Below are 72,089 nucleotides of genomic sequence, written 5' to 3' on the forward strand. Positions count from 1 at the left end.
AGCTATCAAACACAAACATAAGAAGAAAAAAAATTTCTTAATCACTGGCTTTTATGATTTCATCCACAAATGCATGCATAACACAACACAAAACAAAAGATAGTGACAAAATGCAAACAAACAAAAAATTAAAGACAAGATGCATGAAAACATAAAAGACACCCTCCCCAAACTAAAATCTAGCATTGTCCCCAATGCTAGACAAATGAAACAAAACAACAAAAAGAAAACATGCAAAGCACACAAAAAAATAAAAAACGAAAACAAAAACTCCCCTGATTATTGGTCCTCATCGTCGCCGTCGGCTTCATCATCTGAATCATCAGGATAATTTTCTCGGAAAGCAGTGTATTGGAAATGGAATGGAGGGGGATATGGTGGCGGAGTGGGGTAGGCAGCAGGATCCAATCCGGCATTAAAGATTAATGATCGGAGCATAGCAGTCTGTGATTCCAAGTGGGCACTATCAACTTTTTGGTAATGTAGTGACCCAACACGGATCCACTACCTAATCAGATTTAGGAGCATAATTGTCCATGCATTAAAGAAATTACTGCGGAAGACTTAAATAAAAGCAGATCGGCAGAATATAACCGGTTAAATAAATTTGATTATACAATCCAATCGAATAACTAAGCCTAAAGGGCAAAAACCTACAGCTAATCCTGTTGTCTTCACTGGTCACTGGCTACTCCAAGCTCCTGGTGCACAATCCTGCACCTACACCTGCCCCGTCGAATGGGGTGTCCAGATACACTGAAAAGACTGGACGTGAGCTCTAAGCTCAATACATAAGCAATGATATATATAATATATGCAGCACATAAGTGTATTTAAAAAAAGGGTTTAAACAATAACTCAGGGCGCCAAGAATATGCAGGGCTGTGCCAGATAGCTAGTCTGCGGTGCCGCTCCCATATTCTCCTATCAACTATAGCGTCTGCTCAACCGTCGTGGTCGCTCCTAGTGATAGTGAAAGAGTGGGTGCCCGGTGAGCCAACTTGTGGCTAAGGGCTTTGATGACTCTTTGTATAAACAATCTTTTGTTTAATATTATTTACACTTTTATTAATGGCAATGACTTTGTCTTTCTTCATATTGTGATATTGTGATATACTATTGTTGTTTTGATAAAGACCTTGAATATACTATAGTGTATGTAAGATGTGGTAGAACATGGAGATGTCTATCATGAAACACATCTTATAGTCACTGTATATTCTAAACTGTTCCTAGTCGATTGAGCCGTCCGATAATAAGGATAAGGATCGCTCGAGTTTGAGACTAGCATTTGCGATGCAGAGTACCACGTTTCATTGGTAAGGAACATAGAGATGTTCGAAGCATGCAAATGGATATTCATATGATGAATGATCGAACTACCCTATCCGGACTTTCCAAGTGGTTATCACTTATCGAGTGGATAAAGTCCGCGGTTTTGGTTGTACACCATTAGTCCTTACTACTTGAGACATCATTGAGACTCTATATGCTAGTACTGTGCTTTGACTCGTTTACCGACTCTATTTGGGTCATCAGGTGTCGGGATTGGGTACAGTTACAACACATATAGGAGTCGATGCTTTGTTGTCAAGGATTCACCACATACTTGCGAGTGTGGATATCCTATGCGATCTGAGGAGATATTAGTGTGACGAATCTCTGGCCAGAGTACATGATGTGATTTAAGAAATGGTTTCTTAGTAGCACATGCGATGTCACTATTTGATCTTCAAGATGTATTGCATAGTTATCGAATCTCGAGCGACTCTCGATATACCAATGGTTGTTGATTCGATCGGGATATTTGGATGAAGGAACCGTACTGTACGCTAACCAAAATCTACTGGTTCTTGTAGGCACTATCAGTGATACCTAGGGAATCATGGGGCGATGTTGCTAGGCGCTCATACCATGATTCGATGGGCAAGTCGGAAATTGTTGTTCCGAGTCACAAGGAGTTGTGAGCCCACGGCTAGCTGTATCCCTGAACCATTGAGGGTCACACAGTGTAATGGATTTTTAATCCCCGTTGAGATAGTTAAATTTAAAGAGTTAAATTTAATGAACGAAGAAGTTGGACTTCTTATTTAAGAGTAGAGGAGTAAGATTTCCTAAAATGACATAGGGATGGCCATTTTTTGGAAATCACTGAATTCGGATTCAGAAAAATTTATCTTGACTTTAAAAGGTGTAAAAATGGTTTCTGTGCACATTGGTAAAATCGGTTTATCAATCGGAGTCACGATGAATTTTATATTAATTTCTGAACATGCGGGCTTTGCTTGTCGTCCTTGAACTTATGACTAATGGGCCCTAAGCTGTTAGTGGCCTACATTATAAATAAGTTATTGCAGTACAGAAATTACACACAACAAGGTCACAATTTTCGAAAACCTAAGTATTTTTCTAACAAGTGTGGCCGCCCCCCTCCCTGTCTACTCGAGAAAAATCCAGCCTGTGATTTTGAATTACAGTCTGGTTTAACGGATCAAATTCGTTAATCTCTTCGTAGAAACTTCTGATAGATTTTCTAGTGCAATCTATCAGAGGGATTAAATATCTATTCGTGGACCTGATTGAAGAACAGTTCGTCCATCAGTTCCAGGGATATACAACAAGAGCAGAGAAATCTGTTGGTGTCCAAAATCTCGATTCGAGATTAAAGGTAAAAATTTTATAATTGTTATTTAATTTTTACACACATAATTTAATCGTAAGGTTGATACCCATTATGGAATCATTCCATACAAAAAATTTTAAACTTCCGCTGCACCGGGTATCAATCATAATTGATCTGAACGCCGCGTTCTCCAACAGTGGTATCAAAGCCAGGTTGCTCAGATCAATCGATTAAATTAATCGATTGTACAAAAAAATTTTTTAGGCCTCGGTTTTTGAAACAAAATAAATATTTTAAAAATAAAAATATTTTTTTCGGGCAAAAACCCGGGCAGCGATTGGATCGCTGCCCGGGGCAGGGGCAGCGATCGTCGCTGCCCCGGGCAGCGCACGGCGCTGCCCTGCGCAGCGCTGGGCACTGCACAGGGCGGCGCACGGCGCTGCCCAGGGCAGCGCTCGGTGCTGCCCTAGGGGCAGCCGGGCTGCCCGGCCCGAGCCCTACGGGGCGCGGGCAGCCCGGGAATGTCCCGGGCGGCCCGCGAGAAAAATTATTTTTTAATTTTTTAAATTAAATTTTAATATGTTAAAATTCTATTTTTGGTCCGATCGAAAAAATTTTTGATTGGTCCACGAGGCGTCGGATCGAATTGTTCGAGTCCGAAAATTTTAAAATTGATTTTTGGATAAATTTGAATTTTTGGAAAATTTTAATATTTTATCCTTTAATTGAATTTTGAAATTAATTATTTTTGGTACAATTGATGATAAGATATGATCTTATGGATATATTGAGTAAAATATGATTTTATGTATAAAATTGGATTTTATAGATAAAATATGATTTTATTTGATAAAAAGATAAAATATGATTTTGTATGTAAAATAAGATTTTATGTATGAAATATGATTTTATCCTTTTAAATTTAAATTTCCATTGCATGTTATCCAATAAATTAATTTTGAATTAAATGTTATTGGATAAGGATGATCGATTGCCATGACCAATTTTGTAGGTGTATGTTAGGAATTTACATTTGTTTTTATTGTTGTTGGTTTTATTAATGGGCCTGGTTTATGGCCCAATATGAATGTCATATGTAATAAAAGTGGGCTTGGTTTATGGCCCGTTCCCACCCCTTAAAAATGTATCCCCTACTTGTCATTGTTATTTATTGTAAATACATTAGATTTAGTGGGAGATCAAGATTTGAAGATGGAGGTGGGCCCAGCAGACAATAAAGAAAGAAGAAATGTAAATTGGAAGCAAATGTAATAGGATTGCATTGCATACTGCATATTACCTAGGATTGGACTAAGACTCGTGATTGGCAACCACGGGTCGATTAGAAATGGAATCGATCATCCTATATAATATGTGATATTATAGTTGTATGCATGTTTTAGACATAATTGTATGAATCCGACAAGCATACAAAATTTAAAAAATGATGAGACAAATTTTTATAATTAAAAATCCCTCATTTTAAATATGATTTAAAATTGATATCAAGATAAATAAAGGAAATTTAAATTTGTTTAAATGTTCCTACCTTCCATCAACGATCAATGTATGAGATGCTACCCGCGGATACGGTCCGGCTCATATTATTGGGGGGGCCCGTTCGTCGGAAAGCTGTACATTTGATCGACACATGTTGTAAGTTGGGTGGAACTCCCATGGGATCGGCTCATATTATTGGGGGATCCACATGGCGACCGTCCATCACAACTTAATATTGATGGGTCATCTTGACATGTCACAATAATCGGCGTCATATTATTGGGCCCTTATTGGACATGAGGTAAAAACGTGGAGGTTGCTTTGGAAGCAATTGGGCTCTACCTTTTGAAAATTATGGTTGGCTGATATTATTCGGGACTATAAGTTTGTCAATTGGACTTCATGTTCTCACTAAGGAAAAAAGTTTCCCGTTTTCACTAGAGGGTAGTGAAATCGTTAAAATAGTGGGAGTGAGATTCATAAAATAAATTTCGCCTATTTTATGTCTTAGTAAATTGCTTAAACAATCACTGATATTTGTCTGTTTCTTTTCAGTATTTCATACGATGAATTCGCGTAATCCACTTTTCTCGATCCTCGAACAAAATAAGTTGACTGGCGCAAACTATACGGAATGGTTCCGTAAGTTGAAGATTGTCTTGACTTCGGAGAAGATGCTCTACGTGTTAGAAAAATCTCCTCCGAAGGAAGCACCAGCTGACGTAAGTCCGGAGGAGTTAGCCAAGCTTGATACATGGTGGGACCATGATATCAAGACCAAATGCTATATGCAAGCCTCGATGTCTGATGAACTCCAGAGGCGATTTGAGGACACCGTGAATGCTGCTGACATTCACGTTCAACTCAAGGAACTTTTTTGGGCTCAATCGAGGGCTGAAAGGTTCGCTACTGTAAAGGAGCTAATGACGTGTCGCATGCGTGAAGGGACTTCGGTCCGTGATCATGCGGTACGAGTGATTTGGCTCATACAGAAGTTGGTAACCCTTGATTTGGTGTTGGAGCATGAACTCAACGTGGACTTACTACTTCTGTCTCTTCCTTCTTCGTTTGACGGATTTGTGGTAAATTTCAATATGAACAAGATAGAGGCCTCCCTTGAAGAGATGGTCAATATGCTTGTGACATATGAATCCACATTAAAGAAGGATAAACCGGCTTTCTTGGTGGGCTCCTCTTCTTCTGCTAAGAAGGGGCCAAGTACAAAGGGTAAGAAACGTTCTGCCCCACCCAAGAAAATCGAACCCGAGAAGAAGTACAAGACAAAGGCTTCAAACATGGAAAAATCCAAGGATGTTTGCCATTACTGCAAGAAGCCCGGTCATTGGAAGCGTAACTGCAAGGAATATTTAGAGCAGTTGCGAACTACGAAGGGTATGTTCTATATTGAAATAAATGTTTCACTTAATACTACTTCTTGGGTATTGGATACCGGATGTGGATCTCACAATTGCAATGATTTGCAGGTGATGACAAGAAGTCGCAGGCTTAGGATGGGTGAGACCCAGCTGAGGCTCGGAAATGGTTCCAGAGTTGAAGCAAAAGCCGTGGGAGATGTTTATTTAATTTTGCAGAATGGTTTTAAGTTACTTTTAAGAGATGTTTTATTTGTTCCGGATTTGATTAAAAACATTATTTCTGTTTCTATGCTTGATAGAGATGGTTATTCTTGCAATTTTGTGAATGGGATTTGCAATATTTACAAGAATGAATGTTTAATTGGAAATGGACAACTTGAAAACGATCTATACAACTTAAAACTAAAAGACGTTCCAATAAATTATGTTGATAAACCGGCAACAACAAACAAAAGGAAAATCGATAGCCAAAACCCGGCAAACGTTTGGCACGCTAGGCTAGGTCATATTTCCTCAAGGAGGATGAACAAGCTAGTGGGAGAGGGCATGTTTGATATGTCTGATATTAACTCTCTACCTACTTGTGAATCCTGCCTAAAAGGAAAAATGACTAAATCTCCTTTTAAGGGGAAACCTGAACGTAGTCAAAATCTGTTGGATTTGATCCATACAGATGTTTGTGGTCCATTTAGAGTTGGGACTCAATATGGCCACACCCACTTCATTACCTTTACTGATAATTATTCAAGGTATGAGTATTTATATTTAATGAAATATAAGTCTGAAGCATTTGAAAAGTTCAAAGAATTCAAGGCTGAAGTAGAAAACAAGCTAGGTAAAAGTATTAAAGCACTTCGATCGGATCAAGGTGGAGAATACTTGAGTACCGAGTTTTTGGACTATCTAAAAGAGAATGGGATTCTCTCTCAGTGGACTCCTTCTATGACACCACAGCTTAATGGTGTATCGGAGCGTCGTAATCGAACTTTGTTGGACATGGTTCGGTCCATGATGAGCTTCACTGAGCTTCCACCTTCGTTTTGGGGCTATGCGCTTGAAACGGCGGTATTGTTGTTGCACAACGTCCACACTAAAGCAGTGGACAAAATACCATACGAGTTATGGAATGGCAAAGCTCCTAAGTATTCGTACTTGAGGATTTGGGGATGTCCTGCTTACGTGAAGCGGACAGTGGGAGATAAGTTGGATAGTCGATCCAGCTTATGTTATTTTGTAAGGTATCCGAAGAATTCAATCGGATATTATTTCTATTATCCTGCTGAAACAAAAGTGTTTGTTTCAAGGAATGCCACCTTCTTGGAGAAGGAGTTCTTATTGGATAAGAAAGGCGAGATGATGGAACTCGAAGAAATTCGAGAAGAACCCGAAATACAAAATAACGATCCTACACCTCAGGAACCATTGCTGGACACGCCTATACCTAGAAGATCCGAGAGGACTTCTAGACCTCCTATTCGATATGGTCTTCTTCTTGAAGGGGATCAAGATGAACCCGATGTTGGATGTGATCCAAAAAACTTCAAGGAAGCAATTTCTGATGCGGATTCAAATTTATGGCTTGAAGCTAAGCAGTCGGAAATAGATTCGATGCATACAAACCAAGTTTGGTCTCTAGTAGATCCTCCCGATGGAATTGTTCCAATAGGGTGTAAATGGATCTACAAGAGAAAGCTTGGGCCTAATGGTAAGGTATTGACCTACAAGGCGCGATTGGTGGCAAAAGGTTATACTCAAAGACAAGGAGTTGACTAGGATGAAACCTTTTCGCCAGTTGCAATGTTCAAGTCCATAAGAATCCTTATTGCCATAGCTGCATGGTATGACTATGAGATATGGCAAATGGATGTGAAGACTGCTTTTCTTAATGGAAACATTAAAGAAGAGATCTATATGAAGCAGCCTGAGGGGTACACATCCATGGGAAGCGAGCATAAGGTATGCAAGCTTCAGAGATCAATTTATGGTCTAAAACAAGCATCAAGAAGTTGGAACCAGAAATTTGATGAAACAATAAAAGATTTTGGTTTCATCAAGAACCCGGAGGAACCATGCGTGTACAAGAAAGTAGTTAAGGATGCTGTGACATTCTTAGTACTTTATGTTGATGACATCTTACTCATTGGGAATGATGTAGGGATGTTGCAGTCAACAAAGATATGGTTATCAGGTAGATTCTCGATGAAGGATTTGGGTGAGGCATCCTATATTCTTGGGATACAGATCTATAGAGATATATCTAAGAGAATGATAGGACTCACTCAATCAACCTACATCGACACCATATTGAAACGGTTTTCAATGGATGGGTCCAAGAGAGGACATCTACCCATGTGTCATGGAGTTTCTCTATCCAAGTCTATGTGTCCCAAGACTGATGAAGAGATAGAGAAAATGACACATGTACCATATGCGTCAGCCATAGGTAGTATCATGTATGGGATGATATCTACCAGACCGGATGTAGCATTTGCTCTGAGTGTCACGAGCAGATATCAAGCTAATCCCGGTCAAATGCATTGGAAAGCCGTGAAGGACATTCTTAAGTACTTACGAAGGACTAAGAATATGTTCATGGTATATGGAGGAAGAGAACTAAAATTGGAAGGCTATACCGACTCTAGCTTCCAAAGTGACGTGGATGACTCAAAGTCAACCTCTGGATTTGTGTTCATGCTCAATGGCGGTGCTGTCTCTTGGAAGAGTTCCAAGCAAGACACCACAGCGGATTCCACCACTGAAGCAGAATACATTGCAGCATCAGCTGCTGCTAAAGAGGCTGTTTGGATGAGGAATTTCGTCCAAGAGTTGGGCGTCATTCCTGAAGTTGTTGGTCCAGTCCCGGTGTACTGTGACAACACGGGTGCCGTTGCTCAGGCAAAGGAACCAAGGTCTCATCAAAGATCCAAACACGTACTGAGGAAATACCACATCATCCGGGAGATCGTGGAAAGAGGAGACATCACTGTCGAAAGAGTGGCCTCTGCAGACAATATCGTTGATCCACTTACTAAACCTTTGCCAGGACCATTATTTGACAAACATCGCGAAGCAATGGGTCTACGTAGTATGACTAGTTGGCTATAGGGCAAGTGGGAGATTGAAAGAGTGGGTGCCCGGTGAGCCAACTTGTGGCTAAGGGCTTTGATGACTCTTTGTATAAACAATCTTTTGTTTAATATTATTTACACTTTTATTAATGGCAATGACTTTGTCTTTCTTCATATTGTTATATTGTGATATACTATTGTTGTTTTGGTAAAGACCTTGAATATACTATAGTGTATGTAAGATGTGGTAGAACATGGAGATGTCTATCATGAAACACATCTTATAGTCACTGTATATTCTAAACTGTTCCTAGTCGATTGAGCCGTCCGATAATAAGGATAAGGATCGCTCGAGTTTGAGACTAGCATTTGCGATGCAGAGTACCACGTTTCATTGGTAAGGAACATAGAGTTGTTTGAAGCATGCAAATGGATATTCATATGATGAATGATCGAACTACCCTATCCGGACTTTCCAAGTGGTTATCACTTATCGAGTGGATAAAGTCCGCGGTTTTGGTTGTACACCATTAGTCCTTACTACTTGAGACATCATTGAGACTCTATATGCTAGTACTGTGCTTTGACTCGTTTACCGACTCTATTGGGGTCATCAGGTGTCGGGATTGGGTACAGTTACAACACATATAGGAGTCGATGCTTTGTTGTCAAGGATTCACCACATACTTGCGAGTGTGGATATCCTATGCGATCTGAGGAGATATTAGTGTGATGAATCTATGGCCAGAGTACATGATGTGATTTAAGAAATGGTTTCTTAGTAGCACATGCGATGTCACTATTTGATCTTCAAGATGTATTGCATAGTTATCGAATCTCGAGCGACTCTCGATATACCAATGGTTGTTGATTCGATCGGGATATTTGGATGAAGGAACCGTACTGTACGCTAACCAAAATCTACTAGTTCTTGTAGGCACTATCAGTGATACCTAGGGAATCATGGGGCGATGTTGCTAGGCGCTCATACCATGATTCGATGGGCAAGTCGGAAATTGTTTGTTCCGAGTCACAAGGAGTTGTGAGCCCACGGCTAGCTGTATCCCTGAACCATTGAGGGTCACACAGTGTAATGGATTTTTAATCCCCGTTGAGATAGTTAAATTTAAAGAGTTAAATTTAATGAACGAAGAAGTTGGACTTCTTATTTAAGAGTAGAGGAGTAAGATTTCCTAAAATGACATAGGGATGGCCATTTTTTGGAAATCACTGAATTCGGATTCAGAAAAATTTATCTTGACTTTAAAAAGTGCAGAAATGGTTTCTGTGCACATTGGTGAAATCGGTTTATCAATCGGAGTCACGATGAATTTTATATTAATTTTTGAACATGCGGGCTTTGCTTGTCGGGCTTGAACTTATGACTAATGGGCCCTAAGCTGTTAGTGGCCTACATTATAAATAAGTTATTGCAGTACAGAAATTACACACAACAAGGTCACAATTTTCGAAAACCTAAGTATTTTTCTAACAAGTGTGGCCGCCCCCCTCCCTGTCTACTCGAGAAAAATCCAGCCTGTGATTTTGAATTACAGTCTGGTTTAACGGATCAAATTCGTTAATCTCTTCGTAGAAACTTCTGATAGATTTTCTAGTGCAATCTATCAGAGGGATTAAATATCTATTCGTGGACCTGATTGAAGAACAGTTCGTCCATCAGTTCCAGGGATATACAACAAGAGCAGAAAAATCTGTTGGTGTCCAAAATCTCGATTCGAGATTAAAGGTAAAAATTTTATAATTGTTATTTAATTTTTACACACACAATTTAATCGTAAGGTTGATACCCATTATGGAATCGTTCCATACAAAAAATTTTAAACTTCCGCTGCACCGGGTATCAATCATAATTGATCTGAACGCCGCGTTCTCCAACAGATAGCAAAACCAGGGGCTGAGTGTCCCCAGACACGAATCCTCAGGAAGAAACGCCTCAACTGATGGAAACTGTCTAGACTCACATCGTACTGGATGCAGTCTCCGTAAAAACATGCATGTGCTAAAGCCGTAAAAACATGGTAAAGACAAGTAGCACATACTCATGCAACACATACAATATATATCATGTTGGCCATCTCAGTCAGTACTTACGTACCTCACTACAGGCAGTTCCTAGCAGTCCCACCCTAGGTTTCAAGCCTATCATCAATGCTACAATGCAAAATACCCATGCATCATTCAATAAGATCTAAAAGCCTTAACTAAGCTATTTCGTACTCCTAAATAATTTAAGTAGACCATAGCTATACCTGCGTCCGTCGTCAGCCCACAGATGGCAACTATCCCGCAACTAGGGGCACACCCCTGCTGCAGCTCCACAATCTTGAGCACTGCTCCGCTACACGAGCACTACTCTACTACTATGTCAGACACTGTCTGAATATACTAAAATATGTTTCCTACTCCAACTCTAAAATAAGAGTACTCAAAGCCCTAAATAGAGCCACGTGGGCGAAGGAGAGGAACTCGGTGCGCTTTGAAATGAAGCCCTCGCACCTATATTTATAGACATCGATCGGAAGCTCCGTTCCTGATCGGAAGCTCCGAACGTGCAGATCGGAAGCTCCGTTCTCCCGATCGGAAGCTCCGTTTGATACGTGTCAATTCGGTCCACATGCAACCACACACCTGTCACCGACAACCATCGGAAGCTCCGATTGCTGATCGGACGTTCCAATCTCCCTGCTTCCGATGTGGTTCCGATTTGGTTCCGATGTCACCAAGATCGGAAGCTCCGATCCTGGATCGGTGGTTCCGATCCCACTCGAGTCTTGGAACCCTCTAAGCCATTTTCGATTGTCCTGGATCCATTTCTGGAGTCCGTTAATCCTTTTGTAGTTTCCTTAATCACGTTTTACTTAATCCAAACATGATTACTTGATTAATTACTCATTAATCGTTAATTACGGATACGGGTCACTACATTCTCCCCCCCTTAAAAGATTTCGTCCTCGAAATCTAGGGTAGACCCTCGAGAACATATTATAGACACTTGCCGAGTGTCTGGTCGAAATAGCTTCCGACACACTCAGACTCTTGTCGAATTCCCTATAATCTCCATTAATGCTTAACCGCATTAATATTCTTCCACTGAAGATTACTGCGCTACTGGTCGACAGTCGAACTCCTCTGGTACTAGTGTATCACAACACTTCCAGTCAGGAAACAATAATCCCAGCACTGTGCTGACACTACAAAACCCTAATTCCTATTCAAGAGAATCTAGTTGACACAAAGTTACAATCCAACATAACTGCCTAACATGATTCTATAGACTGATTATCTTTCCCATGCCATTCCAAAGCAAAACAAGCTTCCCAAGGCAATACCGGGAACTCAGACCATCCAGTCTAATATAAATCACAGTTCATGTTTCTTAGTAAAACATATCAATATTTCCTGATGAAAACTATCATCACTTGCCCATAATGATGTTAAGTCATCTCCTAGCCATAGGCTAATCACCCCATGAATTTCTAATCGATGTAAATCCTCCTGATAGTTATACATACTCGCAATCACTGCACGCTCATCAAGACTAAGGCAAGCTCCCACCAATATGCTCGACTGGGACATTCCACAGTGCACAGACATATGAAAACGCTTCCTGTTCCGTCGCGAAACTCGGCAGTTACATGCGCCTGGTATAACTTACTCGGAGTTCCTGATGATATCGTCATCTCATACCAACCTCCCGAGGTTGAACACACTAATCCTGGGACTAAATCCCAACGGATCTCGATAGTCAAATCGCTCTCTTGCTGAATGCATCAGTCTCAGCACTGAACGAACTAATTTGTCGATTCCCTAGTCGATCCTAGGAAACACTTACGCTTGAAGTAACTCGCCACACAAAATGCTTATGTTCGTCGTTCATTGCTAAAACTCAATATTTTTGACAAACAGTCTGCATAGATGTGACTTACTGTCTTGAAAGAACAAATTCGATCCGTCAAGATCTTGCGAAATCTTCGATCCCAAAAGCAAACCTCGTTGGTTACTAGTCGAAATTCTACTATCTCTGTCATTTTAGAGACACCGTTCATCACACGCTAGAAGACTAATGACATATCCTGCTAGATCTCGATAATAAAATCCTAGCTAATGTCACAAAGATCAGACGACTAATGTCTCCTTGCTAATATTCATTAGCATTTCCAACTACTCGTCGGATCCAACATAACGGTACACATACAGATGTCCTCGCAGGAACACTTAACCGAAATGTCCGATAAACAATCTTCATTATTGTTGTTCAATGGACAACTCCCACATGCAACAACAACATGATTCTTTCCTGACCTATTGCTATCACCAAGAAATTGACTGGATCAATATCAGTTTCCTTCTTAACAAGAAAGCACTACACTAGAAACTACAAATTTCCTGCTTGTTTCCACTGTCAAGTTATCACCTAACTTGATCATACAAGTCTACTTGCAATCGTTCCCGATTACAGCAATCCCAGAAGATTCATTTCTGGAGACCATTGAGACTAAATAACTCAAATTTCCGATTTCTCTGAGATGATATTCAGTACTCATCCTATAAGCATTATTCGACAAAATACTATCCCAAGTATTTCTTAATTGCTACATCCTGATCAACCCTGATTGGCTCAACCAATCGAATTCGTCGATCTACTCAAGCTCGCACTTATCAGATCAGACCACCACTAATCATCCAACCTATATGGCCCGGTCAATAATCATGACTTAGCTGCCACAAGGAATCATTTCCAAATGGTGTTAGATCACAGTACATAATTAGTTTACTTGGCACAAGTCCTGCGCCTTTTCAGCACTACTAACTGCTGTTTAGTATTTTGAACTTAATCATCCTAACTCTGACAGAGTTAGCCAATAACCACTAGTAGTCACTAGCACAGATCATGTGCCACCTTAGCACTACTAATCGTTGTCTTGTTCACCCAAGGCAAACATCAAGATAGACTAAGCCCATTTCCATCCCATGGAAAATCCTACGCTCAATCTCTGAAAATATCAGACAGTACTTAGCGCAACCACTGGACTCACTATCCTTACCTCGTTCATTCAGAATGAACACCACGGCTCGTCAAGTCCAAGAAGAATAACTAAAGAATCCCAAATATTTCCACAATCTTCGGAAACTATCTTGATTATATCTCTCGTTAAGATTGTGCAACAGTTCAAGACTAAGGTAGCTTACCTCAATAACCCACCTGGACAACCACCAAGGTTTCACGGTCATAGGCCATGCTTCCCCACATCTTAAATAGTCATGTACAATCCTCAACATCTGATATAATCCCTCGCAGATGAAGTCATTCATCATGGATTAGTCCTCGCATTCGAGTCAAAGTCTTAAAACAGTATCCCGTCCATGTTCTTGGATGATTCCTATCACAGGAAAATTCTAACCACAACTCTGATGACAACCCCTAGTCGTTGCTGGTAGAAATCCATCCACCTACTAGATCCACACGTCTAGCAGTAACTCAAAGATAGGATCCCACTGCTCATAGTACACACACGTTCAAAAAAATCCCTCCAAGACTGGTTCCATAGCAGAAACTCAACATATATCTCTGGCGTACCAGACGATATCGAACCATCGATACCAATCCTGATATCTAATCCAAGGTCATACCTCTTCGTGACTGTCGCCAAATCCCTAGACTGAGTAGCCTTCCCACCGCCATCTCCTGAAGCACAAAAGCTCCCAGGTAACACTGGCATAGGGTCACGCCCCATCACGTCTAGTCATTGTCATAGTCCACGACTCTTGGTATATACTGGACCTGGCATCCTGACGACAACCCATCATCACAAGTCTCAACCTAACGAAGGTTAGATAGCCTACTGTTCTAAGGAAACATCCTAGAACAAATCCCAATGTTCTAAACCGAACAATATTCCTAATGCCTCTAGATGAGTCCACTCACCGCTGGCACTATCTTAGTCCTCTGACTAACTAGGTCAATCCTAGGAAAGCGCTTAAACTAACCACAAGTCAAACAATCACAGTCGGCCCACTCAAATCCCATGAGCTACTATAGTTGAACGCTAATCAACTAAACCAAGCCAACTTTAACAAAATCATGCAATCATTCACGATTTACTGAATAAACAAAACAAGTATCATTGCTTCAAGTTATGTACAATTTCTTTATTACAATCCCATGTAACACAATACAGTATTTCAAAAATACAATAAAATGTACAACCAATAACTTGAATGATACGATCGTCTCCTGATGATCCATTACAACTGAAATACTGTTTACAACTACAACAGTACAATTTTTAAATCATCGTACTAGTCTTCGTTCCTTGAGCATGAAGCTTCTAATAGACACGCGCATCGATACAAGCATACTCCTGTCCAAGTCTCTCTACATGTCCTCCCGCAAAGAACTCCGGAGAAATGGCACGTGTTAGCTAACCAGCTATGCTCTGCGTCAGTGCATGTCCGTCAACATCTTCTGCTCACGATCTACCATCAGCTTTCTTCTTGTATCCATATCATGCTTTTGAACATGGAGTTTTCCGTGTGCCTACCAAACACATCGATATAAGCATAACGGCAAAACTATGTTTTGCATGAGTTAAATGACAATCTCTCCAAATACGAGTGGAGAATTTCTTCGGACTGGAACCACATGGGTTATTACACACCATTCGTTCCAAAAAGCCCTCAGAGATATCTGACGTGATATTCTCTTTCTTCTCTCCCAGTCTTTTCCTACTGGAATCCATATGTTCTTCGATCAGCATCCCAATGCATCAAATGATGAACTGTAGTCAGCATATTCATGCTCCTACCGGTGTTCTCATCACTGTTGCCTTCCTTATAGCGAAGACTTATGCCGCAAACCTTGGCAATGAAGAACCAAATAATCCTTGGGTCTCACCAATCCTACAAGGATAATCCAAAGTCTTAGTACTATATCCCAAGTCTCTTGCATGCATATGCTCTGATACCAATAAATGTAGCGACCCAACCCGGATACACTACCTAATCAGAGTTAGGAGCATAATTGTCCATGCATTAAAGAAATTACTGCGGAAGACTTAAATAAAAGCAGACCGGCAGAATACAACCGGTTAAATAAATTTGATTATACAACCCAATTGAATAACTAAGCCTAAAGGGCAAAAACCTACATCTAATCCTGCTGTCTTCATTGGTCACTGGCTACTCCAAGCTCCTGGTGCACAATCCTGCACCTACACCTGCCCCGTCGAATGGGGTGTCCAGATACAAAGAAAAGACTGGACGTGAGCTCTAAGCTCAATACATAAGCAATGATATATATAATATATGCAGCACATAAGTGTATTTAAAACAAGGTTTTAAACAATAACTCAGTGCGCCAAGAATATGCAGGGCTGTGCCAGATAGCTAGTCTGCGGTGCCGCTCCCATATTCTCCTATCGACTATAGCGTCTGCTCCACCGTCGTGGTCGCTCCTAGTGACAGCAAAACCAGGGGCTGAGTGTCCCCAGACACGAATCCTCAGGAAGAAACGCCTCAACTGATGGAAACTGTCTAGACTCACATCGTACTGGATGCAGTCTCCTTAAAAACAAGGTAAAGACAAGTAGCACATACTCATGCAACACATACAATATATATCATGCTGGCCATCTCAGTCAGTACTTACGTACCTCACTACAGGCAGTTCCTAGCAGTCCCACCCTAGGTTCCAAGCCTATCATCAATGCTATAATGCAAAATACCCATGCATCATTCAATAAGCTCTAAAAGCCTTAACTAAGCTATTTCATACTCCTAAATAATTTAAGTAGACCATAGCTATACATGCGTCCGTCGTCAGCCCATGGATGGCGACTATCCCACAACTAGGGGCACACCCCTGCTGCAGCTCCACAGTCTCGAGCACTGCTCCGCTACACGAGCACTACTCTACTACTATGTCAGACACTGTCTGATTATACTAAAATATGTTTCCTACTCCAACTCTAAAATAAGAGTACCCAAATCCCTAAATAGAGCCACGTGGGCGAAGGAGAGGAACTCGGTGCGCTTTGAAATGAAACCCTCGCACCTATATTTATAGACATCGATCGGAAGCTCCATTTCTGATCGGAAGCTCCGAACGTGCAGATCGGAAGCTCCATTCTCCCGATCGGAAGCTCCGTTTGATACGTGTCAATTCGGTCCACATGCAACCACACACCTGTCACCGACAACCATCGGAAGCTCCGATTGCTGATCGAACGTTCTGATCTCCCTGCTTTCGATGTGGTTCCGATTTGGTTCCGATGTCACCAAGATCGGAAGCTCCGATCCTGGATCGGTGGTTCCGATCCCACTCGAGTCTTGGAACCCTCTAAGCCATTTTCGAGTGTCCTGGATCCATTTCTGGAGTCCGTTAATCCTTTTGTAGTTTCCTTAATCACGTTTTACTTAATCCAAACATGATTACTTGATTAATTACTCATTAATCATTAATTATGGATACGGGTCACTACAGGTACTTCATTATGGTATTGAGCCCAAGCATATAGCTCATTTGTCGTCTTAGTGGCAGGGCGACGACTTGGCATTGGTTTTTGTATGCGGCTCGAAGCGGTACCGGCCCCGAAACTTTCTTGTCCCTGCGATGTGAACTCTTGTAATCTGAAACAAGTGACTGGTCCACATCTTGCATCGGATGCTGCCATTCTTCATCATCTTGGATTTTTGCTCCAGCTTGCATACAGAGCGCGGTAATGATAGACGGGAAGAATATTCCAATGTTCGGTGAGCGGATGGAATTGTATAACTCTATGTTGATGATCTTGCCTACATTGATTGACCATTTCTTGTGCAAGGCATAAAACAACAAAGATCGGCTCATCACAATGACATGTGTATGGGACACCGGCATCATCCGGTGCGTGAGGAACGCATACCACAAAGCCGATTCCATTTTCAAAAACTTTTCTTTAAAAGATACAAACCTAGCCGAATCCTTCCACAAATTCCCATCATAACGCAGTGCAGCAGACATGAGATTATAATCCGGATTAGCTTTAAATTCTTGGAATAGGCTATCGTCTACCTCCGGGGTTTTCAATAAATCGTTGATAACTTGAGGATCGAAAGAGACCATCTTATCCCGTACAAAGGCTTTTCTATCTATTTGTTCCGGGGCGTTTGCATAGAATTCTCTTACCAATGGAACAATAGCCGCCTATGGTGTTTGGCAAAACTCAGCCCATCCACGTTCCAGGATGCCGAGGGCAAGAGTGAGAGCCTCGGATAGATCGATGCCTCGCTCTGGAATAGGATTCCGAGTGATCCTTGCAGCTTCATAGTGTGATTTGGTCTCCATGGCTATTAACTTGCCATCAATGATGTTGGAAGAAGTAGGATTAGCACGAGAGGTGGCAGTCTTTGTTCTTTTAGGACCCATCTTGATCGAAATCAGAAAAATCAGAGAAAGTACCTACGAATTTGATGGGAAAGAGTGAGAAATAGGGAGGAGAGGAGGCGGCGTAGGTTTAAAATTGGGAGAAGGAAAGAAAGAAATAAGAAAGGAGAAAGGGATCGGGACTTTTAAATTTTGTATCTGCGCTAGGCGCTCGGTCTGCTGAAAATTCCAGACCGAGCGCATACCCGATTTAAGCAAACAGAGAGTTGAGGATTTTTGGGCGCTCGATTTGCTAATTTCAGCAGACCGAGCGCATCCCTGTTTTAAGAAAACAGTAACTCGAGTGTTTTTGGGCGCTCGGTCTGCTGAAAATTTGCAAATCGAGCGCAACCCTTTTTAAAGTTTTTTTTTTCATAAATAAACGAAAAGTAAAACTACTAGAAATCAAAAGAACGGAAAATTAAAAAGTTCAAAGCAAAATAGAATAAAATAAAAGAAAGGTAAGGGAGTAGTTCTCATTTTAGAGTCTAGAGCTCGACTGTTCTCCTCCCCGAACTAGTCTTGGTCGGTCAGTGTGGTGATGACTGGCGTAGAGTCGACATCACCCCCTACATAGTGTTTCAGTCTCTGAGCATTGACCGTGAAAAACACGTTTCTTGCATCTTTGATTTCAATGGCCCCCGATGGATACACCTTAGTGATTTTGTAAGGGCCGGACCACCGAGACTTCAATTTTCCAGGAAAGAGCCTCAACCTAGAGTTAAACTGAAGAACTGCTTCCCCTTCCTTAAATTCTCTATGATGAATGCGCCGATCATGTATTCTCTTGGTCCTTTCTTTGTATGACACCGCCATATCATATGCTTGATCACGAAATTCCTCCAATTGGTTTAGCTCAAACAATATTTTCTCACCTGCAGCAGCAAATTCAAAATTTAATGCTTTGATAGCCCAATATGCTCTATGCTCTAACACAACTGGCAAATGACATGTCTTTCCAAACAACAGTCCTATAAGGGGAAGTGCCTATAGGTGTTTTGAAAGCAGTCCTATAGGCCCATAATGCATCATAAATTCGAAGTTCCCAATCCTTTCTATTAGTACTCACACTTTTTTTCTAAATTTTGCTTAATTTCTCGGTTGGATACTTCGACTTGGCCACTCGTTTGGGGATGATAAGCTGTAGAAACTTTATGCTTGACACCATATTTCTTCAAAAGTTTTTCAAAAAGTTTATTGCAAAAGTGGGTGCCACCATCACTAATAATTGCACTGGGTGTACCAAAGCGGTTAAAAATATTTTTTCTTCAAGAATTTTAGAACCACCTGTGCATCATTAGTTGCAAAAGCTTCAGCTTCTACCCATTTAGAAACATAATCGACGGCGACCAAAATGTATTTTTTTGTAAAAGAGTTTGGAAATGGTCCCATGAATTTGATTCCCCACATATCAAATATCTCACACTCAATAATATTATTCAATGGCATTTCATGACGGTTTGAGATATTACTTGTCCGCTGACATCTATCACACTCAAGAACATAAGCACACGCATCTTTAAAAAGATTGGGCCAATAAAACCCACATTCAAGTACCTTAGATGCCGTCTTGATAGGCCCAGCATGGCCACCTACCTCACGATCATGACAATGACTAAGGATTTTTGTCATTTCTCCTTCCGCCACACATCTCCGGATCATAGAGTCAGCACAGATTTTAAAAAAGAAAGGTTCTTCCCAGAAATAATGCTTTACATCTGATATAAAATTTTTCTTTTGATGAAAAGACAAATTATGTGGGAGTGTGCTCGTGACCAAGTAATTTGCAAAATTAGCATACCACGGTGAGTGTTCAATGGCAAACAACTTCTCATCAGGAAACCAATCATCTATGTCCTCAGTATCATTCTGTGCACAATCAGGAATGCATTTTAGTCTAGATAGGTGATCAGCAACAACATTTTCTACTCCTTTTTTATCTTTTATCTCTAATTCAAATTCTTGTAAGAGTATAATCCATCTAATCAACCTAGGTTTTGCATCTTTCTTAGCCAAAAGGTGTTTAATTGCAGAATGATCAGTGTAAATAGTGATTTTTGAGAGTTCAAGGTATGAGTGAAATTTGTCCAGTGCAAAAACTACAGCCAGCAATTCCTTTTCAGTGGTAGCATAATTCAATTGAGCCTCATTCAGAGTTTTGCTAGCATAGTAAATAGTACGGAATACCTTGTCTATCCTTTGACCAAGTACATCTCCGACAGCCGAGTCGCTGGCATCACACATTACCTCAAATGGAAGATCCCAATCTGGTGAAGTCAGCACTGGTGCAGTTACCAATCGTTCTCTCAGAAATTCAAACGCCTTTAAACAAGTGGAATCAAAATTAAAAGGTTTATCTTTCATTAATAATGAAGACAGAGGTTTTGAAATTTTTGAGAAATCTTTAATGAACCGCTGATAAAAACCGGCGTGGCCTAGAAAACTTCTGACTCCCTTGATCATCGTTGGTGAGGGTAGATTCTGAATGACTTGCACCTTGGCCCTGTCCACCTCGATTCCCTGCTCCGATATGAGGTGTCCTAATACAATACCTTCGATCAACATGAAGTGACACTTTTCCCAGTTGAGTACCAAGTTTGTTTCCTCACATCTCATCAAAACAGTGTTAAGATTATTTAGACATGCATCAAAAGACTGACCAAAAATGGAAAAATCATCCATGAATATTTCTAGAAAAATTTCGACCATATCATGAAATATAGCAGTCATGCATCTCTGAAAGTCGCAGGATCATTGCAAAGACCAAAAGGCATGCATCTATAGGCAAACGTACCATATGGGCAAGTGACAGTTGTTTTATCCTGATCTTCAGGTGCAATCGCAATTTGATTGTATCGAATACCCATCTAAAAAGCAATAAAACTCATACCCAGAAAGCCTTTCTAGCATTTGGTCAATGAAGGGGAGGGGAAAATGGTCTTTACGGGTTGCGTCATTCAATTTTCTATAGTCTATACATACACGCCACCCTGTAACTGTCCTAGTAGGTATCAACTCATTATGTTCATTTTTAATGACAGTTATTCCCCCTTTTTTCGGTACACATTGAACCGGACTTACCCATGCACTATCAGAAATGGGATAAATGATACCTGCATCCAGAAGTTTTATCGTTTCAGCCTTTACCACTTCTTGCATCTTGGGATTCAATCTCCTCTGTGGTTGGACCATGGGGTTGATGTTCTCTTCCAATAATATATTGTGCATGCAGATAGATGGATTAATGCCTTTGATATCTGCGACCTTCCAAGCAAACACACTCTTATGACTTTTGAGAACATCTAGCAGTCTGGTCTCCATCTCACCTGTCAAAGAAGAAGAAATTATGACAGGTAAATTTTCATTCTCACCTAAAAATACATATTTGAGATGGTTAGGTAATGGTTTCAATTCCAAAGTTGGTGGTTCTTCAAGGCTTCGTTTCTGGAGGACTAAATCCTTATGGTCACCAAGATCTTCGAGTTTGAGATTTCCACCTTTTCTCCATGACTGGTTATCATTCAAGTTGTCATCTCTTTTATATCCCCATTGACTATGTCATCACAATGAGGAGATATGAGTGTGGCTTCTAATGGTTCCTGAAATGTATCCTGCACATAATCATATAGAAATGAGTCCACAACATCAATCTGAAAACACTCTTCGTTATTTTGTGAAAATTTCGGTGCATTAAAAACATCAAAGGAAATTTTCTCCTCTCCCACTCTCAGATGCAGCTCTCCCTTTTGGACATCGATTAATGTTTTTCCAGTTGCCAGGAAAGGTCTTCCCAAACAAGCACCATGAAATCCACCGGGAAGATGAATTTGTTGACTTTCACCAGCACATCTTCTATTATCCCTCTTGGATATTTTATAGACTTGTCCGCCAATTGCAATGACATCCTGGTGGATTTTGGCTCTCCCAAGCGCAGTTTCCTGAAAACAGAATATGACATTAAGTTTATACTCGCACCTAAGTCACACAAATCTTTTTGAAATTGAACTTCATTAATAACACAAGGAATATAAAAACTCCTTGGATCTTTTTGCTTTGGTGGAATCTGGTTCTGAACTAGCTCAGAACAATTTTCTTTTAGGCTAATCATTGCATGCTCCTCCAATTTTCTCTTGTTGGAGAGAATCTCCTTCAGGAATTTAGCGTAACTAGGCATTTGCATCAGTGCATCAGCGAAGGAGATATTTATATTCAATTTCTTGAATACTTCTAGGAAATTGGCAAACTGAGAATCTAGTTTGGCCTTCTTGAGATCTGCATGAAAAGGTGGTGGAATAGCAATATTTGACTGTGATGTGGGTGGTTGTGTAGAATTAGAGGACTTACCTGCAGTTGTCCCTGGTATATCTGTTTCTGACTCTTTCTCGCTTTTCCTGTCACCTTAGATTTTCTTCCCACTCCTTAATTCGACAGCCTTGACTTGCTCCTTTGGATTCTTTTCTGTGTCACTTGGTAAAGTACCTAGCTCTCTGCTGGACAACGCTTTAGCTAACTGCCCTATTTTATTTTCCAAGTTCTTAATTGATGCATCCTGATTCTGCATTCGGGTCTCAGTGGATGATATGATCTTCTGTATCATCTGTTCCATGCTTGAATTCTCTTCTTGAGGATGTCTTCCGTGATTCTGATTCCCATATGACCTATTATTCTGTCCTCCCCATAAAAAATTTGAATGTTGTCTCCACCCTGGATTATATGTGTTTGAGAGTGGGTCATTCCTGGGGCGATTCTGATTTCCTACATGGTTTACCATTCCTCCATCTGGCTGAAATGATGGATTGCCAGTTTGACAATCTTTTGTCAAGTGTTCAGCACCATATTTCTCACACCACACCTCTTGAATACACATCGCAGAATGCCCTAGAGTTAGCTCTTATATCCTCTTATTCATTACCTCTAGCTAGGCGGCTACTGAAGTGAATGCATCAACTTGATGCATTCCTGCGGGTCTTTTGACAGCATTTCTCTCTGATTGAGGATGATAGCTACTGGATGCCATCTCCTCAATTAACTCATATCCGTCCTCTGGTGATTTTTGTAACAAATTTCCACTTGCAGCTGCATCTAACATAGTACGATTTAAGTGAGGAAGACCATAATAAAAATTTTGTACCACAAGACCGTCTGGTAGTTGGTGATGTGGGCATCTCCTCAGTAGATCTTTGTAACGCTCCCATGCTTCATAGAGTGTTTCATGTTCACCTTGAGTAAATATTGTGATGTCAGCTCTTAGTTTCATTGATTTGGACGATGGGAAGTATTTAGTCAGGAAGGCCTTTGCTAGATCATCCCAAGTAGTGATGGACCCTACAGGTAGATTTGTTAGCCATTCTTTAGCTTTAAAACTCTTAAAGAAAAAGGGAATAAACGCAAACGAATAGCGTCATCGGAAAATCCCTGCATCTTAAAAGTGTCACAGATTTCTAGAAAAATTGTCAGGAGAGCATATGGATCATCTATTGTCATCCCACCAAACTGGACTGTGTTTTGCACCATTTGAATAATTGCAGGCTTTATTTCAAACTGATTTGCTGCTATGGTTGGCCTGATGATGCTTGGTCTGGCATTTTTGATGGATGGTAAAGCACTGTCCATCATGGATCTATAGATAGGTGGTGCAATATTCTCTGCTTCTCCATCTCCACGTAGTCGTTCTTGTTCTTACATTGCTTCTCTTTGTTTCCTTCTTCTTCTGAGGAAAGTTCTTTCAATTTCTGGATAAAAAGGCAAGAGTTCTCTTTTGGGTGAATGTTGCATGCACTGCAAGAGAATCCTGCAGTTCACAAATGAAAATAAAGATTAAAATTGAAGTAGAGAAAATAAAATAAGAAAAATCAAAGTAATCAATAGTCCCCGGCAACGGCGCCAAAAACTTGATCGAGCAAATACCAACACTTAAATTCAATGTAATAGTATCTCTTTTCTGCTCAAAATTATCGCAAGTGCACGACTCAAGTTATAGAAAAGTGTACTGAGTATGAGTATCGTCCTCGGGGACTACGTCACAATGATTCATTATTTAATTTCTATACCCCAAAGTAACGAAAATTTGATTTTGTTATTATTCTAAAATTATAAAGTAAATAGTTCGATTTAAAATTACTTGAATGAAAATAAAATAAACCACAGCAATGCTTAGCACAGAAAAATATAATATGAAGAAGTTTTGTTGGAATCTCGGTTCACCTTCCCCCTAATTGAATCTGGACACTTGAAATTACTTTTACACTCATAAATTTGACAAGAATTCCTGAAATATCGACACTCTCTCTCGAGTTTATGCCAATCTCTTTGATTATTTATCATTACTGGTTGCTTTGCGTTCATTGAATTCCTACAACATTCAACCTGATGGTCTATGGTTATCAACATGTACTAAATATCATATCTCTATGCATATTTTAAGTCCATGGATTTTATCGCTCGTCCTAATCATGAATCTATCTCTCGACAGCAATTCACAACTTATGAATCTATGTTAAATTTAGCTACTTCTCAACATAGAATAATAAACCATGATAAAAATAATTACTCATATAAAAATCAATCAATTTGTCCAACGATTCAATCACAAAAACATGTTTCGGGGTTAGGATCCCCTAAATTCCAACAAAATAAAGTTTAGCTACTACAACTCATAATAAAATTCAAACTAATAAAGTTTTTAACAAAAGAATTCAGAAATCGTAAAGAAGAAGAACTCCCAACGAGAAGAAGAAACTTCGATCTTCAGAGCCGCCTCTGCCGTGCTTTGCTGTGTTTTTCCAACCTTCAAAACGTCTGAAAAGATGTTATATATATTGCCCCCAGAGTCCTTTCCTTTTAAAACTCCCAAAATAAAAGTTTCCAAAATTCCGCGTGGGCGCTCTATCTACAAAAATTCACCAACCGAGCGCCCAAAGTTGGCCAACCTTCAGCCAGAGCAAATAATGCCAGCGCTCGGTCTGCATATTTTCACCGACCGAGCGCTCAAAAGTCTTCAACTCACTGCCTCCTCTGATTATGCCAGTGCTCGGTCTGCTCTTTTCTGCAGACCGAGCGCACCCCCTTGTGAAGCCAGAAATATTTCTTTTTTTTTATTTTTCCTGCAAATTTAACCACAAATCAATAGAAGTAGACAAAACACACAACATTACACTAAATGCAAATAAAATTAGAAAAACACTAACAAGACGACTAAGAACGAATGCAAAACACTAATAAAACAAACAATAAAACAAGGAAAAATGACTCCTATCAGCGGGGCCGATCGAGTCCACATGAATTGATTTCTCGCATGTGGTTGAATGATTTAAAGTGATTTATTTAAATACCATGCGAGCATGCGTTATTATTTTAAATTGAATTGAATTACATGATTTTATGATTTAATTGATAAAGCATGAGTTAATTGCGATACAAACTGTATTTATTCATGTTCAAATTCGGATTCCGTCAATGGCATGAGTAAGCATAATAGAGGTTTTTGGACACCGAAAGTTTGAAGATCGAGGTAATCGTGTCATAACTCTCTTGAACACGAGATATTGTACTTGATGAATATTGAACAGAAATCAAACTACTTAGAATCTAGATTGTATAGAGTAATACTGAGACTGATCATATGGATATCTATCCGTCACCGATGGAAGCATGATTGATGAGATTTCAGTCGTTTTAACCGCCAACTCTGAGGAGTACTGAGATTACCGCAGGATGTGAAAGCTGGTTAGTAGAGATCGGTCAGATATTTGATTCTATGGTCTACATGTATGACCGTAGAACTCGATTAGTTGTTTTTCAACATTAAGGATTTGCGAGAAGTTGGGGGTTCTCGAAGAGGAAAGAATTAGAGAATCAAGGTATGACTATTTCTTGGTGTTTGTTTAATCCGAATTTCTGCAGCAGATTCAGTTGCATCAATAGACCAGGCATAGAGGGAATAACATAAGAGGTCACCTTCAACCGTAGGGTAATCAATTCAGAATTCTGGAAGCAGTTCTTCTAGCTTTAGCGGATCGAAACAGTTTGATTTAGGTCAGAGTTTTGGATTTTGCGGTTACCTTGCAGCAATTGTGAAGGTCTACACCCCAGCGAGCATTGTCTTGGAATTTATGGTAGTTGCAATATCTGCCATCAGACCGGACACTATGCGAGGAGATGTCCTCAGCACGATAACGTTGGATCTCGGTTAGGGCATTATTTTAGACTGATGGTTCAACAGGGGTAGCAAGCTTCTGTGGTTCATTCCTTTCAGCCGTTGCAGCAGAATAGACTAGGAGGTTATCCGAATATGAATCAACCTCTGATGCAACAGACTTTAGTATTTGCTCTTAATGAGGTTCCGCAGACTCGGGCTTGCATCTGGAGATGATATGACAGGTAACCATTCAAATTTGGTTTTTCTGCCTGTTAAATGTTAGATATTTGTACTTTCCCTACCTTTTTACTTGAGGAATCTAGTTTGATGCATTCACCCTTTTTTTTAGCTTTTGGGGTTCTAGTAGAAACTCTTGATTTGGATGGGAATAGGATTGAACTGGGCAGTATGGTATTTTAGGTTATCGGATTTTTGTTTTTAATTATCCGTTGAGCTGTTTAACCAAGTATAGAGCAACCAAGGAACATTTTCAAAAGGTTGTCAATTTCAGATCTGATTCTTTAGATGAGTGGAATCCTCCGGTAAGAATTCTTGATTCGTATATTTTATTGATTTTTGTTCTGTAGAATGACCGTTTATTCAGAAGTGTGCGGAGGAATTCTTGATGTTTGCAGATGATTTCCTGAATTTTAACCCGATCTGGTTGATATACCAGTGGTTATAGAATTTGCAGACGATGATATAGCAGGATGAGCTTCCAGTTTTGATTTCGATCCGTCCAATTGACTTTAGCTTGAACTGAGATCAGAATATCATCTTCCTTAGACCGGACTCAAAATGAGGTATGGTCGCTTGAACTTTGTCTTGCTGTTGTTTTGGCAGACGCTCCTGCAGTGCTATCGAATATTAGGAGCTAGATCCTTCAGAGATATTTGAATGAAATTGTGAATATTCTTATCGATGAAATTCTTATCCGTTCAAAGAGTCGTATTGATCTCTCAGATTCTTGAGAGTTGTTTGCATATTTGCATGCCGAGAAGTATGATGCTTTTCTATCGACGTCTAAATTCTGATTGGATCGAGTTGTCCTTCCTCGATCATATTATCTGGAGGTGGAAATTCTGTTAATCACCTCAAGACCAGAGCCGATAGGAATTAATCTAGAGCAACGTCCTTACCTGGAATTTGATGATTCTTGGTTTAGCAAGTTCTATCGCAGACTCTTCAAGGGATTCTTATCGGTTGTGAAGCCGATTACTCAGCAGAATATATTCTTCTGTCTAGACTTAATCTTATGAGACCAGTTCTTATTGTTTGAAGAAAAGGTTGATCAGCGCTTCATTATTATGTTATTCCTTTTGTATTGATGACCTTACGGTGCTTTGCACTTCTTCTTATTGAGATTTGAGGTATATTCTTGTTCAGAAGAGTCACTTATTGCACGAGCATCAAAACAGCTGAAGACACTCGAGACTCAATCTCTGATTCTGGATTTTGAGCTCTAAGCAGTCTTATTGATTAAAAGATCTAGTATCTATTTTCTTATGGGGATATTCCTTAATCTTCCTGATCTTGGAAGCTTTAGTACTGGTTTCTCCGTACAGACTGAGTATGAGAAAGAGAAGATGATTAGAAGTACTAAGGATTTCCGATTGGAAATCCATTCTAATCGAATAAATTGTATGCACCAGCGGATGCTCTAAGACGGAATATCTGTTTTATTTTATCTACTATCGGATTTCTCCTTGATTGATGAATACGGCACTTTCGGTTTAGAATTCGAAGCAGATAGGAGTTCTATCATCATTTTTGCTTTCGAACCAAATCAAAATTGTTTGAGAAGATCAAGATCGTTCAGATATTTGATTCGATTTATCAGTATTCGTTGAAGAAAAGTCAGAACTGAACCAGTGTGAGATTCAGGTTGGTGTTGATGCTTTATTTGTGTTTAAGCATTTTGTTGTGCCATGTAGTACCCCGTACCCGAAATTGGTAAAAGATTAATTATGTTAATTAAAAACCAATTTGGTATCGGACGGATCGGAAGCTCCGAAGGTGAGATTGGAAGCTCCGATGCAGGATCAGAAGCTCCGACCAATTTTACGTCATGCATGACGTGTGGCAGGATCGAAAACTCCGATCGGGATCGGAAGCTCCGATCGCCCTATCCGAAGTCAACCAGTGATATTTTGACACGTGGCAGATAATGCAAGATCGGAAGATCCGATGGCAGGATCGGACGTTCCGATCGTGTTCGGACGTTCCGATCGCGGTTCGGAAGCTCCGATTGCCGTCTATAAATAAGGGGTGCCGAGCTCATTTTTGAAGTGCACCATTCCTCTTTTCTCTCTCAATTCCTTAGCCTTCTAACTCAGATCTATGGAATTCTAGGCGTCCCGTGGGGAAACCGGAAGTAGCATAGCGATCCAGGCGTCGTAGCGGAGCTTGTTGGAAAACGGTGATCAGATCAATCAGAATTAATACCCAGTGCAGCGGACGTTTAAAAATTTTATATGGAACGATTCCATAATGGGTATCAAAACTTTACGATTAAATTGTGTGTGTAAAAATTAAATCACAATTAAATTTTTACCTCCAATCTCGAAACGAGATTATGGACACCAACAGATTGCTCTGCTCTTGTTGTATATCCCAGGAACTGATGGACGAACTGTTCTTCAATCAGGTCCACGAACGGAAATTTAATCCCTCTGATAGATTGCACTAGAAAATCTATCAGAAGTTTCCACGAAGAGAATTAACGAATTTGATCCGTTAAACCAGACTGCAAATTCAAAATTCACAGGCTGGAATTTTCAGAACAGAGAGGGAGGGGGCGGCGGCCACTGTTAAGAAAAACCAGGGTTTTCGAAAATATTTTGTGACCTCTGTTGTGTAATTTCTGTACTGCAATAACTTATTTATAATGTGGGCTGCTAACAGCTTAGGGCCCATTAGTCATAAGTTCAAGCCTGACAATCAAAGCCCGCATGTTCAGAAATTAATATAAAATTCATCGTGACTCAGATTGATAAACCAATTTCACCAATGTGCACAGAAACCATTTCTGCATCTTTTAAAGTCAAGATAAATTTTCTGAATCCGAATTCAGTGATTTCCAAAAATGCCCATCCCTATGTCATTTTAGGAAATCTTACTCCTCTACTCTGATATAAGAAGTCCTACTTCTTTGTTCATTAAATTTAACTCTTTAAATTTAACTATCTCAACGGGGATTAAAAATTCATTACTCTGTGTGACCCTCAATGGTTCAGGGATACAGCTAGCCGTGGGCTCACAACTCCTTGTGACTCGGAACAACAATTTCCGACTTGCCCATCGAATCATGGTAAGAGCGCCTAGCAACATCGCCCCATGATTCCCTAGGTATCACTGATAGTGCCTGCAAGAACCAATAGATTTTGGTTAGCGTACAGTACGGTCCCTTCATCCAAATATCCCGATCGAATCAACAACCATTGGTAAATCGAGAGTCATTCGAGATTCGATAATTATGCAATGCATCTTGAAGATCAAATAGTGAATTCGCATGTGCTACTAAGAAACCATTTCTTAAAACACATCATGTACTCTGGCCAGAGATTCGTCACACTAATATCTCCTCAGATTGCATAGGATATCCACACTCGCAAGTATGTGGTGAATCCTTGACAAAAAAGCATCGACTCCTATATGTGTTATAACTGTACCCAATCCCGACACCTGATGACCCCAATAGAGTCGGTAAACGAGTCAAAGTACAGTACTAGCATATAGAGTCTCAATGATGTTTCAAGTAGTAAGGACTAATGGTGTACAACCAAAACCGCGGACTTTATCCACTCGATAAGTGATAACCACTTGGAAAGTCCGGATAGGGTAGTTCGATCATTCATCGTATAAATATCCATTTGCATGCTTTGAACATCTCTATGTTCCATACCAATGAAACGTGGTACTCGGCATCGCAAATGCTAGTCTCAATCTCGAGCGATCCTTATCCTTATTAACGGACGTCTCAATCGACTAGGAACCATTTAGAATATACAGTGACTATAAGATGTGTTTCATGATAGACATCCCCATGTACTACCACATCTTACATACACTATAGTATATTCAAGGTCTTTATCAAAACAACAATAGTATATCACAATATAACAATATGAAGAAAGATAAAGTCATTGACATTATAAAAGTATAAATTATATTAAACAAAAGATTGTTTATACAAAGAGTCATCAAAGCCCTTAGCCACAAGTTGGCTCACCGGGCACCCACTCTTTCAATCTCCCACTTGCCCTAAAGCCAACTAGTCATATTACGTAGACCCATTGCTTCGCGATGTTTGTCAAATAATGGTCCTGGCAAGGGCTTAGTAAGTGGATCAGCGATATTGTCTGTAGAGGCCACTCTCTCGACAATGATGTCTCCTCTTTCCACAATCTCCCGGATGATGTGGTATTTCCTCAGTATGTGTTTGGATCTTTGATGAGACCTTGGTTCCTTTGCCTGAGCAATGGCACCCATGTTGTCACAGTACACCGGGACTGGACCAACAACTTCAGGAATAACGCCCAACTCTTGGACAAAATTCCTCATCCAAACGGCCTCTTTAGCAGCAGCTGATGCCGCAATGTATTCTACCTCAGTGGTGGAATCCGCTGTGGTGTCCTGCTTGGAACTCTTCCAAGAGACAGCACCGCCATTGAGCATGAACACAAATCCAGAGGTTGACTTCAAGTCATCCACGTCACTTTGGAAGCTAGAGTCGGTATAGCCTTCCAATTTCAATTCTCTTCCTCCATATACCATGAACATATTCTTAGTCCTTCGTAAGTACTTAAGAATGTCCGTCACGGCTTTCTAATGCATTTGACCGGGATTAGATTGATATCTGCTCGTGACACTCAGAGCAAATGCTACATCCGGTCTGGTAGATATCATGCCATACATGATACTACCTATGGCTGACGCATATGGTACATGTGTCATTTTCTCTATCTCTTCATCAGTCTTGGGACACATAGACTTGGATAGAGAAACTCCATGACACATAGGTAGATGTCCTCTCTTGGACCCATCCATTGAAAACCTTTTCAATATGGTGTCGATGTAGGATGCTTGAGTGAGTCCTATCATTCTCTTAGATCTATCTCTATAGATCTGTATCCCTAGAATATAGGATGCCTCACCCAAATCTTTCATCGAGAATCTACCTGATAACCATATCTTTGTTGACTGCAACATCCCTACGGCATTCCCAATGAGTAGGATGTCATCAACATAAAGTACTAAGAATGTCACAGCATCCTTAACTACTTTCTTGTACACGCACGGTTCCTCCGGGTTCTTGATGAAACCAAAATCTTTTATTGTTTCATCAAATTTCTGGTTCCAACTTCTTGATGCTTGTTTGAGACCATAGATTGATCTCTGAAGTTTGCATACCTTATGCTCGCTTCCCACGGATGTGTATCCCTCAGGCTGCATCATATAGATCTCTTCCTTAATGTTTCCATTAAGAAATGCAGTCTTCACATCCATTTGCCATATCTCATAGTCATACCAAGCAGCTATGGCAATAAGGATTCTTATGGACTTGAACATTGCAACTGGTGAAAAAGTTTCATCATAGTCAACTCCTTGTCTTTGAGTGTAACCTTTCGCCACCAATCGTGCCTTGTAGGTCAATACCTTACCATCAGGCCCAAACTTTCTCTTGTAGATCCATTTACACCCTATTGGAACAATTCCATCGGGAGGATCTACTAAAGACCAAACTTGGTTTGTATGCATCGAATCTATTTCCGACTGCATAGCTTCAAGCCATAAATTTGAATCCGCATCAGAAAATTGCTTCCTTGAAGTTTCTTGGATCACATCCAACATCGGGTTCATCTTGATCCCCTTCAAGAAGAAGACCATATCGAATAGGAGGTCTAGAAGTCCTCTCGGATCTTCTAGGTATAGGCGTGTCCATCATTGGTTCCTGAGGTGTAGGATCATTATTTTGTATTTTGGGTTCTTCTCGAATTTCTTCGAGTTCCATCATCTCGCCTTTCTTATCCAATAAGAACTCCTTCTCCAAGAAGGTGGCATTCCTTGAAACAAACACCTTTGTTTCAGCAGGATGATAGAAATAATATCCGATTGAATTCTTCGGATACCCTACAAAATAACATAAGGTGGATCGACTATCCAACTTATCTCCCACTGTCTGCTTCACGTAAGCAGGACATCCCCAAATCCTCAAGTACGAATACTTAGGAGCTTTGCCATTCCATAACTCGTATGGTGTTTTGTCCACTGCTTTTGTGTGGACGTTGTTCAACAACAATACCGCCGTTTCAAGCGCATAGCCCCAAAACGAAGGTGGAAGCTCAGTGAAGCTCATCATGGATCGAACCATGTCCAACAAAGTTCGATTACGACGCTCCGATACACCATTCAGTTGTGGTGTCATAGGAGGAGTCCACTGAGAGAGAATCCCATTCTCTTTCAGATAGTCCAAAAACTCCGTACTTAAGTATTCTCCACCTCGATCCGATCGAAGCGCTTTAATACTTTTACCTAGTTTGTTTTCTTCTTCAGCCTTGAATTCTTTGAACTTTTCAAATGCTTCAGACTTATATTTCATTAAATATAAATACCCATACCTTGAATAATCATCAGTAAAGGTAATGAAGTAGGTGTGGCCATATTGAGTACCAATTCTAAATGGACCACAAACGTCTGTATGGATCAAATCCAACAGATTTTGACTACGCTCAGGTTTCCCCTTAAAAGGAGATTTAGTCATTTTTTCTTTCAGGCAGGACTCACAAGTTGGTAGAGAGTTAATATCAGACATATCAAACATGCCCTCTCCAACTAGCTTGTTCATCCTCCTTGAGGAAATATGACCTAGCCTAGCATTCCAAAGGCTTGCCGGGTTTTGACTATCGATTTTCCTTTTGTTTGTTGTTACCGGTTTATCAACATAATTTATTGGAACGTCTTTTAATTTTAAGTTATATAGATCGTTTTCAAGTTGTCCATTTCCAATCAAACATTCATTCTTGTAAATATTGCAAATCTCATTCACAAAATTGCAAGAATAATCATCTCTATCAAGCATAGAAACAGAAATAATGTTTTTAATCAAATCTGGAACAAATAAAACATCTCTCAAAAGTAACTTAAAATCGTTCTGCAAAATTAAATAAACATCTCCCACAGCTTTAGCTTCAACTCTAGAACCATTTCCGAGCCTCAGCTGGGTCTCACCCATTCTAAGCTTGCGACTTCTTGTCATCACCTGCAAATCATTGCAAATGTGAGATCCACATCCGGTATCCAATACCCAAGAAGTAGTATTAAGTGAAACATTTATTTCAATATAGAACATACCCTTCGCAGTTCGCAACTGCTCTAGATATTCCTTGTAGTTACGTTTCCAATGACCGGGTTTCTTGCAGTAATGGCAAACATCCTTGGACTTTTCCATGTTTGAAGCCCTTGTCTTGTTCTTCTTCTCGGGTCCGGTTTTCTTGGGTAGGGCAGAACGTTTTTTACCCTTTGTACTTGGCCCCTTCTTAGCTGAAGAAGAGGAGCCCACCAAGAGAACTGGTTTATCCTTCTTTAAAGTGGCTTCATATGTTACAAGCATATTGACCATCTCTTCAAGGTAGGCCTCTATCTTGTTCATATTGAAATTCACCACAAATCCATCAAACGAAGAAGGAAGAGAGAGAAGTAATAAGTCCACGCTGAGTTCATGCTCCAACACCAAATCAAGCGTTACCAACTTCTGTATGAGCCAAATCACTCGTACCCCATGATCACGGACCGAAGTCCCTTCACGCATGCGACACGTCATTAGCTCTTTTACAGTAGCGAACCTTTCAGCTCTTGATTGAGCCCCAAAAAGTTCCTTGAGTTGTACGTGAATGTCAGCAGCATTCACGGTGTCCTCAAATCGCCTCTGGAGTTCATCAGACATCGAGGCTTGCATATAGCATTTGGCCTTGATATCATGGTCCCACCATTTATCAAGTTTGGTCAACTCTTCCAGACTTATATCAGCTGGTGCTTCCTTCGGAGGAGATTTTTCTAACACGTAGAGAATCTTCTCCGAGGTCAAGACAATCTTCAACTTACGGAACCATTCCGTATAGTTTGCGCCAGTCAGTTTATTTTGTTCGAGAATAGAGAATAGTGGATTGCGCGAATTCATCTTTATGAAATACTGAAAAGAAACAGACAATTATCAGTGATTGTTTAATTAATTTACTAAGACATAAAATAGGCGAAATTTATTTTATGAATCTCACTCCCACTATTTTAACGATTTCACTACCCTCTAGTGAAAACGGGAAACTGTTTTCCTTAGTGAGAACATGGAGTCCAATTGACAAACTATGGTCCCGAATAATATCAGCCAACCATAATTTTCCAAAGGTAGAGCCCAATTGCTTCCAAAGCAACCTCCACGTTTTTACCTCATGTCCAATAAGGGCCCAATAATATGACGCCGTTTATTGTGACATGTCAATATGACCCATCAATATTAAGTTGTGATGGACGGTCGCCATGTGGATCCCCCAATAATATGAGCCGATCCCATGGGAGTTCCACCCAACTTACAATATTTGTCGATCCAATGTACAGCTTTCCGACGAACGGGCCCCCCCAATAATATGAGCCGGACCGTATCCGCGGGTAGCATCTCATACATTGATCGTTGATGGAAGGTAGAAACATTTAAACAATATTTAAATTTCCTTTATTTATCTTGATATCAATTTTAAATCATATTTAAAATGAGGGATTTTAATTTTGAAAATTTGTCTCATCATTTTAAAATTTGTATGCTTGCGGGATTCATACAATTTAGTCTAAAACATGCATACAACGATAATATCATATATTATATAGGATGATCGATTCCATTTCTAATCGACCCGTGGTTGCCAATCACGAGTCTTAGTCCAATCCTAGGTAATATGCAGGTATGCAATGCAATCCTATTACATTGAGCTTCCAATTTACATTTCTTCAGTCTTTATTGCCTGCTGGGCCCACCTCCGTCTTCAAATCTTCATCTCCCACTAAGTCTAATGTATTTACAATAAATAACTATGACAAGTAGGGGATACATTTTAAGGGGTGGGAACGGGCCATAAACCAGACCCACTTTTATTACATATGACAATTCATATTGGGCCATAAACCAGGCCCATTAATAAATTCAACAATAATAAAAACAAATGTAAATTCCTAACATACACCTACAAAATTGGTCATGGCAATCGATCATCCTTATCCAATAATATTTAATTCAAAATTAATTTATTGGATAACATGCAATGGCAATTTAAATTAAAAGGATAAAATCATATTCCATATAAAATCTTATTTTACATACAAAATCATATTTTATCTTTTTATCAAATAAAATCATATTTTACATATAAAATCCAATTTTATACATAAAATCATATTTTACTCAATATTTCCATAAGATCATATCTTATCATCAATTGTACCAAAAATAATTAATTTCATAAAATCTGATTTAACGGATAAAATCTATAAATTTTCCAAAAATTCAAATTTATCCAAAAAATCAATTTTAAAATTTTCGGACTCGAACAATTCGATCCGACGCCTCGTGGACCAATCAAAACAATTTTCGATCGGACCAAAAATAGAATTTTAACATATTAAAATTTTAATTTTAAAAATAAAAATTAATTTTCCCGGGCCGCCCGGGACGCTCCCGGGCTGCCCGCGCCCCAAAGGGGCTCGGGCCGGGCAGCCCATCGCTGCCCCTAGGGCAGCGACGATTGCTGCCCTGGGCAGCGATCATGTCGCCGCCCATGGGCAGCGGCGTGCGCTGCCCTGGGCAGCAACCATCGCTGCCCGTGTATTGCCAGAAAAAAAAAATTATTTAAAAAAAAAATTTATTTTGTTTCAAAAACCGAGGCTTAAATATATTTGTACAATCGATTAATTTAATCGCTTGATCTGAGCAACCTGGCTCTGATACCACTGTTGTAAAACGGTGATCAGATCAATCAGAATTTATACCCAGTGCAGCGGAAGTTTAAAAATTTTATATGGAACGATTCCATAATGGGTATCAAAACTTTACGATTAAATTGTGTGTGTAAAAATTAAATCACAATTAAATTTTTACCTCCAATCTCGAAACGAGATTATGGACACCAACAGATTGCTCTGCTCTTGTTGTATATCCCAGGAACTAATGGACGAACTGTTCTTCAATCAGGTCCAAGAACGGAAATTTAATCCCTCTGATAGATTGCACTAGAAAATCTATCAGAAGTTTCCACGAAGAGAATTAACGAATTTGATCCGTTAAACCAGACTGCAAATTCAAAATTCACAGGCTGGAATTTTCAGAACAGAGAGGGAGGGGGCGGCGGCCACTGTTAAGAAAAACCAGGGTTTTTGAAAATATTTTGTGACCTCTGTTGTGTAATTTCTGTACTGCAATAACTTATTTATAATGTAGGCTGCTAACAGCTTAGGGTCCATTAGTCATAAGTTCAAGCCTGACAAGCAAAGCCCGCATGTTCAGAAATTAATATAAAATTCATCGTGACTCAGATTGATAAACCAATTTCACCAATGTGCACAGAAATCATTTCTGCATCTTTTAAAGTCAAGATAAATTTTCTTAATCCGAATTCAGTGATTTTCAAAAATGTCCATCCCTATGTCATTTTAGGAAATTTTACTCCTCTACTCTGATATAAGAAGTCCTACTTCTTTGTTCATTAAATTTAACTCTTTAAATTTAACTATATCAACGGGGATTAAAAATCCATTACTCTGTGTGACCCTCAATGGTTCAGGGATACAGCTAGCCGTGGGCTCACAACTCCTTGTGACTCGGAACAACAATTTCCGACTTGCCCATCGAATCATGGTAAGAGCGCCTAGCAACATTGCCCCATGATTCCCTAGGTATCACTGATAGTGCCTGCAAGAACCAATAGATTTTGGTTAGCGTACAGTACGGTCCCTTCATCCAAATATCCCGATCGAATCAACAACCATTGGTAAATCGAGAGTCGTTCGAGATTCGATAACTATGCAATGCATCTTGAAGATCAAATAGTGACATAGCATGTACTACTAAGAAACCATTTCTTAAAACACATCATGTACTCTGGCCAGAGATTCGTCACACTAATATCTCCTCAGATTGCATAGGATATCCACACTCGCAAGTATGTGGTGAATCCTTGACAACAAAGCATCGACTCCTATATGTGTTGTAACTGTACCCAATCCCGACACCTGATGACCCCAATAGAGTCGATAAACGAGTCAAAGTACAGTACTAGCATATAGAGTCTCAATGATGTTTCAAGTATTAAGGACTAATGGTGTACAACCAAAACCGCGGACTTTATCCACTCAATAAGTGATAACCACTTGGAAAGTCCGGATAGGTTAGTTCGATCATTCATCGTATGAATATCCATTTGCATGCTTTGAACATCTCTATGTTCCATACCAATGAAACATGGTACTCGGCATCGCAAATGCTAGTCTCAATCTCGAGCGATCCTTATCCTTATCAACGGACGGCTCAATCGACTAGGAACCATTTAGAATATACAGTGACTATAAGATGTGTTTCATGATAGACATTCCCATGTACTACCACATCTTACATACACTATAGTATATTCAAGGTCTTTATCAAAACAACAATAGTATATCACAATATAACAATATGAAGAAAGATAAAGTCATTGCCATTATAAAAGTGTAAATTATATTAAACAAAAGATTGTTTATACAAAGAGTCATCAAAGCCCTTAGCCACAAGTTGGCTCACCGGGCACCCACTCTTTCAGAGCTGTGGCCTAGTTTTGAGGCACTCGATAGCAAAGGGCTGACGATGGATGCAGGTATAGCTATGGTCTCCTTAAATTATTTAGGAGTATGCAATAGCTTAGTTAAGGCTTTTAGAGCTTATTGAATGATGCATGGGTATTTGCATTGTAGACTTGATGATAGGCTTGGAACCTAGAGTGGGACTACTAGGACTGCCTTAGAAAGGTACGTAAGTACTGACTGAGATTGCCAGCGGATATGCATGCTTATATGTTGCATTTATGTGTTTTCATGTTATTATTGTTATGCGGCATGTGCATATTATCTTGTGCCTGTACATCTGTATATCTTTCGAGACGAGCTAGTTAGGGTTGCTCAGCCCTGTTAGGATGTTTGATATCGAGTACCCTTAGGTTCTGATACCTCGGGAATGAGTGGTCGCACATAGTGGTTAGCTACCCCGATGTGACGAGCTTATATCCCAGGCGCCAGTTTGAGCAGTGTGTATACAGTTATCCCAGATATGGATACCCGGTCATTTGCATGCATCATATTTGTATGTTTATCCGTGCTTTCGTATTGAGCTTAGAGCTCACGTCCAGTATTTTTTGTGTATCTGGATACCCTATTCGATGGGGCAGGTATAGGTGCAGGATTGAGCACCAGGAGCCTGGATTAGCCAGTAACCTTGAAGACAGCAGGATTAGCTGTAGGTTTTATTTAAAGTAATTCGATTGGGTTGTATAAATCAAGTTTGTTAGCCGGTTGTATTCTGCCGGTCTGCTTGTATTTTAGTCTTCCGCAGCGATTTTATTTAATGCATGCTTAATTATGCTCTTAACTCTGATTAGGTAGTGGTTCTGGGTCGGGTCGCTACATTTATGGTATCAGAGCACTGCATGCAAGGGACTTAGGAAATTGATAATAAGACTTCTTGATTATCCTTGTAGGATTGATTGAGGCTAGCGAAAGAAAATTTGGTTTTTCATTGCCAAGGTTTGCGGCAGAAGTTTTTACTATAAGGAATGCAACAGTGATGAGAACACCAGTAGTAGCATATCGATAGATAGACTGACTGCTGTGGACGATTCATCATTCAATGAATTGGGATGTTGATCGAAAAACATATGGATTTCAGCCAGGGAAGACTGGAAGAGAAGATCGGTTATATCACGTCAGATACCTCTGAGGGCTTTTTGGAACGAATGGTGTATAATAATACATGTGGTTCCAGTCCTTGAAGATTCTCTACTCATAGTTGGAGAGATTGTCAGATAGACCTTCACCAGAGAATGCCTCGAGTGCCTAAAGCATGACAGGTTTTGAGAGTGAGGTCTTTAACCTTGTGCAGAACATGGTTTTGCCGGTATGCTTGTATCGATGCTTTTGGTAGGCATACGGAAAACTTCATGTTCAAAAGCATGATTTAGATACAAGAAGAACGCTGATGGTAGATCGTGAGCAGAAGAAGTCGACTGACATGCACTGACGCAGAGCATAGATGGTTAGCTATCACGTGCCATTTCTCCGGAGTTCTTCGCTGGAGGACATGCAGAGAGACTTGGACGGAAGTATGCTTGTATCGATGCGTGTGTCGATTTGAAGCTTCATGCTCAAGTAGTGAAGAAAATTTCGACGATTTTAAATACTGTATTGATGTATTTGTAAACAGTATTTCAGTTGTAATGAATCATCAGAATTTGGTTGTGTCAGTTCAAGTTATTGGATGTACATTTTGTTGTATTTTGAATATTGTATGTATTACATGGGATTGGAATAAAGGAAATTGTACATAACTTAAAGTAATGATACATGTGTTACTTATTTAGCAATTTGTGATTGATTGCAAGTAATTTTATAAAGTTTGGCTTGGAATTGGTTGATTGGTAATCAACTAGGATAGCTCATGGATTTTGAGTAAGCCAGCGGTAACGAATTGACATAGGGTTAGTCTAGGTGTCTTCCTAGGGCTGACCTAATTAGTCGTTTGACTGGGTTAGTGCCAGTGATGAGGTGATTCATCTGGGAGCATGGAAATATTGATCTTGTTTGGAATTTTGAGTTTTGTTCTAAGTTGTTTCCTTAGGACAGTAGTCTGATTGACCTTCATAGGTTGAAACTTCGTGATGATGGGATTTCATCGGGATACCAAGTCGAGTATATGCCGGGAGTTGTGGACTATGACCATGACTAGACATGATGGAGCGCGACCCTGTGCCAGTGTTACTTTCGGAGTCTTTCGTACTTCAGAGAATGCCTGGAAGCCTTCATGCTTCAGGATTTGGCGGTGGGAAGGCTACTTAGTCTAGAGTTTTGGTAACAGTCACGACGGGGTATGACATTGGATTAGATGTCTGGTTTTTTTTTTTTTTTTTTTTTAAAAAAAACACCACCGGAAGCGGGAGGTTAGGCAGACCCCTACCTGTATATAAACATAAAAAAGCGATACAAATAACACCTAACGGAGGAGGGGGACTAGGACAAGACCTCCCCAAAAGGCTATACAAAGGTAATAAGAACATCAGAACAGCTAGGGTATCGAAAAATATACAACCAAAGCATCCCTAGAAAATAAGTATAAACAAATAACATCAAAGATAGCTAACTAAGTCAATGTCAGCAGTCATCCTGGGCAGCAAAAGCTAGAAGAAAACCACAGCTCGGCCCAGCAAAATAAAAAACGGACACTGAGGCGCGAAGAGTGGCTGGTATCAACCTGTGCAGTAAAACCTAGAGGAGATCCACAACTCCAGGCCAGCAAAATCAAATCCGACACTAAAGCGCGAAAAGAGGCTGGCACCATCCAGAGCTGAACAACAGATCAAAGCTATGCAAGAAATATGTCCAAAAGTCATGATCAGCTAGGAAGTCACTATACATAGGCCGCGAGGAAAAAGAGGAGCGACCGCAAACCAGCAGGCCCAGAACAAAAAAACAGGAAAATGGTGAAGGAAACTCAAGCCATAACCTAACTCCCAAGAGGACTGGAAATCCAAAAAGCGAGGGGCACAAGAGAGCACCCACAAAACATCCTAACAACAGCAAGAACCAGGCAAGGAGAATCATAGTGTCATGGATTGCGCGAAGGGTTAAGGTGAACTAGTTTTGTTCATCTTGGTAGCAATTCAAGTGTGACTTGGGATTGTTATCTATGGTTGGATAACCAGTGTTGCGAATTCAATTGATATCTCGAGTGACGAGATAGTGGTGATCTTTAATCTAGACTACTAATGTTGTAGATGTTGCGGTCCCATCTATGTGTTCAGCATTATAGCGGTGATATTCTTTGAGAATATTAGTCAGCATCGAAGAAAATAAGTACGGAATGTAAGTCTGTCAATGCTAGGAACTTTCGGGATTGGTTGTTATCCGTGGCAGGACGTCAAGTGGGAATCGATTGGTTAACACTTGCGGTTACCTCTGGGATTCGATGTCAGTGTTAGACCAGTGGAGATACAGGTTGGTTGTATTTGGCTTTCTCGTTAGTACGAACTGATTCTAGCAAGAGGGATAGTCGGTAACAAGTGGTATACTTGACGAGGAACTATCACTACTAAGGTTCGCAGGAACAGTGGGTATTCGAAGAGCAGTCGAGAGCACTCTATTGATCGTAGGGCTCGGTTATACATCCAGAAGATCGTTCTACTTCATGGATGCCGGTGGGCATTGTCAGCGATCGAGACCCAGGTTTACTTCCATATTCTGGGGGAGTGTACAGCGTGCTACGAGCACTGCTTTCAGTTTAAATACTGAATATCATCCAGAGACAGATGGTCAGATGGAGAGCGCTATCCATACCTTGGAGGACATGTTTTGGGCGTGTACTATGGATTTTTGGTTCAGTTTAGCCAGATCAGTTGTCATTGATTAAGTTCGCGTACAACAATAGGTACCATCATAACATTGGGAGGACACCTGTTGAGGAGTTGTACGGGTGACTTGTCATACTCCATTCTTCTAGGAAGAAGTGGGGGAGAAAGTATTTCTGAGAATTTCACCTTTCCGTAAGGTTCTCAGATTTGGTCTTAAGGGCAAGTTGTCTCCCAGGTTTATCGGTCCGTTTGAGATCTTGGAGAGCATCGGCGATTTGGCTTATCGACTAGCTTTGCCACCGCATCTATCCAGTATTCACGACGTGTTCCACGTATCTCTGTTGCGATGGTATGTGGCGGATGAATCTCATATTCTGCAGCGGTCTGAGGTTCAGGTGAACAAGGATTTGACCTATGTTGAGAAACCTATTCGTATCCTGGATTATAAGGATAAGGTTTTACGGAACAAAGTCATTCCTTTGGTTTTAGTTCAGTGGCAGCGTTGAGGCACTGAGAAAGCTACTTGGGAGCTTGAAGAAAGGATGCGTGAAGACCATCCTGAGTTGTTTTGATTTCAGTTTTGAGTTGTATTCGGTTGTAACGTTTGATTTGAATAAGGAATGTTTTTGTACCTTGTATTGCATTCGGTACTTAAGATCTATTTTCGAGGACGAAATATCTTAAGTGGAGGAGAATGTAGTACCCCGTACCCGAAATTGGTAAAAGATTAATTATGTTAATTAAAAACCAATTTGGTATCGGACGGATCGGAAGCTCCGAAGGTGAGATCGGAAGCAACGATGCAGGATCGGAAGCTCCGATGCAGGATCGGAAGCTCCGATCGATTTTACGTCATGCATGGCATGTGGCAGGATCGGAAACTTCGATCGAGATCGGAAGCTCCGATCGCCCTATCCGAAGTCAACCAGTGATATTTTGACACGTGGCGGATAATGCAAGATCGGAAGCTCCGATGGCCGGATCGGACGTTCCGATCGTGTTTGGACGTTCCGATCGCGGTTCGGAAGCTCCGATCGCCGTCTATAAATAGGGAGTGCCGAGCTCATTTTTGAAGTGCACCATTCCTCTTTTCTCTCTCAATTCCTTAGCCTTCTAACTCAGATCTAAGGAATTCTAGGCGTCCCGTGGGGAAACCGGAAGTGGCATAGCGATCCAGGCGTCGTAGCGGAGCTGTGGCCTAGTTTTGAGGCACTCGATAGCAAAGGGCTGACGACGGACGCAGGTATAGCTATGGTCTCCTTAAATTATTTAGGAGTATGCAATAGCTTAGTTAAGGCTTTTAGAGCTTATTGAATGATGCATGGGTATTTGCATTGTAGACTTGATGATAGGCTTGGAACCTAGAGTGGGACTACTAGGACTGCCTTAGAAAGGTACGTAAGTACTGACTGAGATTGCCAGCGGATATGCATGCTTATATGTTGCATTTATGTGTTTGCATGTTATTATTGTTATGCGGCATGTGCATATCATCTTGTGTCTGTACATCTGTATATCTTTCGAGATGAGCTAGTTAGGGTTGCTCAGCCCTGTTAGGACGTTTGATATCGAGTACCCTTAGGTACTGATACCTCGAGGACTCCGCGGTCCGCGTCCGGGATTCGGGAATGAGTGGTCGCACACAGTGGTTAGCTACCCCGATGTGACGAGCTTATATCCCAGGCGCCAGTTTGAGCAGTGTGTATACAGTTATCCCAGATATGGATACCCGGTCATTTGCATGCATCATATTTGTATGTTTATCCGTGCTTTCGTATTGAGCTTAGAGCTCACGTCCAGTATTTTTTGTGTATCTGGATACCCTATTCGATGGGGCAGGTATAGGTGCAGGATTGAGCAACAGGAGCCTGGATTAGCCAGTAACCTTGAAGACAGCAGGATTAGCTGTAGGTTTTATTTAAAGTAATTCGATTGGGTTGTATAAATCGAGTTTGATTAGCCGGTTGTATTCTGCCGGTCTACTTGTATTTAGTCTTCCGCAGCGATTTTATTTAATGCATGCTTAATTATGCTCTTAACTCTGATTAGGTAGTGGATGCGGGTCGGGTCGCTACATGCCAGATGTTTTTGATGGAGACATCGTATCTTGAGATTGGCACACTGCAGTCTATTATGTATTCTTTCAGATGATCGAAAGGTATACGATGATTGTAGAGTCAATTCTGGTAAAAGCAAATGAAGAACAATGTTAGAGGTATGTTTTTCCGATGTTCTGAATTGTCTGCAGTTGATAGCAGAGAGAGAACGACCCGACGGTCTGTTGTACAGTTTATTCTAGTTCAGAATGGGATAGAGATCTTGTTTTTGATGGTTTTGTCTCGAAACTCCCTGGAACAGTCTGAGTTTTGAGGTACTATCTGTTTAAGATTGACCTATTGGTGAAAGCAGCTACTGTATTCCGTACATAATAATTCTCAAACATGTTCAGATGACGGATATTCTGTCAGAACTTTTGTCAGATTGTCTGATTGCCGTATTTGGTCATTTCAGAAAGAGATCTTTTAAATACCTTTTCTTTGGTATATTATGCGAAGAGGATTTTTTTTATTCGATTGCAGCTGAGTACATTTGTTTTCCTCAGAATGACGGACAGTCAAAACAGACGTTTTGTATTAGAGGCTTTGCGAGCTGTAGTGCTAGGCCGACCTAATAGCTGAATAGCCTGATTGGGCTAGGTGAGGGTGAGCGGTCCATGCCATCTCTTAAGCTCAATTATTACCTGACTTGATAATTCATGGTACCTATCCTGAAGGTACATGGTTCGAATTAGAGGAAGATATGAAACTCCCCGACTCCGGGAGGAGAAGATATGGAGTATGGTGCTTGATCCTTGCACTAGCTGACGAGTGTCACTAACTCCTATGGAGTTTTGTACAACAACATCTATGAGATGATTATCTGGATGGCATCTTTTGATGATTTGTATGAGCAGAATTGAAAATCTCTTTGTTTTGGGATGATCCTTTTTCTGAGTCACCTGTTTTGGGACCAGATTTGTTTCGAGGTTTTTGAACAGATGATGTTTTTTTTGTCGAGAATGAAGACGACTTGGAATAGATAGTCAACGTATATGAATGTTAGATGCAGACTTTTGTATTTGGATCCGAAAGATCGAATATTTCTGAAGATTTCTACATCAAAGGTTTTGTCGGATATGAGTAGAGAGAGAAATCGTCTCTGAGATTGTTTAAATCTCGCTAGAGTATGAAGCTGATAGGCGATCTTTCCTACATACTTGTTTTGGTTCCCTTTTTTTTTTGGTTTTCACGAGGTGATTCCGTCTTTCGTTATGGAATATCACCGGATCCGTGTTGCTGAATTACCCAACCAGATTTTCTTTTGTTCTTTAGTTGCTAAGAGCGGAATTTGACGAGTTACCGAATTGCTTGAGATGACTGATTCAGAGTTTTGACCGAACAGAGAACCAGATCCGAAACAAACCGATTCAGTGTAACAGTGCAGTTGAGCCATTACGGATTTTTAAGAAGATATTTGGGGGTTAAAGTCCGATTTGAGGCAGCGGTTTCTGGACTGATTCTGAGAGATGAATTCTTTCCAGTTTTTGATATTACCCATTTTCTTTTGAGATTGAACCGTATTCGATTTCGAGGACGAAATCAGTTCTTAGAGGGGGATAATTGTAATGCCCCAAAATTATCTTAATTGAGTTTATTTGAGATAATAAAGGATTTCAGAATTCAAGAGCCGATTTGTTTTTTTATCAGGGTCTATTTTGTAATTTTTGGAAATTTCAGGGACAAAAATGCAAATTTGAGTTTTTATATAATAACTTGACTCCTTTTGACTTGGTCTCCTCACTCTTCTCCTTCTCCATGCCGCCTCTCCACCATTGAAGACCTCCAACATTTCTTCAGGCTTTTCTTCTTCGGTTTTTGGTCGATCCGTCCGGTAGAATTTTAATCCGAAGGAAGATTAGCGATCACGGTAGCGAGAGCTTCGTTCTATCGTAAGTTTTTCTCCGATCAGTTATACTTCTACTTTCGGATTTTGTTAGAATCGATTGAGTTTCGATTATGTCGTTCTTGAGATAGTTTTTATCGATTATTCTCAGTTGGTTTTGAAATAGAGCGTCGTTCGGAATTGTTATGATTTTTGGAAGCATATTTCGGGAAAGTGGATTTTGAGATGTGTTGGATTTGAATTTTTATTGATGTTTTAGCATTGGTTTGGGTTGTTTGCAATGCTATACAGTTGTCTGTATTTCGGGTTTGATCAGTTTAATGCGTTATACCGCCGGTTTGAGTTTTGGGATTTGGAACCGTTTGAAATGTTGAACTTTGGCTATTGGATTTTTTCGTCGTTGTTGATCTTTTTTACCTCCATACAGATTATTTTGAAGTCTGTTGTGCCCAGAGTTAGCAGAAGTCAATTGTTGAAGAGTTAGACGAAGAGCGGTAAAGAGTTTACCTTGAGCGTTTGTTGTTTTGGGTTGTATAGATTTTGATATAACCTCTTATTGTAGCTTATTCAGAGTTGGAGCTATTCGAATCTAGAAAGGTACAAGCAGACATCGTTTTAGTGGGATAGCACACTCAAGACAGTTGGTTCTTGAGTTTCCCTTAAAATCAGATACTTGCATCAATACATGTTCTAGAATGAGGAACTTGTATTTTGTTTGATTAACTCTTGTTATTATTTGATTTATGGTTAATGCTTTGTGTTTTCTATATGCATTCATATTGAGCCTAAATCATTGATTTCAGCGGGCAGAACGGCCCTTTTTGTTAGACGATTTGGGGGTTATAATCGAGTGGCCTATGTGTAGAAGTTCACCTAGTGTCAGCATACTCCTTGTAGTCGCACCAAAGTATATAAGATGGAGATACGTGGAACCACCTAGATCGGAAAAGTCGGTGAGTTCTTATGTGATCTCTTCCTCGGGATTCCAAAGCATAGCAGCAATTCCTTGTTTATCAAAGTTGATATCCCGATTTTAAAGACATGCATTTCATTCGTATTAGCATTAAATATGTTATTTGTATTTCATGTTATTGAGATATTAATTGTTATTGCATGTTATGTTGCTTTTACTGGAAATATCATTCTCACCGGAGTTATCACTGTTGCTTTGTTTTGAATGTGTACATGGAAATAGGTAGGGCATGATCGAGTCTGAGGAGGCTTGGTTAGCTTCGAGATCAAGAAATAGAAGTAAGACTCGGTTTAGAAGTCAAATAGCATGTCAATCTAGTTTATGTTTTGAAGAATTTTTAGAACTCGAACTTGTTGATTATGTTGTATTGTTTATGCGAGTATTGAAGTTTGTATATTGTTGTTGCATCTATTATATTTTTTGTTATGTATTGAATGAATATTGGAGTTGAGTTGGAAAGCTTAATTTCTGGAATTTTGTTCAGGGCTGCCTTCGCTCGATCGGTAGAGATTGACCGTTCGAGTGAGGGAGTTGTGGCTTCTTTTTTGTTTTTGGTAAAAGATTGACCGCTCGATCGGTTGAGTTTTACCGATCGAGCGGAGCCACTCCTTGAGGCGGACAGCAGAGTGGAAATATTTGCTCGCTTGATCGATTGAATTTTACCGATCGAGCGTGGCATGGTTCCTTTTTTAAAAAAATTTATTTTTTTCTTTTAAATCTTGGATCTTGTATGCTTAGTAATTGTTTAACCCGAGATTAGATGATTAGAACCGAGGTCTCACACTTTCCCTATACATCCTCTAAAGCACCAAAGGCTTCCAAAAAAACACTTGGCATAGGGTCGTGCATCCTCAACATAGAGTCATAAATCCTTACAGTCCACAGCACTGGGTAAGAAACAAAACTGTCCCTCTGATGTAACTATACAACCTTCGCATTAACCAACTAGGTCTAAATCTAATTCAACTGGTTTAGGAAAACATCACAGATCTAATCATCTAGCAAATATGCATAACTTTAAACCGATTATACAAATATTATTAGAGTCACTGTATTTGAATATCAATCAACCAAACGCTATATTTATGCTTTAGTTATCCTAAACATGAAATACTCAAACCACACATCCAGGTTCTGTACAAATCTTGTCGCAACCCAAAGTAACAGAAACAAAACAAACTAAACCCAAATAGAGTTTACCCCAAATCAAATCACACCGAAATATGTGCAATGATATTATTAGCTGATACAAAATTTGTCTGGAATCATTATTAATATAGATGATTCAAATACTTACAATCTGAATAAATGCAAAAATCTTACATTCCATCTATGATACCCTATACCACTCAACCGTCATACTCATCTAGATATCAAATGATCTTGAGCGTGTTGTTGATGGCTTCCTCTACTATGCTTCAATGCAAACTTCTGACAGAACCTCTTCCTCCCAAGAACTAAAAGATCTTACTAATCTAACGGATCCTTCCAATATTGTGGAGTCCATTATCTAGTAGATGAGGCAGGATCTTCATGATAATCTCTCCAACTGCTTGTGGAACACCATCAAAGGTTCCTTCCCAGGTCAAAGCAGGATGGACAGTGGCTTCCCACGAAATTTCACTTAGTCCTCTTCTACGTTCGAAATCTCATACTCGATCATCCTCTTAGTTCCAAACTGCCAGAAACCCTATAATTCAAATCTTTGATGATCATCCTGGTGATGATGACGGTGATTACAGGGATATCTGTAGTAGCCCGGTTCCATTTTACAAGATTAAGTGATTTAAACTGAAAGAGTGGGTGCCCGGTGAGCCAACTTGTGGCTAAGGGCTTTTATGACTCTATGTATAAACAATCTTTTGTTTAATATAATTTACACTTTTATAATGGCATTTACTTTATCTTTTATCATATTATTATGTTGTGACATACTATAAGATGTTTAGATGAAGACCTTGAATATACTATAGTGTATGTAAGATGTGGTGGCACATGGGGATGGCTATCATGAAACACATCTTATAGTCACTGTATATTCTAAACAGTTCCTAGTCGATTGAGCCGTTCGTTAATAAGGATAAGGATCGCTCGAGATTGAGACTAGCATTTGCGATGCCGAGTACCACGTTTCATTGGTATGGAACATAGAGATGTTCAAAGCATGCAAATGTATATTCATACGATGAATGATCGAACTACCCTATCCGGACTTTCCAAGTGGTTATCACTTATCGAGTGGATAAAGTCCGCGGTTTTGGTTGTACACCATTAGTCCTTACTACTTGAAACATCATTGAGACTCTATATGCTAGTACTGTACTTTGACTCGTTTACCGACTCTATTGGGGTCATCAGGTGTCGGGATTGGGTACAGTTATGACACATATAGGAGTCGATGCTTTGTTGTCAAGGATTCACCACATACTTGCTAGTGTGGATATCCTATGCAATCTGAGGAGATATTAGTGTTACAAATCTCTGGCCAGAGTACATGATGTGTTTTAAGAAATGGTTTCTTAGTAGCACATGCGATGTCACTATTTGATCTTCAAGATGCATTGCATAGTTATCGAATCTCGAACGACTCTCGATTTACCAATGGTTGTTGATTCGATCGGGATATATGGATGAAAGGACCGTACTGTACGCTAACCAAATTCTATTGGTTCTTGCAGGCACTATCAGTGATACCTAGGGAATCATGGGGCGATGTTTCTAGGCGCTCTTACCATGATTCGATGGGCAAGTCGGAAATTGTTGTTCCGTGTCACAAGGAGTTGTGAGCCCACGGCTAGCTGTATCCCTGAACCATTGAGGGTCACACAAGTAATGGATTTCTAATTCCTGTTGAGATAGTTAAATTTAAAGAGTTAAATTTAATGAAAAAAGAAGTAGGACTTCTTATATCAGAGTAGAAGAGTAAGATTTCCTAAAATGACATAGGGATGGGCATTTTTGGAAATCACTGAATTCGGATTCAGAAAATTTATCTTGACTTTAAAAGATGCAGAAATGGTTTCTGTGCACATTGGTGAAATTGGTTTATCAATCTGAGTCACGATGAATTTTATATTAATTTCTGAATATGCAGGCTTTGCTTGTCAGGATTTAACTTATGACTAATGGGCCCTAAGCTGTTAGCAGCCCACATTATAAATAAGTTATTGCAGTGCTGAAATTAGAGAAAAGTCTCATAATTTTCGAACACTAGGGTTTTGAGACCTAGAGTGGCCGCCCCCCTCTCTGGTTTAACGGATCAAATTCGTTAATTCTCTTCGTAGAAACTTCTGATAGATTTTCTAGTGCAATTTATCAGAGGGATTCGAATTCTTTTCGTGGACCTGATTGAAGAATTGTTCGTCCATCAGTTCCTGGGATATACAACAAGAGCAGAGTTATCTGTTGGTGTCCATAATCTCGTTTCGAGATTCAAGGTAAAAATTTAATTGTTATTTAATTTTTACACGCACAATTTAATCGTAAAGTTTTGATACCCATGATATGGAATCGTTCCATATAAAATTTTAAAACTTCCGCTGCACCGGGTATCAATTCTGATTGATCTGAACACCGTTTTCCAACAGTGGTATCAGAGCCAGGTTGCTCAGATCAAGCGATTAAATTAATCGATTGTACAAAATTTTTAAGCCTTGGTTTTTTGAAACAAAAGGATTTTAAAAATTTAAAATTAATGGGCAAACCCGGGGCAGCGAACGTCGCTGCCCAAGGGCAGCGAGTCCATCGCTGCCCAGGGCAGCGCACGGCGCTGCCTATGGGCAGCGATTTGATCGCTGCCCAGGGCAGCGATCGTCGCTGCCCAAGGGGCAGCGACGGGCTGCCCGGCCCGAGCCCCGTTTGGGGCGCGGGCTGCCCGGGATCGTCCCGGGCGGCCCAGGAAAATTAATTTTTATTTTTAATTAAAATTTTAATATGTTAAAATTCTATTTTTGGTCCGATCGAAAATTGTTTTTGATTGGTCCACGAGGCGTCGGATCGAATTGTTCGAGTCCGAAAATTTTAAAATTTATTTTTGGATAAATTTGAATTTTTGGAAAATTTATAGATTTTATCCGTTAAATCAGATTTTATGAAATTAATTATTTTTGGTACAATTGATGATAAGATATGATCTTATGGAAATATTGAGTAAAATATGATTTTATGTATAAAATTGGATTTTATATGTAAAATATGATTTTATTTGATAAAAAGGTAAAATATGATTTTGTATGTAAAATAAGATTTTATATATGGAATATGATTTTATCCTTTTTAATTTAATTGTCATTGCATGTTATCCAATAAATTAATTTTGAATTAAATATTATTGGATAAGGATGATCGATTACCATGACCAATTTTGTAGGTGTATGTTAGGGAATTTACATTTGTTTTTATTGTTGTTGGATTTATTAATGGGCCTGGTTTATGGCCCAATATGAATTGTCATTTGTAATAAAAGTGGGCCTGGTTAATGGCCCGTTCCCACCCCTACAATGTATCCCTTTATTTGTCATAGTAATTTATTGTAAATTCACTAGAAATAGTGGGAGTTTTTGAAGATGGAGGTGGGACCAGCAAGCAATGATAAAGACTGAAGAAATGTAAATTGTAAGCACAATGTAATAGGATTGCATTGCATACTTGCATATCACCTAGGATTGGACTTAGACTCGTGATTGGCAACTACGAGTCGATTAGTAATGGAATTGATCAACCTAAAATATAATATATGATATTATCGTTGTATGCATGTTTAGACTAAATTGTATGAATCCCGCAAGCATACAAATTTTAAATGATGAGACAAATTTTCAAAATTAAAATCCCTCATTTTAAATATGATTTAAAATTGATTTCAAGATAAATAAAGGAAATTTAAATAATGTTTAAATGTTCCTACCTTCCATCAACGATCAATGTATGAGATGCTACCCGCGGATACGGTTCGGCTCATATTATTGGGGGGGCCCGTTCGTCGGAAAGCTGTACATTGGATCGACACATGTTGTAAGTTGGATGGAACTCCCATGGGATTGGCTCATATTATTGGGGATCCCCATGGTGACCGTCCATCACAACTTGATATTGATGGGTCATCTTGACATGTCACAATAAACGGCGTCATATTATTGGGCCCTTATTGGACATGAGGTAAAAAACATGGAGGTTGCTTTGGAAGCAATTGGGCTCTACCTTTTGAAAATTATGGTTGGCTGATATTATTCGGGACTATAGTTTGTCAATTGGACTCCATGTTCCCACTAAAGAAAATGTTTCTCGTTTTCACTAGAGGGTAGTGAAATCGTTAAAATAGTGGGAGTGAGATTCATAAAATAAATTTCGCCTATTTTATGTCTTAGTAAATTAATTAAACAATCACTGATTATTGTCTGTTTCTTTTCAGTATTTCATTAAGATGAATTCGCGCAATCCACTATTCTTTATTCTCGAACAAAATAAACTTACTGGCGCAAACTATACGGAATGGTTCCGTAAATTGAAGATTGTCTTGACCTCGGAGAAGATGCTCTACGTGTTAGAAAAATCTCCTCCGAAGGAAGCACCAGCTGATATAAGTCTGGAAGAGTTGGCCAAACTTGATAAATGGTGGGACCATGATATGAAGGCCAAATGCTATATGCAAGCTTCGATGTCTGATGAACTCCAGAGGCGATTTGAGGATACCGTGAATGCTGCTGACATTCACGTACAACTCAAGGAACTTTTTGGGGCTCAATCGAGAGCTGAAAGGTTCGCTACTGTGAAAGAGTTAATGACGTGTCGCATGAGTGAAGGGACTTCGGTCCGTGATCATGGGGTACACGTGATTTGGCTCATTCAGAAGTTGGTAACGCTTGATTTGGTATTGGAGCATGAACTCAATGTGGACTTATTACTTCTCTCTCTTCTTTCATCGTTTGACGGTTTTGTGGTGAATTTCAATATGAACAAGATAGAGGCCTCCCTTGAAGAGATGGTCAATATGCTTGTAACTTATGAAGCCACTTTAAAGAAGGATAAACCGGTTCTTTTGGTGGGCTCATCTTCTTCTGCTAAGAAGGGGCCAAGTACAAAGGGTAAGAAACGTTCTGCCCCATCCAAGAAAACCGGACCCGAGAAGAAGAACAAGACAAAGGATTCAAGCATGGAAAATTCCAAGGATGTTTGCCATCACTGCAAGAAACCCGGTCATTGAAAACGTAACTGCAAGGAATATCTAGAGTAGTTGCGAACTGCGAAGGGTATGTTTTATATTGAAATAAATGTTTCACTTAATACTTCTTCTTGGGTATTGGATACCGGATGTGGATCTCATATTTGCAATGATTTGCAGGTGATGACAAGAAGTCGCAAGCTTAGAATGGGTGAGACCCAGCTGAGGCTCGGAAATGGTTCTAGAGTTGAAGCCAAAGCTGTGGGAGACGTTTATTTAATTTTGCAGAACGATTTTAAGTTACTTTTTAGAGATGTTTTATTTGTTCCAGACTTGATTAAAAACATTATTTCTGTTTCTATGCTTGATAGAGATGGTTTTTCTTGCAATTTTGTGAATGGGATTTGCAATATTTACAAGAATGAATGTTTGATTGTAAATGGACAACTTGAAAACGATCTATATAACTTAAAATTAAAAGGCGTTCCAATAAATTATGTTGATAAACCGGTAACAACGAACAAAAGGAAAATCGATAGTCAAAACCCGGCAAACCTTTGGCATGCTAGGCTAGGTCATATTTCCTCAAGGAGGATGAACAAGCTAGTGGGAGAGGGCATGTTTGATATGTCTGATATTAACTCTCTAGCTACTTGTGAGTCCTGCCTGAAAGGAAAAATGACTAAATCTCCTTTCAAAGGAAAATCTGAGCGTAGTCAAAATCTATTGGATTTGATCCATACGGATGTTTGCGGACCATTTAGTATTGGTACAAAATTTGGTCACACCTACTTCATTACCTTTACTGATGATTATTCTAGGTATGGGTACTTATATTTGATGAAATATAAGTCTAAATCATTTGAAAAGTTCAAAGAATTCAAGGCTGAAGTAGAAAACAAACTAGGTAAAAGGATTAAAGCACTTCGATCAGATCGAGGTGGAGAATACTTGAGTACCGAGTTTTTGAGCTATCTAAAAGAGAATGGTATTCTCTCTCAGTGGACTCCTCCTATGACACCTCAGCTTAATGGTGTTTCGGAGCGTCGCAATCGAACTTTGTTGGACATGGTTCGATCCATGATAAGCTTCACTGAGCTCCCACCTTCGTTTTGGGGCTATGCTCTTGAAACGGCAGTATTGTTGTTGAAAAATGTTCACACTAAAGCAGTGAACAAAACACCATACGAGTTATGGAATGGCAAAGCTCCTAAGTATTCGTACTTGAGGATTTGGGGATGTCCTGCTTACGTAAAGCAGACAGTGGGAGATAAGTTGGATAGTCGATCCACATTATGTTATTTTGTAGGGTATCCGAAGAATTCAATCGGATATTATTTCTATCATCCTACTGGAACAAAAGTGTTTGTTTCAAGGAATGCCACCTTCTTGGAGAAGGAGTTCTTATTGGATAAGAAAGGCAAGATGATGGAACTCGAAGAAATTTGACAAGAACCCAAGATACAAAATAATGATCCTACACCTCAGGAACCATTGATTGACACGCATTATTACTAGAAGATCCGAGAGGACTTCTAGGCCTCCTATTAGATATGATTTTCTTCTTGAAGGGGATCAAAGTGAACCCGACATTGGATGTGATCCAAGAAACTTCAAGGAAGCAATTTCTGATGCAGATTCGAATTTATGGCTTGAAGCTATGCAGTCGGAAATAGATTCGATGCATACAAACCAAGTTTGGACTTTAGTAGATCCTCCCGATGGAATTGTTCCAATAGGGTGTAAATGGATCTATAAGAGAAAACTTGGGCCTGATGGAAAGGTACTAACCTACAAGGCACGATTGGTGGCAAAAGGTTATACTCAAAGACAAGGAGTTGACTATGATGAAACTTTTTCACCAGTCGCAATGTTCAAGTCCATAAGAATTCTTATTGCCATATCAGCATGGTATGACTATGAGATATGGCAAATGAATGTGAAGACTGCATTTCTTAATGGAAACATTAAGGAAGAAATCTATATGATGCAGCCCGAGGGATTCACATCCATGGGAAGCGAGCATAAGGTATGCAAGCTTCAGAGATCGATCTATGGTCTCAAACAAGCATCAAGAAGTTGGAACCAGAAATTTGATGAAACAATAAAGGATTTTGGTTTCATCAAGAACCCGGAGGAACCGTGCGTGTATAAGAAAGTAGTTAAGGATGCTGTGACATTCTTAGTACTTTATGTTGATGACATCTTACTCATTGGGAATGATGTAGGGATGTTGCAGTCCACAAAGATATGGTTATCAAGTAGATTCTCGATGAAGGATTTGGGTGAGGCGTCCTATATTCTAGGGATACAGATCTATAGAGATAGATCTAAGAGAATGATAGGACTTACTCAAGCTACCTACATCGACACTATATTGAAAAGGTTTTCAATGGATGAGTCCAAGAGAGGACATCTACCTATGTGTCATGGAGTCTCTCTATCCAATTCTATGTGTCCCAAGACTGACGAAGAGATAGAGAAAATGACACACATACCATATGCGTCAGCCATAGGGAGTATCATGTATGGGATGATATCTACCAGACCGGATGTGGCCTATGCTCTGAGCGTCACGAGCAGATATCAAGACAATCCCGGTCAAATGCATTGAAAAGCCGTGAAGGATATTCTTAAGTACTTGAGAAGAACTAAGAATGTATTCATGGTTTATGGAGGAAGAGAACTGAAATTGGAAGGCTATACCGACTCTAGCTTCCAAAGTTACGTGGATGACTCGAAGTCAACCTTTGGATTTGTGTTCATGCTCAATGGCGGTGCTGTCTCTTGGAAGAGTTCCAAGCAGGACACCACAGCGGATTCCACCACTGAGGCAGAATACATTGCGGCATCAGCTGCTGCTAAAGAGGCCGTTTGGATGAGGAATTTCGTCCAAGAGTTGGGCATTATTCCTAAAGCTGTTGGTCCAGTCCCGGTGTACTGTGACAACACGGGTGCCGTTTCTCAGGCAAAGGAAACAAGGTCTCATCAAAGATCCAAACACGTACTGAGGAAATACCACATCATCCGGGAGATCGTGGAAAGAGGAGACATCACTGTCGAGAGAGTGGCCTCTGCAGACAATATCGCTGATCCACTTACTAAGCCCTTGCCAGGACCATTATTTGACAAACATCGCGAAGCAATGGGACTACGTTGTATGACTAGTTGGCTTTAGGGCAAGTGGGAGATTGAAAGAGTGGGTGCCCGGTGAGCCAACTTGTGGCTAAGGGCTTTTATGACTCTATGTATAAACAATCTTTTGTTTAATATAATTTACACTTTTATAATGGCATTTACTTTATCTTTTATCATATTATTATGTTGTGACATACTATAAGATGTTTAGATGAAGACCTTGAATATACTATAGTGTATGTAAGATGTGGTGGCACATGGGGATGGCTATCATGAAACACATCTTATAGTCACTGTATATTATAAACAGTTCCTAGTCGATTGAGCCGTCCGTTAATAAGGATAAGGATCGCTCGAGATTGAGACTAGCATTTGCGATGCCGAGTACCACGTTTCATTGGTATGGAACATAGAGATGTTCAAAGCATGCAAATGGATATTCATACGATGAATGATCGAACTACCCTATCCGGACTTTCCAAGTGGTTATCACTTATCGAGTGGATAAAGTCCGCGGTTTTGGTTGTACACCATTAGTCCTTACTACTTGAAACATCATTGAGACTCTATATGCTAGTACTGTACTTTGACTCGTTTACCGACTCTATTGGGGTCATCAGGTGTCGGGATTGGGTACAGTTATGACACATATAGGAGTCGATGCTTTGTTGTCAAGGATTCACGACATACTTGCTAGTGTGGATATCCTATGCAATCTGAGGAGATATTAGTGTGACGAATCTCTGGCCAGAGTACATGATGTGTTTTAAGAAATGGTTTTCTTAGTAGCACATGCGATGTCACTATTTGATCTTCAAGATGCATTGCATAGTTATCGAATCTCGAACGACTCTCGATTTACCAATGGTTGTTGATTCGATCGGGATATATGGATGAAGGGACCGTACTGTACGCTAACCAAAATCTATTGGTTCTTGCAGGCACTATCAGTGATACCTAGGGAATCATGGGGCGATGTTGCTAGGCGCTCTTACCATGATTCGATGGGCAAGTAGAAAATTGTTGTTCCGAGTCACAAGGAGTTGTGAGCCCACGGCTAGCTGTATCCCTGAACCATTGAGGGTCACACAATTAATGGATTTCTAATTCCCGTTGAGATAGTTAAATTTAAAGAGTTAAATTTAATGAACAAAGAAGTAGGACTTCTTATATCAGAGTAGAAGAGTAAGATTTCCTAAAATGACATAGGGATGGGCATTTTTGGAAATCACTGAATTCGGATTCAGAAAATTTATCTTGACTTTAAAAGATGCAGAAATGGTTTCTGTGCACATTGGTGAAATTGGTTTATCAATCTGAGTCACGATGAATTTTTATATTAATTTCTGAATATGCAGGCTTTGCTTGTCAGGCTTTAACTTATGACTAATGGGCCCTAAGCTGTTAGCAGCCCACATTATAAATAAGTTATTGCAGTGCTAAAATTAGAGAAAATTCTCATAATTTTCGAACACTAGGGTTTTGAGACCTAGAGTGGTCGCCCCCCTCTTTGTGTTTTTCTCTTTGAAATCCAGTCTGTGAATTTCGAATTTGCAGTCTGGTTTAACGGATCGAATTCGTTAATTCTCTTCGTAGAAAACTTCTGATAGATTTTCTAGTGCAATCTATCAGAGGGATTCGAATTTTGTTCGTGGACCTGATTGAAGAATTGTTCATCCATCAGTTCCTGGGATATACAACAAGAGCAGAGTTATCTGTTGGTATCCATAATCTCGTTTCGAGATTCAAGGTAAAAATTTAATTGTTATTTAATTTTTACACGCACAATTTAATCGTAAAGTTTTGATACCCATGATATGGAATCGTTCCATATAAAATTTTAAAACTTCCGCTGCACCGGGTATCAATTCTGATTGATCTGAACACCGTTTTCCAACATAAACATGTTAAGAAAATAACATATAATTTTAAAAGTGTCAAAACATGTTTAATGAGTCCTTATTTGATCAAAATAAGTTTAAAATCAAATCCGTAACATCCTAAAATGGTTAGGGTAGGTCCCGGGGGTCCAAAAGCAGTAAAGGAAAGGGTGTTCACTTCGGAGCCACCGTTGTGCAGATCGGAGCTGCCGGTACGAACGGATGTTCCAATGCAGCAATGGAGCTTCCGATGTGCTGTCTGAAGATGTGGCGATAAGAATTGTAAACGTAGCCACATGCAACACAACGGAGCTTTCGTTGGCACATCGGAGCTTCTGATCTCAACCAGTTGCAACGTGGATTCCATGCACAAATCGGAGCTTCCGATGGCACTATCGGACCTTCCGATTGTGCTCTATAAATAGTTGTGGAAATGGCTCATTTTGAATGTCCAAAATCTTCTCCTTGGCCCATGTTAGTTTGTTTTACGAGCTTTTGGGTACTCTTATTTTAAGAGTTGGAGTAGGTAGTAGTTTTTATTTAGCGAACAGTGTCCGCAGTAGCAGACAGGCGGCGAAGCTCTGGCGAGGCATCCAGGGTCGTAGCTAGGCTATGCCCAGGCTCTGGGGCATGCATCATCAGCGGGCTAACAATGGATGAAGGTATGGCTTTGGTTCCCTATAGAAAATAGGGAGTAGACTATAGTTTAATTAAGGCTTTTAGAACCTAGTAGGTGATGTTTGGCATGCAAGGTAATGCATGGTTATTAAATTTTGTAGTGATTCATGGTAGTCTTGGACCTAGAGGGGAAGCTTCTAGGATCTGCCTTAGTAAGGTATGGAAGTATTATTCGAGATATCCAGATGAGTATGCATGTATTATGTGTTTGCATGGATTATGTTATTGCATGTTTTATATGCATTTATATATACATCATGTCACAACTGTATGTTGCATACATTCGCATATTGTGCTTTTACCTTAGAGTTATCCTGTAGTAGGGCGCTCACCCTACGAGTTGTGGATGGTTGGATACTTAAGTCTTGTGTTAGGTCACCTTTATGGTTGGACACATGTACTATTATCAGGTCACCACTATCCACTGGGTATATGATCCACCTCCTGAGGGGACGGCACAGCGTGCTATATACCCCGGGCCCGGTCTTTGATCTTGTTTCTTGACCTGAGAGTCTTGGTACCCAGTTCATTTGCATACATGCACACATAACACCGTGTACTCATAATCTCGTACAAAGCATGTTTGACTCACTTTCGGTTATTTTCTATTGGTTGGATGCCCTATTCCATGGTGCAGTTGCAGGTAGTTCTCCCAGAGACAGGAAGGTTAGGTGGCGACCAAAGCTGGATAGCAGGGTTGACCACTAGGTTTTGCTTACCTGGTATTTGACTTACTTTAATTCCGCAGTTACTCTGATTAAGATTATTTTATTGTTTAATTGCATGCTTAAGTTCTGATTAGTAGGTGATCACGGCGCGGGTGTAAAGATAAGCACTTAGGTGTTCAAGTGTGTTTTGAAATAGTCAGTTAAACTGGGGTAAGTTTGGTGCCCATTGACTTTTTGAAACTATTTGTCTGAGGTAGACACAGATGTTATAACCCCGTGATGGGGGAGTTATATATTCTTTTGCTTAAAGAACGATAGGAATTGTTCACTTTTTGGTAGACTGATAAGATGAGTATAGTACTCAGATATTCAGTTCTCAGAAATGTTTCTGCAATATTACTGGGATTATATTATCACCAATTGATCTAGGAAGTGTTGGAATTTCAAATGAGTAATATCAGGATAGCATCAAGTGTTTAGACATGGAAAAAGGACAGCAGCTGAGATCTAAAGTTACCAGATCTAGCAGAATTGTTGTCACTGATTTTTCGGGATGTCTAATGGATGCATTGATAAGTCTGATTTGATGAGATCGAATCAAGGGTTAGCTAGATTGTTTTAATTTAAGGACTTTGCCAAAGAAGGATGAAACAGTTTTGTTCATCTAATAGCATAAGTCAAAATTCAGCAAGGAATTGTTATTCGTGGCAGGATAATCAGTATTCTCATTTTCAGATGTTATCTCAAGTTATGAGATAGATGTCATTATATTAGTACTAGATATTGTACTAATCGACTTTTGAGTCAATAGGAATATTTGTATTGATATTTCCAAGAAAGAACCTAGAGGTTTCAGGAAATCAAGAATTGTGGACAACGACGTTGTCACAAGTGTTATGACAAGTGTTAGTTATAAAGTATGAGAATCCTTTCGGTGTACAAATATTTGCGTACGAGGTTCTTTCTGGTGGAAAGGAATGAAGAAAAGTGTGTATCAGTATGTTTCTAGATGTTTGGTGTTATACCTCGGTGCTAATCAACTAATCTTGGATTAACAACACTAAAGCATGCAAAATCCAAGTCTAAAAGAAAACTGAAATAAATTTTTTTTTAATAAGGGGGGTGCGCTCGGTTTGCTAAAAAATGCAGACCGTGCGCCTCCAATCCTTCCAACCTTCTGTCGCTCTGAAAGGGGGCTGCGCTCGGTCTGTTAAAAAGTACCGACCGAGCGCCCCCTGCTGCAGAATCAAGGAACAGCAGAAATCAAAAAGGCTCAACACCAACACTTCCAATTCAACAACATGCACTACAACACAATACAATCCAATGATACAACATGCATAATTCCATTACAAGTAGTTCTAAAGTTATACAATCTCAACTAGTAGAACATACTACAATCTAACTTATTCAAACGATCCAACAACAAGAGTTCGAATACAATCTAAGTTCGATTACAATTCGACTCCCAAAACACCAAGTCTCACTTCTAATCAACTCAACCCTTATCCATGCTGCCTCTGACTCGGTCCTGCCCCACCTATTTCCAAGCACACAAACAAAGACAAAGCAATAGCCGGATAATCCGGTGAAAATAATATTCCTAATAAAATAGACTAACATACAATATCACATAATATATAAAGACATGATATATAATCAAATTCCACATAATCTTCAAGTAGTTCATTTCGCTGCGGAATAAAATGATATGCATAGCTTTAAAATTTCTGGATTATCAAACGGAATTCTTCTTTCTTTCTTTCTTTGGTTTGGGATCCCGATCTTAAAATATCCAACAATCACACCGAACTCCCCTTTCGAGGTGGACGAGGTATATTTTAGTCCTCTAGACTCCAGAGAGTTATAGTGAGTTAATAGATGCTCGTAGTAAATCGCCTACCAAGGCCACTCAACTATAATCTCCAGATCGTCTAATTCAAAATGAATAATCAATCGGCTCAATATGAATGCATATGAAATCCCATGCATTCAAATATCAATTCAATCAAGTTCAAATAAGCATATAAACATGCAAGTGATTTCTTCTAGGACACTCTAATCAATCCGGAATCGAGTTAATCGTCCTATTCCATTCCAAAGTCGTCTTATACCTTCTCGTCGTTTCACAATTTTCAATCTGTAAAACAACAATTCTCTATTCAATATCTATTCAAGTTCTACGGTCGATAAGTAAGAAAGTCGATACTATACCGGCTCAAATCTTCCAAACTGATCAAAGCTGCAGTCTCGCAACTCCACGGACTTCGAATCAATCTAACAGAAGAAGTCACAAGATCAATATCGATAGTGAAACCTCATCAAACTCGGTATAATCAAATCAATAGAAACGATATCCCGAAACTCAAACTGACGGCATAACTGCTATATTCTGACAAATAGGAAACACAGACAGCATAATATCAATCCAAACATCTCATATCAATCATCATTCAAACATTCAAACTCAAATCCAACACATATCAAAATCCATAATTTCAAAATATGCTTTCAAAAATCAAAGCAATTCCGAACGACGCTCAAATTCAAAATTGACTGAGAATAAACGATCAGAACTCTGTCAAAAACTACACCCTCGAAACTCAATCGATTCTAACAACATCCAAAAAACAAAACGTATCTGATCGGAGAGAAACTTACGATAAAATGAAGTTCTCGCTGCAGTGATTGATAAACTGTAGTTACCCTTACCCGGATCACCTACTAACAGACTTAGGCATGCAATTAACTTAATTAAACAAATATCAGAATAAAACTGCGGAAACCATAAACGTTATACAATCCCAGGTAAAGGAATCTGTAATTTATCCAAATAATATACAACCAAATCGAATAGCTGTATCAACCCAAACAACAATAATAAAACCTAGACGAAGCTCCAGCTGGCCAACCACTGACTAGCCCCTCCTAGATCCACCCTCCTCGTCCAATCGCAAACCTGCCCCATGGAATAGGGTGTCCAGAAACACAGAGTACGAGACGTGAGCATAAACGCTCAGTACGAGAGTATGAGTATACATGCATGCAAAGTGAACTCCCTATAAACTCGAGGTCAAGGATCAGATAACAGAGACAGACCGGGCCCTGGTATGTAGCACGCTATGCCGTCACTTCAGGAGGTGGCTCCCATACCGAGATAACCGTGGATACGCCGGACCCAAATCGATGGAAGTCCATCCACTAACAGGATAGGGTACAACCCTACTAACAGACATCTCGAAAGAGATACAACAAGATGCAAATGAATGCAGCATAAATCAATGACATATAAACCATGCAGTCACATAATACATGCATACTCAGTCAGGATATCTCGAACGGTACTTCTGTACCTCAAAACTAGGCAAGTGCTATCAGCCCTAGGTCCACGCCTATAATCCGCGCTACACTGTCAAATGATACTACTATCATTATAGCGCTCTAAAAGCCTTAACTAAGCTATTGCATACTCCTAAATATTTATAGGAAGCAAAAGCTATACCTTCGTCCGTCGTTAGCCCTTTGATGTCGATGCCTCCAGAACTTGGGCACAACTCCGCTACGACTACCAAACGCCCCCTGACCGCCGGGTCAAGCCTAGGAAGGCTGGAACAACTCGAATAGACTAGAAAGGAGAGGGAAACTCGGAATTGGCAATTGGAAATGAAGCCTCGACCCTCTATTTATAGACAACGATCGGAACTTCCGATTCTCGATCGGAACGTCCGATCCTGCCATCGGAGCTTTCGAAGATCCTGATCTGCCACGTGTCAAAATATCACTTGTTGACTCCGGATAGGGGTGATCGGAGCTTCCGGTCCTGATCGGAGCTTCCGATCTTGCCACACGTCATGCCTGACGTAATATCGATCGGAGCTTCCGATCCTGTTCGGAGCTTCCGATCCTGATCAGAGCTTCCGAACTCACCTTCGGAGCTTCCGAGCTTCTACCCAAGTAATTATGATTAATTCCTTAATTACTGATTTGGTTACGGGCTACTACATTCTCCCCCACTTAAGATATTTCATCCTCAAAATCAGATCTTAAGTACCGAATGCAATACAGAAATCAGAAACATTCTTTATTCATATCAAACGTTTTACAGAGTTTGCAACTGAATACAATTTAAGAATGAAATCAAAACAACTCAGGATGGTCTTCACGCATCCTGTCCTCAAGCTCCCAAGTAGCTTCCTCAGTGCCTCGGCGCTGCCACTGAACTAAAACCAAAGGAATGACTTTGTTCCGCAAAACCTTATCCTTATAATCCAGGATGCGAATAGGTTTCTCAACATAGGTCAAATCCTTGTTCACCTGAACCTCAGACCGCTGCAGAATATGAGATTCATCCGCCACATACCGTCGCAACAAAGATACGTAAAACACGTCGTGAATACTGGAAAGATGCGGTGGCAAAGTTAGTCGATAAGCCAAATCGCCAATGCTCTCCAAGATCTCAAACGGACCGATAAACCTGGGAGATAACTTGCCCTTATGGCCAAATCTGAGAATCTTGCGAAAAGGTGACACTCTCAGCCTGTACATCTTGTTGCCCTTCCACCAGAAACGAGTACGTAGATCCTTGTACATCTTGTTGCTCCCAGGATGAATACTCAACTTAGTGCGATGCGCCTGAGACAAAATCTCTTCTCCCAACTCTTCATCCTACGGAATCACAAGCCTACCAGACAAACACAGAAAGTCATCTGACTGATAATGAAATCCAGACGAGCTACCCTCGTTAGCTAAACGAGCTAAACACTGGGTCTTCGAATCAGACATCTGAGCATCTCGAATCCGCGAATACAAAGCTGGCTTAGATAATATCGCAAACATCTGGATACTCTGCATACCTTTCTTATGCTTGAAGTTATAACCTGAAGTACAAAAGTCACTGATCGCACTAGACATCGAACAAGTCTGAAGTGCGGATAGTCGCACCTTGCGACTCAAAGCATCAGCGGTGAGATTAGCAGCTCCCGGATGGTACTTAATCTCGCAATCATAGTCCTTAAGCAAGTCCATCCAACGTCTATGCCTCATGTTCAACTCCGCCTGAGTGAACAAATACTTGAGACACTTATGGTCGGTGAAGATCTCAAATTTCTCGCCATACAGATAATGACGCCAGATCTTCAAAGCGAACACAATGGCTGCCAACTCCAAATCATGGACTGGATAGTTGTCCTCGTGAAGCTTCAGCTGTCTAGAAGCGTATGCGATCACATGCCCATTCTGAGTCAGGACACAACCTAACCCCTGAAGAGAAGCATCCGTGTATACCACATACCCTCCAGATCCTGACGGTAATGCCAACACCGGTGCAGAAGTCAACCGCCGTCGAAGCTCACAGAAATTCTCCTCACACTCGGAGGACCACTCGAAATCCACACCCTTGCGGGTAAGCTGCGTCAAAGGTCGAGCTAGTTGAGAGAAGTTCAGAATGAAGCGACGATAATACCCTGCTAGACCCAGAAAACTACGGATCTCAGCAACTGTCGTCGGACGCGACCAATTAAGTACCGCTTCAATCTTGCTTGGATCAACAGAAATCCCCTCCCTAGATATGATATGGCCAAGAAAGACCATTCGATCCATCCAGAACTCACACTTGCTTAGTTTGGCGTACAACTGCTCATCCCGAAGAGTCTGCAGTACCAACCGCAAGTGAGAAACATGCTCTTTCATATTACGCGAATACACCAAGATGTCATCAATGAAGACCACGACAAACTTGTCCAAATACTCCTTGAAGACACGGTTCATCAAATCCATGAATATAGCCGGCGCATTAGTCAAACCAAATGGCATCACTAGGAACTCGTAATGCCCATAGCGAGTACGGAATGCAGTCTTGGCTACGTCCTGATCACGGACTCTCAACTGATGATACCCAGATCTCAAGTCTATCTTGGAGTAAACTGATGTGCCCTGCATCTGATCAAAAAAGTCATCAATACGAGGCAATGGATACTTGTTCTTCACAGTGACTCGATTCAGCTGCCGATAGTCAATGCACAACCGCATCGACCCATCCTTCTTCTTCACGAAGAGAACATGAGCTCCCCAAGGAGATACACTAGGACGAATGTACCCCTTGTCCAAAAGATCTTGTAGCTGATTCTTCAACTCACGCATCTCTGACGGAGCCAGACGATACGGTGCTCGAGAAATAGGTGAAGTACCCGGCATTAACTCTATGCCAAACTCGACTTCCCTAGCAGGAGGAAAACCCGGAATCTCATCAGGAAATACATCTGGAAATTCATCCACAACAGGAATGCTCTCTATCCCAATACTCTTAGCGGACAAATCAACTGCATAGATAAGGTAGCCTTCCCCGCCAGACTCTAGAGCTCGACAGGCTCTCAAAGCTGATACCAAAGGCATCGGGGGTCGCGCTCCCTCACCATAGAAAAACCAGCTCTCACTCCCCTTCGGATGAAAGCGTACTAATCTCTGATAGCAGTCCATCGAAGCTCGATAGGTAGTCAACATATCTATTCCCAGAATGCAATCAAAGTCGTCCATCGCCAGGACCATGAGATTCGCTAACAGAATGTTCCCTTCGAACTCTAAAGGGCAACCCATCACTAGACGCTTAGCCAAAGCAGATTGGCCCGTCAGGGTAGAAACAGACATCACTACGTCTAGTGCAATGCATGATAACTTATGCCTCTTAACAAAACGTGCAGAAATGAAGGAATGAGATGCACCAGTGTCAATAAGTACAAGAGCAGGTATACTATAAAGCAGAAATGTACCTGCGATGACTTTCTCATTCTCCTCCACTGCCTGATCATGTCTCAGGGCAAACACCTGGCCAGAAGCTCGTGGCCTCAAATGAGAACTCCCAGCAGGTTGTCCCTGCGACCTCTGCTGAACGGTGGCCTGAGAGCCAGATCCTGAACCAGATCCAGAACCGCCTCCCCCAGATAGTGGACAATCTCTCCGGATATGACCAGTCTCTCCACAACGGAACCAAGCTCCAGAAGCTCTATGGCACTTGTCGGATGGATGGTTCTTCCCACAGTGATCACACTTGTCCTTCTTACCGAAACGGACAACACCAGCAGAGCCAGAGGAAGAAGAAGTAAATCCAGACTTCTTGAAAGTTTGGGCACGGGAACCCAAAGAACTAGCAGGCCTCGATTGAGGGAAAGACTTGTTCCGCCGAATGTTGTCCTCTGCCTGGTGACAACGGCTCACCAAACCCTCGTAGGACATGTCGTCGCCAACCGCCACACGGTCATGGATCTCAGGGTTAAGGCCCTGAAGGAACAGATTATACTTCATCTCTGAGCTATCAGCAATCTCGGGGCAATAGGATAGCAGATCAAAGAACCTCTGCTGATACTCATCAATAGACATAGCTCCCTGTCGCAGACTCAGTAGCTCGCCTGCCTTTTAATGACGGAGTGCAGGAGGAAAATACTGCTTTTGGAAAGCTGTGCGGAACAAGGCCCAGGTGGCCACTCCTCTCACCGCAATAAAGGGTGCAGAGGTAAACCTCCACCACCTACGGGCTCGCCCATCCAGAAGATAGCCAAGGATCTCCATCTTCTGCTCCTCGGTGCATTGGAAAGTCTGAAAAGTCATCTCCATGCGGTCTAACCAGTTCTCCGCATCCTCCGGAGACTCACCTCCAACTAAGGGCTTAGGACCCATAGCTAAGAATCGACGCACAGTGAAACGCTCGTCGTCATGATGACGATGATGCCGTTCTCGACGAGGCTCCCGGTCGGCATCACCCCAACGCCCACCAATACTGCCATGAGAACTCTGGTCATCATGATTTGCCATCTACAAAAATACCTCATGATGAGACTAAATCCCAAGAATACTTTGCATGCTCTGATACCATAAATGTATTGACCCTTACCCGGATCACCTACTAACAGACTTAGGCATGCAATTAACTTAATTAAGTAGATATCAGAATAAAACTGCGGAAACCATAAACGTTATACAATACCAAGTAAAGGAATCTGTAATTTATCCAAATAATATACAACCAAATCGAATAGCTGTATCAACCCAAACTACAGTAATAAAACCTAGACGAAGCTCCAGCTGGCCAACCACTGACTAGCCCCTCCTGGATCCACCCTCCTCGTCCAATCGCAAACCTGCCCCATGGAATAGGGTGTCCAGAAACACAGAGTACGAGACGTGAGCAAAAAACGCTCAGTACGAGAGTATGAGTATACATGCATGCAAAGTGAACTCCCTATAAACTCGAGGTCAAGGATCAGATAACAGAGACAGACCGGGCCCTGGTATGTAGCACGTTGTGCCGTCGCTTCAGGAGGTGGCTCCCATACCGAGATAACCGTGGATACGCCGGACCCAAATCGATGGAAGTCCATCCACTAACAGGATAGGGTACAACCCTACTAACAGACATCTCGAAAGAGATACAGCAAGATGCAAATGAATTCAGCATAAATCAATGACATATAAACCATGCAGTCACATAATACATGCATACTCAGTCAGGATATCTCGAACAGTACTTCCGTACCTCAAAACTAGGCAAGTGCTATCAGCCCTAGGTCAACGCCTATAATCCGCGCTACACTGCCAAATGATACTACTATCATTATAGCGCTCTAAAAGCCTTAACTAAGCTATTGCATACTCCTAAATATTTATAGGAAGCAAAAGCTATACCTTCGTCCGTCGTTAGCCCTTTGATGTCGATGCCTCCAAAACTTGGGCACAACTCTGCTACGACTATCGAACGCCCCGCTGACCACCGGGTCAAGCCTAGGAAGGCTGGAACAACTCAAATAGACTAGAAAGGAGAGGGAAACTCGGAATTGGCAATTGGAAATGAAACCTCGGCCCTCTATTTATAGACAACGATCGGAACTTCTGATCCTCGATCGGAACGTCCGAACCTCGATCGGAACGTCCGATCCTGCCATCGGAGCTTCCGAAGATCCTGATCTGCCACGTGTCAAAATATTACTTGTTGACTCCGGATAGGGGTGATCGGAGCTTCCGGTCCTGATCGGAGCTTCCGATCTTGCCACACGTCATGCCTGACGTAATATCGATCGGAGCTTCCGATCCTGTTCGGAGCTTCCGAACTCTACCCAAGTAATTATGATTAATTCCTTAATTACTGATTTTTGTTACGGGCTACTACATAAACTGCTTTCAGAAATAATTTCCAACGGACGGATCGAGCTTGGGGTGAAATCCCAAAGCTTGGAATCTCAAATGGCGTCTTCAATGGAGGAGAGGCGATGGAAGGGATGAAGATGAAGTGTTCCAAAAGTCAAAATCCCTTATAAATATTTAACAAAACAAATATTTGCATTTTAGTCCCTGAAAATTCCGAAAATAGCAAAATAGTCCCTGATCAAGAAAAAGTCCGATCTCGAATTTTGAAATCACTGATTATTTCAAATAAAGTCAACTAATATAGAAACGGGGCGTTATAATTATCCCCCACTAAGAATAGATTTCGTCCTCGAAATCAGTAATATCAACTCATAAGAAAGAAATAAGAATTCAAGAAAAGAATTAAGGACTCACGTCAAATAAATAAGTTAGGGAATCTCAGTCTAATATCAGATTCTGTCTCCCAAGTCGCTTCTTCGACTCCGTGACGAATCCACTGAACTTTCACCAAAGGAATCGATTTGGTTCTGAGTTTTTTCTCCTTTCTGTCAAGGATCTGAATCGGTCTCTCGAAATAACTCAGTGTTTCATCAAGTTCGGCTTCGTCAGGTTGAAGAACATGAGCAGGATCGGGATGGTATTTCCTCAACATCGATACGTGAAATACGTCGTGAATACCAGCTAAAGAAGGAGGAAGTGCTAATCTGTAGGCTAGATCGCGTATCTTTTGCAAAATATCATACGCACCGATGAATCTCGGTGAAAACTTCCCTCTCTTCCCAAATCTAAAGTACCTCTAAACGGAGAAATCTTGAAGAATACCTGGTCTCCCTGATCGAAAGATAGAGGTCTGCGATGGATATTCGCATAATTTGCTTGTCGGTCCTGAGCAGTCTTCATTCTCAATCGAATAATCTTCACCTGCTCAGCCGTATCACGTAACATATCTGGTCCCAAGTATGGGGACCTAGACATCTCATCCCAGTACAGAGGAGATCTGCACTTCTTTCCATACAACACTTCAAATGGTGCCATTCCTATACTCGTATGGAAGCTGTTGTTGTACGAAAACTCAACGAGAGGCAACGAATCTTGCCAAGTAGTGCCAAAGTCAAGCACCGCTGCTCGTAACATATTTTCCAGAGTCTAAATCGTCCGCTCTGATTGACCGTCGGTCTGAGGATGGTATGCGGTACTCAAGTGTAAACGAGTACCAAGAGCCTCCTGTAGACTATGCCAGAAATGAGAAGTAAACCGAGGATTTCGGTCTGAAACAATCGATCTCGGCACACCGTGCAATCTAACAATCTCTCTGACATACAACTCGGCCATCTGATCATGATGATATGTTATCCGATACGGAATAAAACAAGCAGACTTCATCAAACGGTCAATCACTACCCAAATGGCATCGCATCCTCGAACAGATCGGGGAAGCTTCGTGACGAAATCCATCGAGATATGATCCCACTTCCACTCCGGAACAGATAAATTGTGCAGAAGACCACCCGGCCTCTTTCTCTCAGCCTTCACCTGCTGGCAGTTCAAACAACGGGATACAAACCTCGCAACATCACTCTTCATCTTTTTCCACCAAAACTGACTCTTCAGGTCGTTATACATCTTTCGGCCTCCAGGATGAACACTGAACCGTTTGCAATGTGCCTCTCGCAGAATACGCTATCTCATCTCAGAAATATCAGGCACAACAATACGGTTATTCACAAATAAAACATCATCCCTGACCTGAAATTCAGACTGTTGTCCAGATCTCACCTTTTCTATCGATTGTTGAATACTCTCATCGGATTTCTGTGCTTCTTTGATCGACACAAACAACTCTGGCTCAGGCTGGATAACACAGACTCTGATAGGATTCCTATATGATTCAAACTCCAATCCAGAATTGCAACAATCATCAACCAAACGAGACACACCGATGGTCGAAAGAGATAAGGAACAAAGCTTATGACTCAAAGCATCAGCAGCTGCGTTCGACTTTCCTGGGTAATACTTAATCTCGCAGTCGAAGTCCTTCAATAAATCTAGCCATCTCCTATGTCTCATATTCAACTCAGACTGTGAAAATAAGTACTTAAGACTCTTATGATCAGAAAAGATCTCAAAAGACTCACCGTACAAATAGTGACACCAGATTTTCAAGGCAAAAACAATAGCGGCGAGTTCAAGATCATGAACTGGATAGCGTGTCTTGTGCGGTTTCAACTGCCTCGACGCATACGCTATCACGTTCTTCCTCTACATAAGAATACATCCAAGACCAGAATGGGAAGCATCGCAATACACCGTAAAACCTCCAGAACCTGAGGGAATAGAAAGTATTGGAGCGCTAGTCAATCTCTTCTTCAACTCAATGAAACTGGTCTCACACTCTTCAGTCCAAACAAAAGGCACGTTTTCTGAGTCAGCTGGGTAATTGGTTTCGCAATATAAGATAAACCCTGAATAAATCTGCGATAGTAACCTGCTAAACCCATAAAACTCCGAATTTCAGGCACAGAAGTCGGCCTTCGCCAGTTAATAACTGCCTCGATCTTGCTGGGATTGACAGAAATCCCATCTCCAGAGATAATGTAACCAAGAAAAACGACTCGGTCCAACCAAAACTCACACTTTGACAGTTTAGCAAACAACTGTTCAGTTCTCAAAATCTGCAAAAAATTCCTCAGATTCTCTGCATGATCAGCACGGCTCTTCGAATAGATCAGGATATCGTCAATGAAAATAATAACAAACTCATTTAGAAAGCGCTGAAAGATTCGGTTCATCAACCCCATAAAGACTGTTGGGGAGTTAGTGAAACCAAACGGCATGACAAGAAATTCGAAATGGTCATACCTCGTCCTAAACGTAGTCTTAGGAACATCCTCTTCTCGCACTCTCAGCTGATGATACCCAGACCTCAAATTTATCTTCAAATAAACACAAGAACCCTGCAACTGATCAAAAAAGTCTATTACGCGGTAAAGGATACCCATTCTTAACCATCGTCTGGTTCAGTTGGCGGTAGTCGATGCAAAGTCTCATAGAGCCATCTTTCTTTCTAACAAACAAAACAGGAGCACCCCAAGGCGATACACTAGGTCGAATGTATCCCTTGGCAATCAATTCCTCCAATTGTTCCTTCAATTCCTTCAATTCAATCGGGGCCATTCTATACGGAGCTTCAGAAATCGGCTGAGTACATGACGTCAGTTCGATGCCAAATTCAATCTCACGAATAGGCGGTGTAGCGACCCGACCCGGATCCACTACCTAATCAGAGTTAAGAGCATAATTAAGCATGCATTAAATAAAATCGCTGCGGAAGACTTAAATACAAGCAGACCGGCAGAATACAACAGGCTAACAAACTCGATTTATACAACCCAATCGAATTACTTAGATAAAAACCTATAGCTAAATACTGCTGTCTTCAAGGTCGCTGGCTCCTCCAGGCTCCTGGTGCTCAATCCTGCACCTAGATCTGCCCCGTCGAATGGGGTATCCAGATACACAGAAAATACTGGACGTGAGCTCTAATCTCAATACAAAAGCACGGATAAATATACAAATATGATGCATGCAAATGACAGGGTATTCATATCTAGGATAACTGTATACACACTGCTCAGACTGACGCCTGGGATATAAGCTCGTCACATCGGGGTAGCTAACCACTATGTGAGACCACTCATTCCCGAATCACGGATGCGGACCACGGAGTCCTTCAGGTACTAGTACCTAAGGGTACTCGA

At 40.5% G+C, this 72,089-nt stretch overlaps 2 protein-coding genes and 1 non-coding gene across 3 annotated transcripts; 1 reads left to right on the forward strand and 2 right to left on the reverse strand.

The window, feature by feature from the left end:
- Nucleotides 1-17,772: 17,772 nt before the first annotated feature.
- Nucleotides 17,773-22,858, reverse strand: LOC140889333 (uncharacterized). Its single transcript, XM_073297050.1, has 8 exons — nucleotides 22,471-22,858; nucleotides 22,010-22,389; nucleotides 21,557-21,929; nucleotides 21,073-21,317; nucleotides 19,279-20,313; nucleotides 19,061-19,163; nucleotides 18,538-18,866; nucleotides 17,773-18,027 (listed from the first exon to the last, which is right to left on the reverse strand). The coding sequence occupies exons 1-8, from the start codon at nucleotides 22,856-22,858 to the stop codon at nucleotides 17,773-17,775; spliced, it is 3,108 nt and encodes a 1,035-aa protein (XP_073153151.1).
- A 51-nt stretch (nucleotides 22,859-22,909) lies between these two features.
- LOC140889334 (uncharacterized) lies at nucleotides 22,910-23,604 on the reverse strand. Its single transcript, XM_073297051.1, has 2 exons — nucleotides 23,385-23,604; nucleotides 22,910-23,316 (listed from the first exon to the last, which is right to left on the reverse strand). Exons 1-2 carry the CDS (start codon nucleotides 23,602-23,604, stop codon nucleotides 22,910-22,912), a joined length of 627 nt encoding a protein of 208 aa, XP_073153152.1.
- LOC140893941 (small nucleolar RNA R71) lies at nucleotides 23,139-23,245 on the forward strand. The gene has a single exon (XR_012153499.1). It is a non-coding gene; the product is annotated as a small nucleolar RNA R71 (small nucleolar RNA).
- Nucleotides 23,605-72,089: the final 48,485 nt, after the last annotated feature.

Source organism: Henckelia pumila, chromosome 3 (assembly GCF_033568475.1).
Source record: "Henckelia pumila isolate YLH828 chromosome 3, ASM3356847v2, whole genome shotgun sequence".
In the NCBI taxonomy this organism is placed as follows: Eukaryota; Viridiplantae; Streptophyta; class Magnoliopsida; order Lamiales; family Gesneriaceae; genus Henckelia; species Henckelia pumila.

Excerpts from the sequence above, each read along its gene's own strand:
- LOC140889334 (XM_073297051.1), bottom strand. The coding sequence starts at position 23,604 with ATGGACAGTGCTTTACCATCCATCAAAAATGCCAGACCAAGCATCATC. Across the intron at positions 23,317-23,384 it reads ATTTTCCGATGACGCTATTC|GGTCCATCACTACTTGGGAT; the intron begins GTTTGCGTTTAT and ends ATCTACCTGTAG.
- LOC140889333 (XM_073297050.1), bottom strand. The coding sequence starts at position 22,858 with ATGTGTATTCAAGAGGTGTGGTGTGAGAAATATGGTGCTGAACACTTG. Across the intron at positions 21,318-21,556 it reads CACACTCATATCTCCTCATT|GTGAGATGGAGACCAGACTG; the intron begins GTGATGACATAG and ends CTTCTTTGACAG. Across the intron at positions 18,028-18,537 it reads GTGATGTCGACTCTACGCCA|GTACTTTCTCTGATTTTTCT; the intron begins GTCATCACCACA and ends TCAAATTCGTAG.